This window comes from Castanea sativa, chromosome 5 (assembly GCF_040712315.1).
Source record: "Castanea sativa cultivar Marrone di Chiusa Pesio chromosome 5, ASM4071231v1".
NCBI classification, from domain to species: domain Eukaryota; kingdom Viridiplantae; phylum Streptophyta; class Magnoliopsida; order Fagales; family Fagaceae; genus Castanea; species Castanea sativa.
The window spans coordinates 39105421-39177509 of NC_134017.1; the positions used below are offsets into that span (position 1 = coordinate 39105421).

The following is a 72089-nucleotide window of genomic DNA, read 5'->3' on the forward strand; positions in this document are numbered from 1 at the left end:
CGGGATCAACTCCGTCCAGTGAATTCACCTTTGGTAGGGCTTGGAGGGATGAAAGTGCAACCTGTGGGCACCATTACATTGCTTGTGGTAGTCGGAGCATACCCGCAACAAATAACCAAAAAGGTAAATTTTCTCGTTGTTGATTGTTCATTGTCATACAATGCTATCATTGGAAGACCGACCTTAAATAGTTGGAAGGTGGTAACCTCTACCTACCATTTGTCTGTCAAGTTCCCGACTGAGTATGGAGTGGGTCAAGTACAAGGAGATCAGCTAGCTGCCTGAGACTGCTATTTAGCCATGTTGGCTATGAAGAGCATGTACAAACGATGAATATAGATGAGAGAAGGATTACTGCAGAGCCCATCGAAGTACTAGAAGATATTCCTTTGGACGAGAACAACCCCGAGAAGTTTACTAGAATTGGGGCAAGTATGGAACAGAAGACAAAGCAGACCTTGGTCCAGTTCTTGAAGAGAAGCCTTGATGTGTTCGCATGGAGTCACGAGGACATGCCAAGTATCAACCCAAGTGTCATTACCCATCGTCTAAACGTGTACCCTTCCTTCAAGCATGTACGATAAAAGAAAAGAGTTTTTGCTCCTGAGTGAGACAATGCCATCAAGGAAGAAGTCCAGAAGTTGATCACGACGAAGTTTATCCGGGAAGTCTATTATCCAGACTGGTTGGCAAATGTGGTTATGGTTAAGAAGGCCAATGGCAAGTGGAGGATGTGCGTGTACTTTACTGATTTAAACAAGGCTTGCCCCAAGGATAGTTATCCATTGTCACGCATTGACCAGCTGGTGGATTCAACAGTGGGTCATAAACTTCTAAGTTTCATGGACGCTTTTTCAGGCTACAACCAAATAAGGATGGACGAGGTGGATCAAGAGAAGACTTCTTTCATTACTAGCCAAGGGTTATTTTACTACAAGGTAATGCCTTTTGGTTTAAAAAAAGCAGGGGGCGACTTATCAAAAACTTGTTAACCACATGTTCCATCCACAAATCGGACGGAATGTAGAGGTTTATGTAGATGACATGCTAGTAAAGAGTTTGGACGAGGAGAAACATCTGGACAACCTTCAAGAAACCTTTAATACACTTAGGCAGTATAATATGAAGTTGAATTCAAGCAAGTGTGCTTTCGGAGTTTCGTCAGGGAAGTTTCTAGGGTTCATGGTTTCACATAGAGGAATTGAGGCGAATCTCGAAAAAATCCAGGCGATACTAAATATGAAGCCACTGAAGAATATCAAAGAGGTCCAATCTCTCACCGGACGAGTCCCCGCCTTTAACAGGTTTGTCTCGAAAGCTACTGACAAGTGTTTACCATTTTTTAAGATTCTTAGAAAAGCATTTGAGTGGATGGATGAGTTTTAGAAGACCTTCCAAGACCTCAAGGCTTATCTCACCACAGCACCTCTGCTAAGTCCGTCTGTACCTGGTGAAGAATTATATTTGTACTTGGCGGTGTCCTCACATGCAATGAGCTCGGCACTGATTAGAAAAGAAGGGCGAATTCAGAAGCCGGTTTACTATACTAGTAGGGCACTAAGAGGAGCGGAAGGACAATATCCGATGATGGAGAAACTAGTCTTTGCTTTGATTACAGCTTCTAGGAAGCTAAGGCATTATTTTCAAACTCATGTTATTAACGTCCTGACAGATCATCCCCTAAAGAAAGCAACGAACAAGTTAAAAGCCGCAGGACGACTAATCCAATGGGCTATGGAGCTTAGTGAGTTTGATGTTAGGTACCAACCAAGGAACGCAATAGAGGCATAAGTATTGACAGACTTCATTGCGGAGTTCACTCCCGGTCAAGACGAGCTAGACGAAGAAGGAGTTCAAAGGTGGGTTATCAATGTAGATGGCTTGTCCACATTATATGCAGCCCATCTACAATACCAAACCACCAACAATGAAGCTAAATATGAAGCTCTCCTCAAAGGACTAGAATTGGCTAAGTCTTTAGGAGCAAAGTCAGTAGTAGTTAAAGGAGACTCTCAATTGGTTATTAATCAAGTGAATGGGATGTGTGAAGCCAAGGAAGATCGGATGAAGAAATATCTCAACAAAGTGAAACAGCTCGACCAGAAGTTTAAAGAAGCCAGTTTTGTTCAATTCCCAAGGGAGGAAAACATGGAAGCGGATGCCTTGGTAAGAGCAGCTTCGGCAGGAGAAATTATGGACAAGCATGACAAAATCCAATACATGCTGAGCATAGACCTTCTAGAGATACAGCAGATAGGAGAGGGAGAAAGTTGGATGAGTCCAATAATAGCCTATCTCAAGGATGGAAGGCTTCCAGAAGACAAGGAAGAGGTTAGGAAGTTGAGGGTCAAGGCTGCCAAGTACGTCCTCATCGACGAAGTACTATACAAACGAGGTTTCTCTCAGCCCTACTTAAGGTGCCTAGTTCCGAATGAGTCAAACTATGTACTGAGGGAAGTCCATGAAGGAGCATGTGGGAATCACTCAGGAGCAAGGTCGCTAGTCCATAAGGTCGTCCACGCAGGCTACTACTGGCCATCTATTCAAGCAAATGCTAAGGCTTATGTCAAGGTGTGTGACCAGTGTCAGTGCTTCAGCAACCTTCCTAGACAGCCTTCGAAGTACCATACCCTAATGATGGCCCTATAGCCCTTTGCACAATGGGGACTGGATATCCTAGATCCCTTCTCGCTAGGAACCAGACAGATCAAATTTTTGGTAGTATGGATTGACTACTTTACCAAGTGGGTGGAAGCCGAACCTCTCGCAAAAATTACTCAGCAAAATGTTAAGAACTTTGTTTGGAAGAACATTGTATTTAGGTTCAAGGTACCTAGAGTACTAGTATATAATAATGGACGACAGTTTGACAACGCACTTTTCAGAGACTTTTGTGAATAGTTTGGAATTAAGAATCACTATTCCTCACCCTTTCACCCACTGGCAAATGGACAAGCAGAAATAGCAAACCGATCCTTGCTGAAAATCATTAAGACTTGGCTCGAAGGGGCAAAAGGGGTATGGCCAGATAAGCTGCCAAGTGTTCTTTGGGCCTACAGGACGACTGTGAGAACCCGACAAGGGAAACCCCTTCTAAGTTAGCCTATGGAAGTGAAGCAGTCATACCTGCAGAAGTTCATATGGCTAACCATCAAGTGATGAAGTACCAGGAGAAAGAAAATGAAGAACAAATTCATCTTGACCTCGATCTCATCGATGAGGTAAAGATGGATGCAGAGCAAAGGACAGCAAGATACAAAAATATTATAGCTAGGCAGTATGATGCCATGGTAAAACCCAGGCGTTTCAACATTGGGGACCTCGTTCTTAAAAAGGGTATCCTTGGCAACCAGGAATCCGGCTCATGGAAAACTGGGCCCAATTGAGAAGGACCCTATAGGGTTATCAACTGCAAGAGGCAGGGGTCATACTACTTGGAAGCTTTGGATAGACGGAAGCTAGAACATCCTTGGAATGTGGAGCATCTAAGGAGGTACTATCAGTGAAGGATGAGCTTGGAAGAGAATTACCATGGACGAGAATTACCATGGACGAGCGTCATGGACGAGGTTACAGCTATGTGGTCTACATGTTTACTTGTGTTTTATATTATTATGTATTTTAAAATAATAAAAAACGCATTAGTTCCTAACTTTTGCGCTATCTATGGACTAGTTTGTGAAGGACGAAGTTATGTACTTGGTTTGTATAAGTATTTTAAACGAACGAGAAAACATACACTCGTCCAAAGAAAAGGATGAGAAGGAATTGTAAGCGTAGCGTCCAAGTAGTGGACGAGAAAAAGCATATAGTGAGCATTTGAAGTCCATGGACTAGCGCCTAGCCAAGACACTTCCATCTTTTGGACGAGTGGAACACTACAAACGTCTTGCTGGAAAACGAATGCCAATTGTCCAGCCTATGGATGAGGAAAATAATTGGCAAAATCATCAGTGCCACCCTTAGGACGAGTTATACTTATAAAAATTTAAATGGCAAATGAGTCGTCTATGCATAAGTAAGTCATCCATAGGAAAAACACGTGGACGACCCTCCAACACTTAGGAGTGGGCAAACCACTTAAAAGCCAGTGAATGGTGAAAACAAGGGATGAACTCGTCCATACAATAACAGTTAACAATGGGTGAAAATAAACATTCATTTATCAAAGTTAAAAAATGGTAGACGACCACCGTCCAAAAACCCTTACAAAATAAAAGCCTAAAAAAGAAATTGTTTGGAAACTCTTCCAAAGTACTCTGGACGAGTAAAATGTACTCAAATAAATTTTAAAATGGTCCTAAACAATGGACCTCATAAAAAGAAAAGAAAGAAAGTAAACTGGTCAAACTTTTATGCTTTCTGTGATGGTTCTCCGGTCTTGGACTCGTCTTGGGCTGGCTGGGTTGTGGCGCCGTCTTCGGATATTAACATCTTCAGAACTCGTCTGAAGGAAAGAGCTAGTAGCACCACCAAGTTGAAGTTTGATGGAGCTAAAGTCAACTTCAGGAAATTTCTCCTTAGCGTCCAAACGAAAGTCTTCAAACCCAGCTGCATAGTTGACATCTAGCAAATCAGTCAATTGCTTAGAGGCTCTAAACTCTTCCACTGCACCTTCTTTGGCTTTCTCAAAAGAACTGCTCAGCTCGTTAGTCTTTTTCTGAAGGTGATCAAGACGAGTATCCTTTTCGACGATATCAGCTTTCAGCTCTTCGACGAGATTTCATAGCTCCTTGGCCTCGTCCCTGGCCTTAGCTGCTACTTCAGCCCAACCCTCGCAATCGTCTTTGACTTCCTTAATCCTTTTCTCCAATAAGATCCTCGCCTTGTCCAGCTCCGTAGCCTGTCTGGACGCAGTTATGAACTTCGACATAGCCTGCACAAGTAATCACAAATTTTTGTTAAAGCAAATAAACAAAGCGTATATATATGCTGACAACAAGGATGAGATAAAAATAAAGGAGAGGAAAGATTTTTTTCTACTTACCTTGAAAAGATCATGAACACCTGAGTGCTCAAATTCTCTCAAGGACATGTCATAGCATGCGGCCACGTCCTCGCCTGTCACAGCCTTCTCAAATCTCTCCCAAGCTAAATCCTCGTTTTCGACGATGTTCGTAGGAACCTTCTAGGGAGGTTGGGACGAGGTAGGCACAATGGTCTTGGACGATGGGGTCTGAGCAGGCTCGGACGAATCTGTGTCTTGGATCTAAATGGACGGCTACTGAGATGGAGGAGGAATAGGAAGACTAGGTGCAACAACCCTAGCCCTGGACGACCTGTGTTTTGCCCTCTTCTCCTTACGACGACTGGGGAGATTCTCCAAGTCGATAGCTTTTGATAAATTTCTCTTATCACTAACAGTTGGACGAGGCTGATTTTCAACCTCCTACTTGCTTGCCTCGTCGACAACTTCCTTGCCTTTGTTCTCTTTCATGGTTGCCATCCCTAAAGGAAAAGACTTAGTCGTCCAAGAGATAAAAGTACGAACCCTTAAAAAAAAAGGGAGAAAAAAAAAGAAAGAAAAACAAATAAGGGGAATTAAAAAAATTTTTTAAAAAAAGAAGAAGAAGAAGAAAGAAGGATGAAAAATTGTCAGACGACTACAAGCGAAAAAATAAGATATATAATGCTGATAGTAAAATAATCATAATAAACATATCTTTAGGACGAAGGTTCCCTAACTCTCCAGTATATGGAGCAAAAGGATCCCTGCCAACCTCGATAAGGTGTCCAGCCCAAAAACCAGAGACGAAGAAAAACTCTGTCTTCCAGTTCCTATCTGAGGTGACCAGGGATTTTATTAACCTACAATCTCTCCCTATGGTTGTGAATTGGTAAAAACCAAGGGATTGGTTAATTTCGGAGGGCTTGTAACAGTAAAGGAACTCGTCCACAATAAGAGGACGGTTCCCTTCAAACACTTTCCTCCACAAAATTTGCATGGAGATGACGAGTCTACGCATTAGGGTTAAATTGGCAAACTCTTAAGCCTAACCTAACAAGTAATTCTCTAGCAAAGACATTTAAAGGTAACCTAAGACCCCCTAGAAGGTAAGCCTCATAAATGCCAATCCCAAAACAAGGTTGGCAACACCATTCCCCACGGACAACTAACCTAGGGTTGAGCTCGTCAGGGATTTGGTACCAACTCTTAAAGGCAGTTAATCTCTTTTCGTCTGTCTTGGAAGGAATACCTACAACATAGCTATATATGGTCTCTACCTCGTCTACAGGATCAGACAGAGGAATACTTGTTGAGGTGCCAACCAGAGACCCAGAGGCTGCCCTCGTCCTAGGGTGTTCTTGAAAGACCTCTAGAGGAATCCCAAGGACCCCAAACGTGTATTCCTCGGTATCCCCACTACTACTACACTGCTATCGCTACTGGAATCACTATAATTGGAGTCACGATACTTGTCTATAGCTTTCTCTATGCTATCGCTAGACGAGGAAACAACAACCTCAGACATGCCGAAATTTGAAGGAAAACCTAAGAAAGGGGATGAGGAGATTACCTGGCTCTAGACGAAGGGATACTAAGGACGCTGGAATACTTCTAGACGAGGCAATAGAAGAGGGATGTCAAAGAAAATTTGAGAAATGTAAAGGGTACGAGAAGAATTCCACTATTTATAGGCGTTGAAACATGGTATCTTAAATGACGTGACCAACCAGGAAGCGCCACGTGGCATTTTCCTTGAAAACTCAAATCGACGTGACAAGTCGCCAATGAAATTATGACATGTGGCACAATCCGAGACAATAAGATTCAACCATTGAGATTGTGGCACATGGAACAACATGAAGACACGCGTCCAAAGAACAACAATAGATCCTCCAGTGCTCTGGACGACCTTTGGACAAGGGGGCAACTGATGGTGAACTAAAAATCTAACTCCAACTCGTCCATAAGAGGCGTCCAGAGCGAAAGGAACATCCCTCATAAGAAGGTCGTCCGTATCAGGACGACCGTCCATGGGAATGAGTGTCGTCCATCATAAAAGCTCCTGGACGACCTCTTGATACTTAAGAAATTCCTAGGCGTGGATTTGCCTATGAAAGCTGGCGATGGAACCACATGCTGTTGTTCCAAGGCATAAGGAGGATCCAGGCTCATTTCTACAACTCCTTATTAAATACTTAACTTCCAATGACATTATACAAAAAGATATAACTCCCATGGCGGTTGTGGAAGCTATCCTTGAACCCCCAGACCTCCTCGAATCCAAGGGAAGTTACAAATCCAATAACCGTTCCTAGGGCATACTATATAAACACCCATTCAGACTAGACAAAGGTACGTTTTCAGCAATTCCTAAAAAGTTGGAACTCTAGAACTTGAGAGAGAAACTAACTTTAGCATCGGAGGGTTATTGGCCGGTCCACCCCGGCTACCTTTAATCACTTGTTCTTTCTTTTTCAGGCCTTTAAAATAGTAGCTAGCCCTTTAAAGCCCGAAACATCTAGTCTACTGATTTTCTTCGCATCGTCATGTCCTAATCAGCAATGAATCTTCAAAAAATCCATCTTAAGATTTGGCCAAAAATGGTATGTTTAGCTTTAAGGTGTTCTTGCTATTTTGGGTAAAAGCTGCTGGGGAAAGAGAAGCAAAAAAGGAAAATATTTTAGCAAGAAAGAGATAGTTACTTTAGTTGGTTTTGGTTTTTAGCCATATAAGGAAAATTTTGTAATGTTAAGGTTGCTAAGTCAGCTGTCACAACTTTTTCGAAAAAGCTGTCCTAGCTGCCAGGAAAAGCTGTCACAGTTGTCATAAGACAACTGTTACTTGGGGCAGAAGCAGATGAGGTTAGATGTCAGGCTGCTAGGATCTCAGCATTAAATGGCTGATGATATCAGTTTCAATCGGGTGTCAAGTGCTGAACACATTGCTGGTGTTCTGATGGAAATGTTTCATTTTTTGGGTGTTTGTATTTTTGGTCCAAGATTCTATTACAACACATTTTTAGTAAGTAATAGAATGATTGGTTGAAAGTTAATAAAACTTTAGAAATCTAGTTAAGATCTCATTGTGTTGTGGCTTAATCTTGGTGAGCAAGAGAAGAATTTAATGCTCTACTCTAGCAGCTAACAGAGGAATATTTGGTGTGATTATGGCAAATAGTAGCTGGGTGTTAGACATATCATGAATATTTTATAAATTTAGAGATTAAAGATAGCTAATCAGATTAGGCCATGTGTTTGAGTTGGATTTTAGCTGAAAGTAGTAATGTAGTTTATGTAGAATAATATAATGAAGTTTCTAAATTTGTATAGGAACAGCTGGAGATTGAATGAATAATTATTTGTTCAGCATTTAGATGGCTGGAGATATTGAGTGTTTGTCATATGATGAATATTAAGTTTTAGGAAAAGAGCAATGTGGAATTTTATTATTTTAAGTACTATATGATAAGAGATGCTTACCATATGTTACTTGCTACACACGAACTTCTCAGAGTTTAGGGAGTTGGAGAAGACACCCCAAACAACATATTTCTTTTATCAACTTTAAACTGTTGGAGCTTTACTGAACATACCTCTTGGCCTTCCAAACCACGACTCTCAAGGTTTCACTAAAGAGACTCATGAGCTTGGATCATAAGCCGAAGATGAGATGACATACCTTGGGTTTTGTTGTCATTTTGCGTAAATATGGGCTTTTGTTAAAGAAGCCGCTTGTCATGAGTGTAAGAGAGGTAATATGGGCCATGAGCTTTGAGTTCGATCCATATGTTGATATTGATGATGTCATGGAGTTATGATCCCAATTGATGAAGAGGAAATGTGGATCATGAGTCCTCCTCTTGAAGTAAGGATCTTGTGGGCCATGTGAGCCCAATCCATGAAATATAAGCTTGTTTTGGGTTTTAAAGAGATTTATCCAAAAAATTAATAATATGTTAATGTGACATGGGTTGCCAATGAAGTAGTGCTATGTGGGGCAAAAAAAAAGTCCTCAACACTTATACTCATCCCAAACCCTACCAATTTAAAAATGAAAACTCAAACCCATTAAAAATTCCAAACCCACAGTAGTAGGTTGGACTAAGTCGGAAAACTCACTAAACTTGATCCAATGCCATCCCTTCGCAAAAAACATGATTTCAAAAGCCCTTTTTCTTTCAAGAAAAATATTTAAATGAAGTATTTTGAATAACAAATATATACAATATTGTTTTCACGTGCTACTTTTTCTTTTTCTTTTTGTTTGGGACGGGGGAGGGGGAAGATTGGATTTCAATCAATTCGAAAGACAGAGAGAGGGGAGAGACATAATTGAGCCTGTGATTTGAGAGATAGGAAAAATAGAGTATGCCATTAAGTGAAAAGCTCATTTAACTTCTCACATGTATGTTGGAACTTCACTTGGGGATCTCATATGTATGCAAGTGAGACTTTCATAAGTAGTAATATTCATGTAATGTTACAAGAACGTATGAGTCTTTTAAAAAATAATTTTTGCCCCGATATAAAGTACTATGAAGCTTTCTTCAAAAAACAAAAAAAAAAAAAATTATGAAAGATACATGTTTTCTACCATTAAAATTATAAAATGTTTCCCATTACAGTTTAAAAATCCTTCAATTTGAGTATTAAGAAATCAAATTCTTTATGTAATTTTCACAAAAACGAGTAAAGTTATAAATTTGGAAACAACTCATAATAAATTTCGTAATTTACTTATGTCATTTTCAAGTTAAACGATAAAGTATACGAAAGAAATGATTACTATATGATTTTTAATTCTAATAATTTATTTAATAATTTTATGAGTTTAAGAAAACTCCACAAATGATCACTTTATGGTTAATATAATTTACATTTACAATGTGTATGTATCTACGCATTGTTTACAGATATATGGAAACATATATGTTAGTGATAAAATTTGCCTCATCTGAAGTCAAATTCTAGTTTTGCCAGCTGTTGTTTATTAAAGTAAAAACCAGTAATATGTAATGACAATGCAATCAAAGTCAATACATTACAATTATAAATCTACTCATTATATTAGAAAGGTTAAACTTTGTCGCCATTTGTCCATCATTTTCGAAGGAAACTTGTGACCATTTGACAGCAGCCATCGCATTCTCATTACTCACTGGCCATGTTCATGAATTTTAAAGGTATTATATCAATATGGCCTCAAAACAAGTTAATTAATAACTTTGAAATAATAATGATGACGGAGTTGATGGCTCCTTGACAAGTTTGTGATGGGAAGAAAAGATTGAAAATACAAAAGCCCTTTGTATATAAGATTAAATAATTTACGGATCCATGCTTAACACAGGTTGCATCTTGCAAGTAGTAATCAATCAAATATTTGATGACAACAATTTAGTTCCTCGAATCGATACAAACAGTCAGCTGTCAGTAAAAGGATTGTGCACTTGCTTGGTTTGTACAAACAATGAATTTGACAGGAAATCTAGTAAAGTGAACAGGGGAACCGGTGGTTGGGGCTTGATGTCAGGAAATCTAGTAAGGAAATGTGAACCTCCAAATTGGGATGTAGGAGTAGGACCAGTGCAGCACTAGGCTCCAAATTGGATAAAGGACCAGCATCTACTTCTTTTGCCATGTATAACATTGTGATCAACAGACGGAAAATCATTCTCAAACACACAAATCCCACTGATGCATCTTATTTCAGAGTCTGCATGACATAATATTATACAGATATGGCACGTAAGCCTTATTAAGACATTTTTCTTTTGATGGGTCTTATTCAGACATTTTTCACTACAGACAACAACCATATATATACAAAAACAAGACCAATCTTTCGCTAAGGGCTTATAGTGATATTTTACGGGGTTATAAACAGGGTAGAGATGTCTTGATCAGGTAATTTTTTAGTACCTGGAGTCGCAGAAAATTCATTTTTCTGGCTCAATAAACTTGCTGCAAACCATGCCCTGGCCAGAAAATGCCTCCGCAAGCTTTGGCAAGAGCTTAGCAAGCATGATTTTGAACCCAGTAGAACTTCCCTTTAAATTTTCACCCTCAGTCTTTCCACATCCAAGAGCACACCCCACTGGAGCTCCTTCCATATATGCCTTGCAAGCCATTAGAATATTCTGAGAGCGTCGCCTGAAGTGTTCCTCTACCAGTGCCTCAAAATTCTGTACCAGTAAAAGTTAACCCTTATAAAATTAAATGTTTAGTCTTTCCAAAGACAAATTCAAAGGTTCTAAATAGCATCATTCTCTTTTGGAATAGCAGGGTTATGTCATGTAAGTGGCTTTTTTTTTTTTGTGTGCGTGTGAATATGCAATTGGAGTCCTGGCAAACAATAGCTATTGAATCATCCAATATTTCATTTGTTGAAAGCAAGGCAGTGATACCATACATGAATTGTGGATACTCATTTCAAAAGCTACTTGCTGAAGTATAATAAAATATATTATAAATCAGATAAAAAATTTATTTGATGGAAATATAGCACTCCAAATTATGGCTATTATTTTTTCATTTATTGTGGTCCGGACTCCAAAGGTAATCATCACAATAGCTGCCAACCACTACATCCACAGATTGAAATGTGAATTGAGAACTGATTATCATACCTTAGGTGGCTTCTGTAGTAGGTATAGCATGGACTTGCAGGTGCCAAGGAATGCGTTTTCATTGTAGCTCACTGAGTTTTTCTCTCCTTCAGCTCTTCCAATCTGCTGATCATATCCAGCCTCATTGAAATAAGGCTTCTCATTAAGCACAAGGGCCTGGAGGGAGAGAAGAACCTGAAGAATAGTTGAGCTCCCTGGATTCCATGCTTCAGAGCCTGTTCCCGTCCATGTATTGAGAAGACTCAAACAGACCTTTCCAGATTCATACAAGTTAGGGTTAACTCGAAGCCCACCCGAATTGTAGTGCACCGACTGCATAGGATATCATGTCACAACAGCATGAGATACAGAATGCCAATTCTTTTCATGAATGATTTATGTGCATGTGTGGATACAGAATAAATTCCCACAGAAAAAACAGAAACTGCAGTGGGCACTTTGTTTTGGCAATATTGAGGTATTAAATCAAGCATAAAAGCAAATTATAAGCATGGGAAAACAGTGAGAAAACTTACAGGTGGTTCATGTGGATACTCCAGAGGAAGGGAAATGTCAAAGAAAAAAAGGCCATCATGATATGGAGTTCCAGGGGCACCAACAATGGCTGCTCGCAGTAGATCCATCCTTTCCTCAAAGACACGGACATAGATTGTGTCTGTGAGGTCACAAAAGGTATAATAAGTAGTAGCAGTGTAGCACAGTGAATCAGGTTATAGAACTCACATAATAATTGCCCTTTCAGATTTTCAGCATGTTATTAACTCAACTCATAGATATAACTGACCGTAGGTTCCACCCAAAAAAGATAAAGTGCTTACCAGGGAGATTTTTCTCTAGAATGCTCCATTCTTGCTGAATCTTCTTTAACCAACTGCTTTTCACCTATAAGGGGATAAAAAAAAAGGGATGAATTCCAACTGTTTGAACATATTGCTTTTTACATTTAGAAGATTTAAATTGTGTTTCTTGCCTGAGACAATGCCAACCCTTTGCCAGCACCAAGAAAGTGATGGTCTGAGCAATCACCAACCATATCAAACTGCCTAAACAGATCAGAGTTCTCGCTAGCTTTTGAAAATGGAAGAACATCATTATCCTTATCTAGAGTCTCTTCCACCTCATGATCTGAACTTGTGTGTCTGAATGTGTGCAAAAGATCACAAGTTTCCAGTACTTCTTTCTCATGGAGACTCCCAGATTCATTTCCATCTTCAGAAATAAGGCCAGATACAACAGGGCATGACAGTGAAGTTGAGCCAACGGATCCAAATAGGCTTGCTGCAATACTCGTGAAAAACCCAATGGTGGCTTTAGGTAGGAAAAAGGAACTGAATTCCCATGAATGCGTTTTGTAATTCTCATCAGAGCCATCAGAATCGAACAAATCCTGAACAATAAAAGTCATTGGCTTTGCTGTGAGACAAATCCAGATGATATAGGGTTTTTTTTACTAACTTCCAAAATCACTGGACTAGTATAAGAATTAACACAAATTCAATCATTTTTTTAGGATCTTTCATTTAAAGACACTAGATAAGGAAAAAAAGTTCAAGTAGCATTAAGGTGCCAGCAAATATGGTTAGTTGAGTCTCTTGGTCATCATATGCCAGGGATTCAATTCTAGCTTCCACCAAAGGCCTTGAAGGGGACAGCTAACCTCATTATGTAGCCTGGCTGAGCTAGTTATGTAGCCTACAGGCCAAGGTGGCCATTCCAAAGATAAACAGAAGCACACAAGATGCTAGAGTAAGCATTTTTATGTTCTATTTCTTTCAATTGTAGCCCACAGGCCAAGTGGCTGTGTAATTTCAAGTTCTACTTTTATGTTCCTTTTTCTTACAATTTAGCAGCAATCAAACAGAATGATAATGAAACTTGCATATACTTAGTAGATAAAAAGTCCTAAATCATATTGAATCTCCTCATGATGAAAATGTATCCCATTTTGAATATTCAAAATTAAAAAAAATTGCCAATTAATGTTTACTTATAAATCTTTTAAAAAACAATATTGCCAATTAATGTTAAATATGGAAAATATTCAACAATACCCTGCGGAGCAAAGTTTTGAAGTGCAGAAATACAAATTTTTCATTTTCTGACAGAATGTTGCTCATTTCTCTAGACGAGCTTAATCCCAAGTTAGCATAGGGTTCTTACAAAATTTTAACATTCCCTGACTCTTCCATGATTTCCACATTGAAATCTATCTTAAATTCTTATATCTAAAATATGGTTACCATCCATTAATTCCAGGGCCTGAACTGTCGCCATAAAAATTTGAACATAGTTTCAGAACTGCATCAGAGAGAGAGAGAAGATGAATTTACCTTTCCTTTATGGTTATGAGATTGTTTTTGTTCAATAATCTCTTGATTTGATTCCTCAACATTTTCTTCATAAAGCACATGGGTAGTGGTTGAATCTTCAACTTTATCAATCCGAAATATTTCATAAGGTGCAACCTGTAACCATGCACAACAAAGAATTTGAAGAACTTGACTGGATACTGCCCAGTTATGGATGAAACAGAAATAGCTAGCAATTCAAAAAGGAGTTTCAAGAGAAGCTGAAGTTGGCTGCATATCAAAGCATTCTTACTTTGTGCAGTTATCTGGACTACCAACTACATCCTACATCTATCTTCTAACCTCTGCATCTCATTGGAAGCTGAAATCATGCTGACATGCTAACGATTCACTGCCTAGTGATGAATGAAATGAGAATAGACACTCATCTCCCATAATTGGTATCATAATGGGCTAAAATTTGTAGCATAACAATACAATCTAACCTAGTTTCAACATATCCTATTTGCCTACCACAACTGCCAGAACCTTTCTGCATGATATATAAAAATTTCCTAGCAACTAACTGTGAGTAATTAATCTTGATTACAGTAGCCTCTTATACAATCAACAATGTCAACCACAAATCAATGAGTACACACAGATATAGGTAAAAACAATTAGGATAATTGTACATCATACCTTGGTTGCAGAACCAGTAGCCCATTTCACCTCCACAGCACCATCTTTGAAGCCTGTAACAAGGCCAATACATGATAGGTACTGATTTTGATTCTTGTTGCAGTTATCGCCTATCAAAGAAGGAGCCTCACTCATGCCAGTTTCTGAGTACACATGATCTTTATCAGCTGGAACACCAAACTGGTTTTGGATTAATCTGAAGACAACATCACCAAAACAGTAGGAAAAGTCTGGGTGCTCAATCAATTCATAAGCACTCAAAGTTTCCTCTGTCCTATCTCCATCCAAATTGTTTGCTTCAGTCATAGCAAGAATTTTCCACCGTACCTTTACAGTTCGCTCCTTTGCATCTGCAGACAGCACAACACCCCATTTGCGGCTGCTAGACATGTGTGGATCATCAAAAGTACCCTTTTCCAGAACAAATTGTTCAGGACAGAATTCGTAAGTGTTTACTACACTTATAGGGAGTAACTTTTGGGAATCAAGTCCAAAGGAGTGGCTACCATCTTGCCACACAACATCAACTTTAGTCCGTGTCTTCACAATAACAAAGATTTCCTCCACATTTGAACTAAGGTGTGTTCTCTGAAATCCTCTTGCTAAGTTCTCATGCTCTTTAATACAATGCCCAGTAGAGGTGTTAAGAAATGTCTGGTCCATTACACCCTTACTGTCAGCACTTGGAAGCATACACCAGTCACCAAGCTGCCAGTTTGTATATGGAAAACATGCCAACAAAGTCAAGTTTTTCGAATCCTGCAAACATGGTGGAGCAGGCAAACTCAAATCACAACCCATGGGAGCAGATGCAAGCCAATCCACATACACCAAACCTGCTTCAACTGAAAAAACAGTTCCTTCATCTTGATTTCTCCTCCAAATGCCGCATAACCATTTAGCTGGTTTAGAAACATTTAAGAGACCAACCCGCACTCTCTGTCCTGGATAGTATGGGTACTGTGAGTCATCCAGTAGATTGGGAGAAAGTGGCAGGAGCTTCTCTTGATCCATGACAGTGACTTCACACTTTGATCCATCATCAAAGATGACTGTGACTTTGTCAACTACTTTATCTACCCTTCCCAGCCAAGGCCCACAAACCACATAATCCCCAACTGAAATGGAGCGAATCTTTAAAAGTGTCTGGGAATTTACATTTTTCAATATTTTTCCCTTGACACTCTCCAAATCTACCAACATATCAACGCCTACCACTCTGCCCATCTGTCCAGACGGGTCTGTTACTGAGCACACCAAATCCCCATGAAAAAATCCCCTCTCAAATGAGAGAAAATCATCAATTTTCTCAATGCTCTCCTCAAGGCTTGACAAAATGCTCCTAGCCTGCCCACCGTACAAGTATTCAGTTTCCTCCTGATCCTCACTACTACCACTCTCACTGATACTCTCCCAATCAGACTCACTAAGGAACACATCCATCACTCAAATGCCTATTGGAAGATATTAGCACAACTCAGTCTAAAAGCAATAACACAAACACAAGAATAAAAATATCATAATAATGGCAACAACAAAGAAAATTTAGTATGACGAGATATAACAAATTAAAACCACCAGTTAACCACATTGCTATTCATTAAAATTGAACTACTTTTACTATCTTTCTCCTCAAAAATGAAAAGTTCAACTACTCGATTTATTTTTAGATTGCACTAATATAACAATAACTGCAATGAAGAAATAGCAGTAGGGATAGAGAAAGGTACCATTGATTCTCACCTCTTTAAACAAAATGGAGAACCCAACACTTGTGTCACTCGTGATTTGAACTTATGACCTTACTACGTACTGCTTTAAGGATCTTCAGTTTGTAGTCGGTTCCTCAGGATAATAACAAACGGTAAAATAATATATGTTCCAATTGATGCAAATATTTGAAGTGTCAATAACTCCAACAGATAATGTAGACTGATAAAACTGGAGATCTGATGCCAAAGGAGATTTGCCCAAAAGGGATAACAGGAGTCAAGTTACAACCCCTAAATGCCAAAGGAGATTTGCCCAATAAATGGACTGAAGTTCCACAAGAAGAAACTTCTGGAGAATTTCCAAACACAGAAGAGCCAACAAGCTACAACTGCCAGATAAAATCTACCCCACAGAGGGGTGAACAGCCTGAGAATTAGAAAGTAAAAACAAGTCCAGAAGGAGATCTTCCAATAGCAAGGACGGAATTCCAGGTATGATGACAAATGAGACTTGTCCAACCAAAAAGTTCTCCTCCAATATTCACTGCCAAGGGAAGTCACCGAACCAAAGGAAAATTTAGTAACTATTGCCAAAGGAGATTTGCCCTAAAGAACTGAATCTTCACAAACTAGAAGAATTTTTTTTTTTTTTTTGAAATAAATATTGCCGAAGGAGATTTGCCCCAAAATGAAGCCGAAGTTTCTGTCAGGTTTATCTATGCCAAAGGAGATTTGCCTCCTGCAAAGAGTTTAATTTACCAACAGAAATTCAGGGTCAGAATTAGGTCAGTACAAGCCACCCAACAGAAAAACCATTCTTAGACATATCTAGAAACTTGACGGACATCAACTCAGCCACGGATCATGCGTCTCTGAGAGAGCTACCTCAACAATCATTTTATATGGTCAACACTCAAGAAAGCTTCTCTAAGTAGCTTAACATCACAATTGAACCTGTAGCACACATCTAAAACAACTTGGTAACAAATTGGATGATGTCTTCGAAAGAACTATCAACATAACCCTTTTTCAGTGCCAAAAGGCAGGAGAGCTTCTCTAACCAGTTTAACATTTCCACAGAACCTGCAGGAACACCACCTGTTAATAAGTGCCTAAAACTTTTCAGTATTAATAGAAAATAGAAGCAGAAAAATCTGAGAATCCAGCATTGATTTTATAATTTTTATCTCCTTTCTTACAAAAGTATAATCAACAAAATTAATCAAAGGTGCAAAAAAGTGGTCATACAATTAGATGAAGAAGAAAAGAGAAGAAGTGGATTTTAAAAGATAAATTGTTAAGTATTGTATTTCCATTAATTGAAAAGAATAGCATCTAATAATAGGCGGATTTCATCATAACAAAAATCTGCATTTTGTACTGACACAACTGAATGAAAACCAGTATATTCTTAAATATTTTTTTTTTTTAGAGGCATATATTCTTAAAAATATATGACTCTATGATGTGCTTTTTTCCTTCATAGTTAAATAAATTGATTAGAGGTTCACTTTTATGAAAAATGGATGTGAAAAAGTGTTAAACTCTATTTCAATACATAGAAATTTACAGAGAAAACATCAACCTGGAGAGAGAAAGAAAGCAGCATCATGCAGTCTGACAAAATTCAAAGTTGGTACTTTACTTCTACTGATAAATTTGAATCTGATAATTTTTTTATAGAAGGGTTTGATTTCATTCTCCAGGGCGCATTGCTTAAGAATGAAGTATTAATGGCAGACAAAGTTTTAGATTATAGACTGGAAAGGAAAAGAAGAGCAACCGTTGAACAAACAATTACTGTAATTCGACCAAGCAATTTGAGTAATAAAAGTGAAACATCATTTTTAACATAATTATTTCAAATTCATGTATCAACAAGGGTCCAAGTATGTCATCCACATGATTTTTTTTCTTTTAAGACTGTGATTCTCAGTTCTCATACTTTCAAGCATTGTGAACTTAAGTTTAAACTCCATATCGCTTGCTCCAAACTTTTCAATTTTAAACGAAACCAAAAAGATATTCAAATCCCAGAAGCCATCGATTTCTTTAATAATTGGTTTACAAACAAACCTAAATTCCAAAGAACATGAGAAACTATACACCAGAAATTGAGCCTCTCAAGAAGCGCAAATCCTATGAAAGAGTCTAAATTTTTCAAAAGTAATATTGAAAAATTACATCTTACACCAACACCTTATAACATATGATCACAAAGAACCATTCTCCAAATTTGTGCCCCCACAAAAATTCAAGTCCCATGAAAAGAAAAGTTTTTTTTTTTTTTTTAAACTAAAAATATTTCCAATAATTTCTGTAATATTGCCCCAAAGCTTGATGCTGAATTTTGAGGAAACAAAAAAGTTATACAAGATTACTAACAATAACAAGAGCAAAAATTTATCAACCCCACAAACAAACAAAAATGACAGTTTGAAAAAAGACTGAATGAATGACAGAAATTGCAAAGTAAAAGAACTGTACCATTTGCCACCTATGGTATTCATCATCAAATACCCAGAAAAACCGCAAAAGCTGATCAGAGGAAGTCGACCCAGAACATAACTGACTGAAACAAAGTGTTCCCAGTTGATTTTTCTCTTAGTTGCTCACAATTTCAAGACTTGCTTTGTTTCTGAACCAAGAAAACCATCAGTGTATTGGTAAAAGAAAGAAGGAAGGAAGGAAGGAAAAGCTGGGAATTCAGAGAGGAAGAGCTCCTCTCTGAACCGGGCTTTTCACTTCATACCCGACCCCCCAAATCATTAGAACTCTGTTTGTGTAACTCTAACTAACTCTGTTTGTGTGTTGGTATGGTGGCTGGTGTGGCACTGTTTTGTTGGCTCTCAGAAACGTTGGAGCTGATGAAAGGGCTGCGTTTGTTTCACATCCAATAAGGAGTGAGTGTGTGGGAGAGTCTATAAATTATGGATACACGGGTAAAAGAGAAAAAAACGAATATACCAACGCAAACAGTATCACACTCAACACTAACACTCATAGACAGACACATATACTTGTTAGGGATGGCAATTTAGATCCGGCCCGCGGATACCCGGTCCGGCCCGACCCTAATGGGCCGGATTTTACCCGGCCCGATAAAGAATAGGGTCGGGTATGGGTTTTAAAAAAAAAAACCCGAAGCGGGTTCGGGTCGGGTCTGGGTTTTATAAAAAAATCCGAAACCCGCCCCGGATAAAAACCCGGTTATGGAGGATAAGACATTTTGTAAGAATTTCTTAGTCTTTTTCATTTGTTAGTTGGAGGATAAGACATTTTGTAATTTCCTAGACTTGTGGGATTTATTTTGTAACTTTTTAAGTGATTTGTTGATTTAAAATCTTAGTTGTGATTTATTGATTTATGATTAACTTATAATTTGGTTTGATTTGGTTGCCCTATAATGTGGCCTAAATGCCAAATTTTGGCATTTGGGCTATGTTAAATGGCTTGAATAGGCTTGAATCTAGGGAAAAAATTTAATGGGCTTCAAAAATAAATAAATTTTTGTTAGGCTAGATTTGGGCCCAAGAAGATAAACGGGGCCCGCGGGGCCCGTGGGGCCCGGCGGGGCGGGTATGGGCCCCGGGAAAAAAAACCCGATTAATAATCGGGCCGGGTCCAGGTTCCGGGTCTTGGCCCGCAGGTCGGGTCCGGGTATGCAAAAACCCGGCCCGAACCCGACCCGTTGCCATTCCTAATACTTGTTGCTCTTTGTAGCTTGTACAACATAACACTTCCTTTTGAAAATTACCTGTCTGCCCTTCATGTGTGCCACCATTGAATGACATCTCTCACTATTTTAATGCCCAAAACAAAGAGGACGATTGCTACTATAGTATTATTATTTTTTAAATTAATATATGATTTCTCCTTTAGAGGTCTAGGCTACGCCTACTAGTTACTTAGATAAGTAAGTTGGGTGTGGATTTGACTATGCTCCTACAATTAATAGGATAAATTATAAAGTATACTCCTAAAGTTGTGGGTTGCTTAGATTTTACACTTTAAAATTTAAGAAATTGAATTTTACACTTTGCAGTTTGATTTTGTTAGCAAAACTCCACCCTCTATTAGTTTAGATTGCTAAGTGACACGTTGTCATGCTAATGTGTTTATGTTTTGCCTAATCAGCCCTAAAAAGACAATGTTTCACTTAAAAACAAAAAGAAAAGTTGGCAGAGTCGTTTCACCCAAATTGGAAACACACACTAGTCCCAGTATGACACCGTTTCATCAACTCAAACTATTCTCATCCAATTAAGTTGATAATCTATGAGTCCTTTGATCTCTCTCTCTCTCTCTCTCTCTCTCTCTACTATAAGTTGATGATGATGATGAACATTTATTAATCTTTCTTTCTCTAAAAGAATTGAGAATTTGATGGATTTTGTATGTGTGTGTTTTGCTAGCCAAGGCTTTGGTGATCAGATTAGAAGAGAAAGGACAGGTGGCATGTGATTAAAGATTGATCAGAGGGGTGCACATTACCTTGAGAATGGTTGAATTAGGGGTAACGTCAAGGTGGCTATGCTTGATGCTTATGCTAAGCTAAGTGGAGCTTTGTCAATTGCAGTTTGTTTCAATTCTCTTCCCTACCTCTTTTCTTTCTTTTGGTTTGGGTCTTCTATGGGTTAAAAGGGAAAAAAATGGAGGAAAAACCTCACCTAACTGTCTTCTTTTGCAAATTTCTTTGAACTTTACGACAGCACTAGATGGATTTTGATATGGGTCTGTGGGTTTGCAATGCTATCAAGTTCATGGGGTTCGTGGGATCTTGATTTGGGAATATGTTGAGTTCCTGAAACAAAGTCTTATTGCTACCAGTGTTTTGTGTTTTTAGTTTGGGTGAAATGACTTTGTGCTAGATCTTCTTTTTGTTTTAAGTGAAACAATTTTGTTTTAATTCTGTTGGCAAAAAATAAACACATCAGTACACTAATGTATCACTTAACGGTCTAAACTAACAGAGAATGAAGTTTTGCTAACGGAATCAAACTTCAGGGTATAAAATCTGAATTTTCAAATTTTAGGATGTAAAATCCAAGCAATCCTAAACTTCAGGGGTGTACTTTGAAATTTACCCTAATTAATATATGAACTCTTTTGTTAAATTTTTAGAGTAATTCCAAAGTCTTAAAATCTTATCAATTTATTTTGAAATTAGTGAATTAAATTTAACCACACTATTAATAATTAAATAAATACTAAAATTGTGATACTCAAATGAATGGATAAGCTAAGAACTCTACGATGTGTTTACCCTAAAAACTTTAAAAGATCTTAAATTTGTAATCCATCATAATATGTGAGACCTACTAATATATAGTCCTATCTACGATGATAATGATTTTATGAGATGATATCATAAGATAACTCTGAGTCTTCAAGAATGAAGAGGGGATGTTTATGTCTATTACTAATCTTGGCTGCACGTTACTTCGGTTGTTAGAATCCTCTTCTTGAGATGGGTTTGACAATAAGAAACTCATATTTCTTCACTTCTTTAAAAATAAATAAAAAGGTTACTCAATTACAAATCAAATGCTTTAAGTTTGGTGAGTTTTTTTGTCCCCTTACATTTCGATTTTTTTCAACTTCATCCATCGACTTCCATTTCATGATCAATGTGGGCCTTCTACCCACTTCCGTTAACTTGGTTGCCATTAATTAAGTCCCTCAAAAGAATGAAGTATTGCATTTTTTCACTTCCAAATTTAAAATCAAATGCTAGGAAATTACACCCATATTAGGCATGTTTATCTCATTGTATTTCTCCTCCTGTAAAATAGGTTGAGCCTTGATCGTAGTCAATTGATTACTTTAGCATGCGTTTGCTTGAGGTTTATTGTGCGTTTTGTGTTTTTGGCTGGATCTTACGGCACTCTTCACGACCCAGCCAAACTTGTGAAAACGCAAATTTTGAGGTAAATCTTGAGTCTCACGGCACTATATATAACTTAAAAATTATTTTGCTACAGTATTTTCAGTAATAAGTTTTTAATTTTTAGCAAAATAAGTAATATCTAAACAACCTTTAATGCAAGTAATTTTTTTTTTCACTGCGTACTCTATTTTCATTAGGCTTTAGTCTAAAAGTTGTATTATTTCAATCGAATTTAGCATAGAAGTAACTCAATTGTTATATTTTTTTAGTCTTAAAGACACTAATGTCAGATCAAAAAGGAAAAGACAGTAATGTTACATTTCGCACTTAGTCACAGTAGTAGGTATAGAAAAAGAATATTCATAAAAAAAAAAAAAAAAAAGTATAGAAATAGAATAACATCATATCACGATTCATAGCTTTTTAGCCTCGAAATTGCGCGCATAAAATGATTAAACGTTGACAAAGTCCTCTTTTTATTGGGGCAAATATGAACCTGAGACCTTTAACCACGAAGTCATATCACAATCTCAAGCTTGCCTTGCCTTTAGACCAAAGCAAGATCTAGCCGAGTAATTAGAAGCTAACTCGGTTTGAATTTTTTTTTTTTTTTAATGAACAAATAGTATCTCAACATGTTCATATATACCCCAATTCATAACGATACTGTCTTAGGTGATAATTGGTCCACAACTACAAACTTCTGTGAAATTCCCCTTATATATAAACTGTTGTCACCAAAGTCCATGTTAACATGTATTAAGGTATGTGGGCTTTAGGCCCACCTTGTTTACTTGTATAACACACTTACTTGTACTACACACTCAGCCTCTTATATAAAGACACTCATATATATTCTATTACTTGAGAAATACAATACAATCTTTCAGTATTTCTAACATGGTATCAGAATTACTGCTCTGACCTTTTTCTTAGCAGTCTTGTCTTTATTGGTGTTACTCCATTCTCAACATCGCTTCCGCCATCACAGCAGTCGCCGCAGCCTTTCACCGTAGAACCTCCGACGTCTTCCAGCCGTTGTCCTTGGGTTCCGGACCTACAACCGCCATTGTTAAGGAGTCTTGCACCACACAGATCACTGCACTCAGCATCTTCGTCGTCTCGCCCTGATCTACTCAATCGTGGAAGTCTCGCAGTCATCGAAGCTTGCACGTGCCCTCACGCGCCGCCCAAAGAAGCTGCGCATCAGCCACACGCCTCACACGTTGGCCTCTGTCACGCACCTCACTTGCACCACGCACCTTACGCGCTAACAGCTCTGCCACGTTAGCCCTAGCTGACATCAGCGTCCTATCATCTGCTGATGTCATTGCCCAGTCAACTTGCTGACGTCATCCGTTGACCTACTGCTATTGACCGTTAGCTTGACATATTTGACCGTTTACTTCTAGAGTTGACTGTTGGCTTTGACCAAGGTTGACCGTTGACTTTTTGCCAGAATTGACTTTTTGCAGTCTAGGTACTCCTTACCCAGTTTTTTGCGTAGATTTCTTTTTTTGCAGTCTATTTTTGCATATTTCGCTTCTAAATGAAGAATAAGGACAGGTTTTCTTTTAGTTGCAATAATCGTTGCCGACAATCTAGCAAACGATTTTGCTATTTCTGCAAACGTTTTGGCCACAATATTGAGACTTGCTATCATCACAACAAATCAATTGTTTCGATTTCTGTTGCTACTATTGCTAACACTAAGAGTGTCCAACCAATAGCTTCCGTCTCTATACAGTCTAAGTCTTCGGGACACACTTTCACCATTTCCACAGATGACCTTAAAAACATTATCGCTAATGTTATTCGTATGGTTGGTAATGCATCTTATTCATCTTCTCTCTTAGCTTTATCTGGTATGTCTCATTCCTCTTGGCTTATGGATTCTGCTTGTTGCAATCACATGACACCTCACTCGTCCTTATTTTCTGAACTTAAGCCTGCACCACACCCTTTTAATATTCACACAGCAAATGGTTCCACAATGTCTGGTCATAATATAGGTTCTGTTTCGAGCTCTAACCTCTCGGTTCCTAGGGTCTTTTAATGTTCTTGACATTTCTTACAATTTATTTTCTGTGGGACAATTAACTGAGTTGGATTATCGTATTATTTTTTATTATTTTGGGTGTATTATATAGGATCTGTGGACGGGACAGAAGCTTGGGACCGGTCCCAGAGTTAGGCGTATGTTTCCTGTGGACAACCTTCGTCTTCCACTTGTTGCTCCTATTTCTGTTGCTGTAGTTTCTTCTATTCTTTCCCTTGCACTTTGGCATGCTCGACTTGGTCACGCATCTTCCTCTCGGGTTCAACAATTGGCTTCTAGAGGTTTGTTAGGTTCAATGTCTACATATAATTTTGATTGTGTTTCATGTCAGTTAGGAAAACAACCAGCTTTGCTTTTCAATACTAGTGAATCAATATCCACTGATATATTTGACCTTATTCGTTCTGATATTTGGGGGCCTTCCTCTGTCTCTAGTATTTGTGGATCTCGATATTTTGTTATCTTTGTTGATGATTACTCTTGTTGTAGCTGAACTTTTCATATGAAATATCGTTCTGAATTATTGCAACTATATTGTAATTTTGTAAAAATGGTTGAAGCTCAGTTTGCCAAACGCATCAAAATTTTTCGATCTGATAATGCTCTTGAATACAGTCAATATGTTTTCCAAGCTATTTTGCATTCCTATGACATTGTTCATCAAATAACTTGTCTAGGTACCTCTTAGTAAAATGGTAGAGCCGAACGAAAATTTCGTCATATTCTTAACACTATTCGTACTTTCCTTTTCTCTACCATAGTTCTTGCTCCTTTTTAGGGCGAAGCTGCACTTAATGTTGTTCATGCTATTAATTGCATTCTCAGTTGTGTCATTCAAAATCAAACTCCATATGAGCGCCTTTTTGGGTCATCTCTAGATTATCATCACCTTCGCTCCTTCGCTTCTATATGTTTCGTTCTTCTTCAGCCACATGAGTATAACAAACTTGAGCCTCGGTCAAGGCTTTGTTGTTTTCTTGGCTATGACGAAACTCAAAAGGGGTATCGGTGTTATGATCCTATTTCTCATCGTCTTCGTATCTCTCGCAATGTTGTCTTTTGGGAACATCGCCCCTTTGTCGAGCTCTCTCACTTCTGTGCCTCCCTATATTCCTCCTATGTCTTAGATCTTTTTCCAAATGAAGCACATAGTCCTTCTGTAGCTACTCTTGATCCTCTTGTAGTTGCTCCTAATTCTCCTATAGACTTCTCTGTCCAACCACCAGATATTTTTGATCCATTTCCTAGTTCACCCTTTAATGAACAGGTTAAAGACAAGCTACCCAACCCCAACCTTAAGCTTAGGTCTCCTGCTCTTGCTCCACCTGAAGATCTTGCACAAGACACTCCACCTTGTCACTCAACGCAAGTAAGATCAATTCATGCACATTTACTTAACTATTATTGTTACACTACCCTTGCTACACTTCACGAGCCTCACACTTATTGTGAGGCTTCCACTGACCATTTATGGCAGATTGTAATGAAAGAGGAACTTGATGCATTATCTAAAAACTATACTTGGGATTTGGTGACACTCTCACCTAGGAAATTTGTGGTTGGTTGTAAGTGGATCTACAAGATTAAGACTCGCTCTGATAGGTCCATTGAGCACTACAAAACTCATCTTGTTGTAAAAGGTTTTACACAAGAGTATGAGATTGATTATGAAGAGATCTTTGCTCCGGTTGCTCGTATCTCATCTGTTCGTGCCCTATTAGTTGTTACTGTTACTAGTAAATGAGACATTTTTCAGATGGATGTCAAAAATGCATTTCTTAATGGGGATTTAAGTGAATAAGTTTATATGCAACCTCCTCCTGGTCTCTCTGTTGAATCAAACAAGGTTTGTCACCTTTGACGTTCACTTTATGGCCTTAAAAAAGCTCCACAAGCTTAGTTTGCCAAATCAGCTCTACCATCTCTCGCTTGGGTTACGTAGCCAATCATTATAATTTTGCCTTATTTCTTCGGCGCACTAACAAAGATATTATTTTACTTCTCCTGTATGTGGATGATATGATCATAATTGGTGATGACCTCAGTGGCATTCAAGAACTCAAGAATTTTCTCAGTTAGCAGTTTGAGATAAAAGATCTTGGACATCTCAGCTACTTCTTGGGTCTTGAAACCACTTATTCTACAGATGGACTTTTATATTACTTAAGCCAAGTATGCCTCCAAACTCTTGCCTCGAGCTAGACTCACTGATAACAAGGCTGTTGACATTCCAATTGAGCTTAATGTGCATCTGACTCCCTCAGGGGGAAACCATTGTCTAATCCATCTCTTTACAAACGCTTGGTTGGCAGCCTAGTTTACCTCATTGTCACTCGTCTAGTCATTTCTTATGTTGTTCACCAGGTGAGCTAGTATCTGTCTGTTCCAAAATCGACTCACTAAACTGCTGTTTTGTGCATTCTTCGATACCTAAAGGACACTCCCTTCTATGGTCTTTTCTACTCTGCTCAATCTCCTCTTATTCTTTGTGCATTTTCTAGTGCTGATTGGGTAGGAGATCCCACTAATTGCAGGTCCACCAATGGTTATTGCTTTCTTCTTGGTTCTTCTCTGATTTCTTAGCGAAGGCAAAAACAAACTCATGTAACTTGCTCTAGTACTGAAGCAGAATATTGTGCCCTTGCTGATACTACATCTGAGCTCCTTTGGCTACGATGGCTTCTCAAAGACTTAGGTGTGTCTATATCCTCTGCTACTTCTCTTTATTATGACAACCAGAGTGCCATTCATATTGCTCACAATGATCTCTTCCATAAACGGACTAAACACATTGAGATCAATTGTCATTTTATCTGTTATCATCTTGTCCATGGTGCTCTCAAGCTGATTTCAATCTCCTCTAAAGATCAACTTGCAGATATCTTCACCAAGTCACATCCTAAGGGACGCCTTCATACTTTGGTTGACAACCTCAAGTTGGTCTCACATCCATCTTGAGTTTGAGGGGGGCTATTAACATGTATTAGGATATGTGGGCTTTAGACCCACCTTATTTACTTGTATAACACACTTACTTGTACTGCACACTCTACCTCTTATATAAAGATACTTATGTATATTCTATTACTTGAGAAATACAATATAATATTTCAGTATTTCTAATAGTTCAAACCACTCAAGTTTTGATCCAAACATTGCTTATTGTGGTCAAAATCAAATTGTTGCTAACAGACATAAAGAGAGAAAGAGAGGAAGTAATAAAAGGGGGCACGATGCACGATCAAAATGAACAGATAGTCGTTCATAAAAAGAGGAGAACGAGAAAGATGAATAAAGGGGAAGAAATAAGGAAACTAATATTTTATATAAATAATTTCTTATATTTAGAATTTATTTGAAACTATTTTATTGATTTAAAAAAAATATATTTTAAAGGTGAAAATATCAAAATTATGTTGTTTTGGAAGGTAGTTCAATTAACGGAAGTTGATGGAAGGATCACATTAAAAATATTATTAAAAAAACTTTAGACAAAAAGAGAGAGAGAGAGAGAAAGAGAAAAGTTTAGAGGATATAATTTATAAAATGTGGCAAAATTTCAAGTAGTCAGCTTCATTAATTGAAGAGAAAATGTTATTACACATACACTAATCCAGTCTTACACGCGCAAAAAATTAATTGAAATTGTTTTAATTTTGAAATCGATTTCAGTTCTTTTTTAGTGTCTATTGGAGTGTATGGATTAGTATATGTCTAACAAACCTAATTGAATTCCACATTTATACATCCTTTTGCTATGCATTGCACTTATGAACTGTGTGTGTATATATATATATATAGGGTTTTTTTTTTTTGTTAAAGTCACTTGTCTACTGTATATATAATTGGAATTGTTTCATGACTTATAAAATCATGGAATTGCACTTATGCACTGTACTTTATGTTTTATTGGGGTTGGATCACTTGTGTACTGTACAAGTGAATTGCAATGTTCCATGATTTAAGGAATCATGCAAGTGCACTTATGTACTGTACAATTGATTTTGGCTAGCTAGGTCACTTGTTATGTCATTCGATTCTTTCTTCTTTTTTTTTTCTTTTTTTTTTTTCCTATTTCAAACTCTACCCTACATAAAATATATGCGTATCCTTTGTCTTGTACCATGAGTCATGACATCTCTACTTTCTTGCAAATAAATTATTTCTAATATTATTTTAAAAAGTAATTTTATATATATATATATATATATATATATATATATATATATATATATATATATATATATATAAAGGAGAAAATAAAATAAGATAAGATGAGAGGTGTAAACATATACCAAAAAGAATAAAGAATACCTAATTTAGGCACTCGTAAATTATCATGTTTTCTCTATCTTATTTAGTTGGGAATCGATCACTCAAAGAAGCCGAAAGTTTTTCCTTGCGTGTCAGCTCCCATTATCTCAATCATCAGGTACATTAGTCACCAAAAAAAAAAAAAAAATCTTTTAAGAGTATCCATCTTTTGTTGCCTGCAATAATAGGATTCACATGTTAGCTAGCTAGCTCATATTCTTAATGCTTTTTAAGATAAAAAAAATCCATGCCCAAAGAATATGCTTGGTACATTACTCCTCTCATTTTGAAGGGCCATTTGTTCAAAAGAGAGAGTAATGGATTAGGTTTCCAAAGAGCTCAAGTTCTGTCAGCCACAGTCATGTGAGGATGATTGAGAAATCAACCCAACTCATTCATCACAAATAACTGTTTTTAAATATATTTCAACTTAATTATTATGATTTTATAAAAGTGGAACTCGTCCTTTTTATATCATTAAATTCATTTATGACTAATTTTGTACTCAAATTTTGTAACAATTTTACTTTTGATGTATAAAACCATTGAGTCTATTAGAGTATTATCTTTCATTTTGTTGCGAAATCGAGTTTGATAATTTTCATGATTGAAAATTCACTTTCCTTATATTAGAAGAATAAATACAACTATAACTACTGTATAAATAAATTTACAGGCTATTGATCTTCCAGTCCTTACTAGCTTGACACAATTGAAAAATATTTAACATGTTTTAGAAGCTTAGATGTCTAACTATATTACGTTAATAATGGTGAGGATCCATTTTTGACAATAGTCTTTCATGAAAACTACACCAACAATAATTGAGAATTTATAGTAGTATAAAAAACATATAATAAATAATGATGCTTAATTGTAAAGTCATCTTACTAATGATAACAACAAAAAAACCCAAAATAATTCTTGGTGGAGCTTGACAACATGGAAGCACCCAAATTTTGATGTATCATACTTTGAATTCTGGGTCCCAAACAATCCTACAAAAATGTCATAAAAAAAATTGTTATAATGCTTACATTATTGGCATTTTTTTCTTATTGTATATATTTTTTACTAGTTAAGTTCAAGTTACATCTAGTATAATTTTAAGTAATGTTACATCGTTTAATATATATATATATATATATATATATTTTTTTTTTTGGAATTCATATCTTAAAAATCTCATCCTTGAATTATATGTTCTTAAAATACATGTCAATCAGATGTTATTTACCATCAATTAATAAAATCATATTTTATGCATTATTTTAAACTATAAATACTTGAATTTAAACATTTTTAATGACAAAACTATTGATTTTTGATCATCTTGAAATTTTGCAAGCATTAAAAATATACGAAGTTAATGTATTCTAATGGTAAATTTGTCCGAATTCACATCATATTAAAAAATATTGAATAGTGTAATATTGTTTTAAGTTGCATTACGTGTAACTTGAATCCAATCCATTTTTTACAGGATTAGATTTTTTTTTTCAATAAAAAATGATTTTATTTTTGCTTTAAAACCCGACATGAATGAGAACAAAATGAAAAGTGAAGTTGTAATTTTCTGCTATAAGCAGAATTATATATACTATTCAGGTTGGTTCCCTAATAGTTTGTTTGAAAGTTTGCAGGTTACAGCAAAACAGTGGTTGATACGTTTAATGTCCAAAATGCCTTTTTCATGTCCATTTAACCGTAGAAGTTACATGAGGCAACCCTATGGCTTTGAAGATCCTAATTTTCCAAATCATGTATTATGTCAACTTCACAAATCTCGGTATGGTTTGAAAGTGAAACAAGCCCTCAAACATGATTTCAACAAATTTTCGATTATCTGGAAAATCTCCAAGCAGACCTATCCTTGTTTAATTTACCTACCCACAACCACAAGATGACACTTTGGTCTTTTTATCGGTGTATGTCAACATTATTCTCTCACCACCAACACAAATGCTTCTCATATATTTATTCTCTCATTCAACAATTAACTAGGATCATTGTTTGTAATGATATATCTCGATCAGTCAACTTCACTATTTTATTGGCATTGAATTCACCTACTCCAATAACTCATTTTTTATCTCAATCAAATTAAGCATGCCATTGAATTGACCTCCTCAAGGAAGCATAAATGGAGTCCGCAAAACATTATTCCTTTCCAAATGTGACTGGTCAAAAACTTCATGCAATAGATGGTCACCAAATCAAATTTTGTATCGGATCAATCATTGTTGGGGTGCTTCCGTTCCTTACTCATTACTCACCATGATCTTGCCTACGATAATCAAGTATGTCAATTTATGCATCAACCACGAACCACGTTTTGGATGGTGGTTAATCGAATTCTTCACTTTCTAAAAATCACTCTCACTCATGGTCTTCTATATCAACTTAGCCCAGTTCATCTTGAATTCTATATTCCTATTCCAGTGAATGCAGGATGCCCATTGATCTTCGATCCAATAGTAGTTATTGCATTTAATTTGTTTATTTTCCTATTTCATATTAGACTCTGCCCTTAGAGTTCTTATTAATAAATATTTTAGGTTAATTATGATACAACTTTTATGGGAAATAGAAAAGGTAGTAAAAAGGTATTATTTTTTAATATAAAACTTTCTAAAATTGTTCACTAATAAATGTTTTTTGGACATCTATTAACAAAATCATCCATGTAATGCTGAAAGGCAAACATGTTTCCTGACTCATGTACCAAAGTCGAGTATAGACAACTTCACAGCGGCTAACTTATATTGGTTTTAAGTTCTTCTTAAGGAATTTCATATTTTCCTAGCTAAACCACCGCTTATCTAGTGTGATAACATCAGCTCAAGTCCTTTTTGTTCAACTTTCGAACTCCATTTTTCATGCACGCATGAAGCATTCGGAAGTTGACTATCATATTGTACGTGAGGAAATTGTCCTTGAGTTGATAACAATTTGCTGTCTGAACAAATTGCACCAAATTATCGATGTGTTTATCAAAGGCCTCAAAAGTTTGTAGTTCAAGCCTTTCAAATCCAATCTCATGGTTTGTGACAGACCCCTATGCTTGCGGAAGTTTATTAGGAGTAATCAATGTCATGGCAAGGATTAAAGAAACAATGTTGAAAGTAAAGACATGATCACGAACCATGCAAACCCTAGGCAACCATCATTATGTGAGGATAATAATAAGGGGAAAATTACATAGCTACACTTAATTGTATGTTTGAATATGAATATTTAAATTTGTTATAAATAGCTCCTTGAGCTAAAGGGATGTGTTGGCAAGCTATTCCATGGCTTGAAAACGCACTTCAAAATCTTTGTCTTAGTTTTTCTCAAGAAAAAAAATGTCTTAGTTTACTCTTTCATTAAAAAGTCCCTATTCCAAATTAATAACTCATACAAATTATCCTTGACGAGTTTCATATTATGAAATTATCCAAGTCCACTTCAATATTTGTATTACTTTGAACAATTTTGTTCCAGTGACTACTCTATGATTTCTTGAGGGAAGTGGTATACGTTCTAAGTTTGGTTTTCTCTTGAGAAATTTATCCATAATTGACTCAAATAAAAAAATTACTTAATTACTTTTTGGAAAACAAAAAATTTAAGAATACTATTTCATATTATTTTTATATAGATAAACAACCTAACATGAACTTTGTACTAACCAAAAAAGAATTTAAGAATTTAGTTGAAGTCAATACTTAAACCGACATGATATAAATTAAGAAATTTATTATTCAAAAAACTAAAGAGTAAAAGTCCTAATATAATCAATTTTAATTCAAGCAATCAACTAAATCAAATAATTACAATCCGATTAAAGATATAGAGTTCAAATAACTTTTTACTTATCTCTAATTCTCTAAAAATTTTTATTATTTCCCCCTTGTTTTTTCCCTTGTATTTTCCTCTCTCTCTCTCTCTCTCTCTCTCTCTCTCTCTCTCTCTCTCTCTCTCTCTCTCTCTCTCTCTCTATATATATATATATATATATATATATATATATATATATATATATATATTTCCCTTAAGACTAGGGGGTCCTAATCTGGTTTCGTCCTTAACTAAGTCTATCAATATTTTGGCAAAGAGAGAGAGATTTTTTACAATGATATATTTGGGTCATCTCTATCAAAAATTTTGGGCGCCTTCCCTTACAATTTTACATTGATTACAATATTTTTTTGTAAGAGCATTTTCATTAGTTGTAAAATAGCATAAGACCGAAAATATGCCCAATCAAGTTTAAAATACACCCACATTAGTTTATATATCATTGTGCAAAAATACATGTGCTACAGCAATTATACAATTACTATAGCATACATGTATTTTTGCACAATGATACATAAACTGATGTGTGTGTATTTTGGAATTGATTGAGTAAATTTACACGATTAATGTAACTATGTTTAGTAATTATCTAAACCCACGCAGTGATTTTTGATTGAGGAAGAGAGAGATGATCTAGGATAATAACAAAAAATTGATAAGGAAATAGTATTATGATGATATGTAACGTAAAACAGGTAATTAGATATGAGGTATTTTGAAAAGTGAACATGTAAAATTAAAAAAGTAGGTTATTATGCTAAAATTGACAAAAAGTTTTGCAAAAGCTAGTCATGCAAATGTTCTAATATAGTAATAAACAATTGTATTTTGTGTCTTTGGTAGTAGATGATTGTATTATAATGTATTACGAAATAATGATTTTGTGTCATTGTCTTTGCTGATAGTTTATTAATACTAAATAGATACTTATTTAGAATTTCATGATTCTTTTTTTTAAATTTATAGTTTGACCTTCTCTAACTTGAAATCCTAGGTCTGTCCCTGGACCTAGTATACCTATATAAAAGTTACACATTTTTTTTTCGCCATACACTTTTTTTTTATATAATTCCAATGAGTTAAATTGAACCCACTCATATATGCCTTATCACTGACTATATGCTACATATCATATGAGATTATAACAATCCATTAATTTATATAAAGGGAAAATTACACGATTGATCACTAAACTTTAGTCCATGAGCGATTTTAATTCTTAAATTTTTAAGTGATTGCTTTTATAGTTCCTAAGAAACTTAAAATAATCACTTTTGGTCCCTAAAATACTCCAATGGATCGATCCTAGTTTTCGACAAACTTAAAGTGATATCTTCTAACTTCTACAAAGTGATATTATGTCGGTATTTAATTTGATCATGTTATCTAAGTGGTTAAAAGCGATTATTTTATTAAACTTGAATGAATAAAATTTCTCATACGTTGAACTTTAGAAACAAACACTATTTTCTTTTCTGTACTCCCCTCACATGACAAAATTTTTCGTTTAAAATAAAATTTTGTTTAAAATACTTATAAAACTTATAATCTACGGTATCTAGGTAGTAGGTTATAGACAATAATATTCGAACAACTACTGAAAAAGAGACTGCAAATGCATGCAACGCAAACAACTAGCTAATGTATCTTTTCTTTTCTCTCAATGGCTGATCTCCTTGTCCTTGCCCCATTATCATGCCAACCGTGCTCCCTTTGTGAATTAGCTTTGAGATGGTTCAAGAAAAATGGCAGGCAAAAAGAAAATAAATGTCCTGTTTGGCTACTTAATTAATTAATTAATTAATTATATATAGACAAGACTAAATTAGCTGGTCGGCATTTAATTAATAAATAAAGCACTATGAAGGACATTAATTGCTAGTGCTAATTGAAGTGACTTTATCTGGGAAAAAAAAAAAAAAAAAAGAGATGAAGGCAACAAAACAAGTTACGTTTGATTTGATTAGGACTGTAACATATCTATCGACAGCAACTTATGCCTACTTAGTACTTGCCCTTGGTTTAACCTAAACAATATTCTTGATGTATTTCCATATATATGGTTGCCGACCTAATATGAAGTTATCTATAAATATACAAAAAAAGACTGGTAGAAAATCAAGCAAAGCCCTTATGTTAGTTTACTAGGGAAATAACGATGTTAGTTTAATACGAATGTGTTATAAGTCGTGTCATGACAGCAACCTTTCCGGATAGTAACGTATCCGAAAAAGGTTAGCTGTCTACTAAAAAAAAAACAAAAAACAAAAAAGGAAAAATAGAAGAAAGTAAAGAAGAAAGAAGAAGAATAAGGTTAGCTGAATAGTTAGGTTAGCATTATCCAAACGCACCAAAAGCTATCATTTTGGTGGGTTCAGGGTGTTTTTTTTTTTAGTTACAAAGGAGAAGAGAACTTGAATATTAGATATTTTCGTTGTGAGGTGCCAACTAGTTAAGTTAAAAAACTCTTGAAAATTTATGGTGGGTTCTAGAAAGAAACTTACGTAAAACAAATTTGTCTATACCAAAAGGATCGTTTTTATGTTCAGATAGTAAAAAAGCAATCATCGTGTAATGCATAAATTCCAAGTCCTATCATATCTAAAAATAAATACCACCGCTCTCCATTGATGCGGTAGTCACTCTACAAGTATAAATGCTTATGAGGTGTGGGAGGCAAGGTCTGGGGTTCAAGTCTCCAGGAAAGAGCTTCACACACATATACACTTAGATTAGGCTAGATTATAAATTCTATCTTGTATTAAAAAAATAATAATAATAAAATAAATGATTAGAAATATATATCACCTAGGTTCATTTCACGAGTACATACTATCTTCATAAAAAAATCTCCTCTTTTAGGTGTGCAATCTTTTGAAAAATGGTTTAACAGCACTTAGACACTAATAACTTGTTTGGATGGAGGGGGCAGGAGGAGGAGTATTGTTGGCTAAAAATAAGTTAATTATGTGTTAAATCTACTTTACTCTACTCTACTCCCTCTCCTTCTCCCTCAATCCAAATAGACCATAAATGACTATCTCACTAAAAGGACAAACATACTCAAAACATAAAGACAATGAAAATGACTAATTCCTAACTTCGGTTTTCCTTTTTGTTTTATATATGCTTATCTGTGGATTACAATATTAGATAATTGGCAAAGTAGATTGGTTCATGTTTCACTGTGATGTATTATGTATGTACCCCGAATATGCATCCAAATTATTGCGACCCCCAAGTGATCTCAAAGGACTTTGAACTGCAGAGAATTGAACAGGGACTTTTAAGGCCCGTTGGTAAGTAAAGTATTTTAAAAGTGTCCCCCGAGGAAAGATTTTGGAATGAATGCCTAGTTATTATAGCCACACGTCCGAATGATACAATTAATGGTGCACAAATTTTGCCAAGCCAAACTCACCCATGCTACTCGATCAAGCTAGCTTAATTCAGAGCTACATTCCACCATGCATGCTTAGAATTTAGAAATCAAATCGGCTAAGCTTGGTTCTCTGGTGAGTAATACTAATTAATATTCGCACATTACCTGTACGTGTACATATATCTGCATTATTATTAAGTCACAGATGCCACTTTTTTTACCCTATTATATATGAAAATCAACAATCATAAACATGCATCTTTGTTTCATAGCATTGACCAATTGTATCAATGCAGTTAGTTCTGTCAGTAGCATAGTGGTACTTAGTTCTGTCAGTTGGGAATGTATAATTAAAATCATCAATTCTTTTTGTTTTTTGTTTTTTTTTTCCGGGAAAAAATATAGTGAATATTAATTACTAATTTTGTTGGTTCTAAATTGACCAGTTTCTTATTAATAAATCAAGATATTTACTGACCAAATTATTATACTCTTTACTAACTGGAGGGATGTATCAATTATTTCCTTTTGCGTGAATGGTGAAAACCCTCTGTGCTAATTCACTAACTCAGCTTAAAGTAATGCCTAGTGTGCATACTACTCTCACCTTATATCTTTTTTCTTTTATTTTCTTTTGAACTAAATTTTCACCTTAAAAAGTTAAAAGTGTAATTTTTGCCTCTTCAATTACCTTTATAACATTATATATGTAATATATAAAATTTGAGTCTTACTTATGTGTCTCATCAAAAAAAATATATATATATATATATATATATATATATATATAAATTCTACTTTAAGTATATTAAAGTTATCTATTCAAAGTGAGCTCTATTGTCAAAGTTTTAAAAAATTTAAATGGTTCTCTTGTTAACATTTCGTGTTTGTTTGGGAATTTTTTATTTTAATAGCTTATTTACACAATATTTATCAAAAAATATATTTTTTGATAAATTTTATGCAAAATATATCTTTTTGACAAATTTTATGTTAAATATGTAATAAAAATTTAAATATTTTATTTCCAAAAAGTTAAAATCTAAATTATTTGCAAAAAAAAAAAAAAGCTGAAACAAAAGACAAAAGCTAAACTCTTTTCAACAATTTCTAAATGCACACTTCATCACCAAAAGTTTTAAGAAAAATTAAAAATTTTATTATCTATTTTAAATTACTCTACCATACTTTTTTTGTTATTATAAAGATTCAGTCTTATACATGGTTTTCTTTTGCCATATAATTTAAGGACATATTTTTTTTAATATATATTTTATTATATTTCAACGATTTCACCAAAGAATTTTCTTAATTTACATATTATTTGTCAGTGAATTTTAGATCAAAATTTTAAATTATCAATTATCTCAAAAGTTCAAACTATTAGTAAATAGTAAATTTAATCACTTAATCGTAATTTAAACACTCCCGTCATTTGTGGGCTTAACTCCCTATTAATATATGAGGCCCAATATGTGATATTTTTAATATTTAAATTGGAGGTAAAGTGAAGACAGAAATCAAACTTAGATCTTCTACTCTGATATTATGTTAAAATTATCGATTGTTCCAAAATTCTAAGTTATTAAGAAATTCTAAATTTAATCACTTAATTATAATTCTAACACAAATGACATTGACTAGTGTTTCAAAGAATGACATCTAGGATCTAAATCTCTCCTTTCCCCACCTAAAAAGTATTAAAATAAATTTACAAATTATTTTTAATATATCACACATTAACATATAGGGGCGATTTTGTGTCAATTGAGTTCTAGTTAGGTTAGTGAAATCTTCCACCTGCTGCGGATGAATTAAATAAAACCAAATAAAACCACTTGTAACCTACTTTTGAGTGTGTTGAGCTTATATTGATAGGTTGACAAACTGTGAACAATTGTTGTCTATTGTTCCTTCTTTGAGGCAAGGGCAAGCAAAGTTTGCCCTACCTTGTTCCTTTTTCAAGGTAGAGAAAAACCACATGGAGCAAGGCAAGGGTATTTTTTTTTTTTTTAATACAAGATAGAATTTTTACTTTAAAGTGTAGATGTGTGTGAAACTCCTTCCTAGAAACTTGAACCCGTTTCTTGGCCCCCCTCCCACACCCACGCCCCACAAGCATTTATACTTGTGGAGTGACCATCACACCAAAGGTGCACGGTGGTAGGCAAGGACATTTTACTATTGCTAAAATAACTCAAAACACAATAAAAAATTATTCAATTCAATTAATTTATATTTCATTATATTCTCTTATAATTTGTCCATTCCATATCATTTATTTTCTTCTAGAGAAAGAGAGATAATATAACAAATATATTTAAGGAAATGTTAGATTTTGATTTATAACAACCATCAATAATCAAAATAGTACTAATTAATGTTTATTTCAATGATGATAATATAATAAATTGATCAATCATTTAATCATGAATGACGAGGATTTCAAGAACATTAGGAATTACTCTAAAAACTCTTAGAGGATCTTAATCCTTAGATATGGCAAGAAAGATAATACCACTAAATTTGTGACTATATACGCTTCATCTAAAGAATGGGGAAAAATGTAGCTCTCTCTGTCTATCTAATCACAGAACACATCAAATATAAGCAGATATTAAAAAAATAATGTAAAAAAAAAAAAAAAAACTTACAATACGAGTACTTTCATATTAGTTGTCACAACTCCATGTATGAAAATACAAAATACAATATTTATAATATATTTATATAAATATATTAGGGAATTAGCTGTCATCCTCCAGTCCCAAAATTAATATGGACCCCAAAGGACGTTAGAGAAAGCGGTCGTCCAGGTACACCCCATCAATGATCAAAGTCGAATATTTAAAGGCTTATCCCTCTTCCGATCCGCATTTCCAATTCTAAATTTCTAATACATTTAATTTTTGTGTTGCTACGTGGGCTATATATATATATATATATATGCTAATGCTTACCAACATACTTTACTGTTCAACGTCTTTCCCACTACAACTCAACTCCATCTCCATGTCAAAATCAAAAAGATTCTACCCCAGATCTTCCTGCTGCTTACTTTCAACGTATTCAATATCACCTTCTTTTTTCTTTTTAAGAGTCATTGAATTCCATAAATTACACTCACTTTTATATATATACACACGCTTAAGGAAATAATTAGATATTCGAAGATGTTTAAACTTTAAATACGTTCGTTTGTTAAAACAAAAATGTAGGAGGTTTAAACAGCAGTTTTCAATGTTTAAACATCATAACACATATTTTCACAACAATTTTTAACTTATACATATTTCTATCACTTAAACAATAATACTAGAAATCTCTAATCAAATGGGTCTAAGAGGTTGGACACATTTAGTCAAATCTGTCAATGGATTAATGTAATTTCCCCTATCAAATAATAAGCAGTATGGTATAATACCAAAGATATTCTCAAAGCTTAACCGTTGAAGGTGGATGAAAGAATAATAATTTAATATAATATAATATTCCACTATATATTCTACTAGGGAGGGAAAGACACCTAATAATTAAGGTGGAAGGATCACTCTTCTTCTGATTGATTCACAAATGGCTTTCACATTCACATTTACAACTCTAGAGTCACAAATTAATTTGCCCTCTTTTTATTAGCTATAAACTCTAAGTGCCTGTCAAATATATATATATATATATATATATATATATATATGCTCATGATGACATAGAAGTTTCCTTTTATAGGCTGTATCGTGTAAACTGTGATCTAATAATTAATAAGATTTTCTGAGTTGATTATCAGAGGACCAGATGTAAAAGAAGTATAAATAAGTATTAAAAAAAAAAAAAAAAAGTTCCAGAAGGCAGGAGAAAGTAACCCATGTATTGGTCAACTTGTAACAAATGGACAAATAATAGTTCTGCACCTCATGATCAACTATACATTCCTTCTATTTAATATTGATCCTTGGATCCTTCTATCAGTGCTAAAAGTGACATGATTTTTCCGTGGAATAAAAATGTGCATCTTCGATAATGAATGAGTAAGAGAAATTATTAAGCCTTTCTCTATCACCTATACCTGTCTCCTACCTTTAATTTAGATGTATATACGAATTTTTCTTTTTCTTTTTTCTTTTTAAAACAAAAAGTAAGGGAGAAAAATCGAAATAATAATGATTACGAAAGAAATGAACAGAATACGCCACTACTCTATCATGCAATTACATATTTGGTCATAAATAATCTCTCTCTCTCTCTCTCTCTCTCTCTCTCTCTCATATCCACTTTTATTTTTTCAAACTTAATACTATTATCTAATTGAAAATAATTTAACAATAACACAAATAAAACTCACAAAGCTGAATTGTGAAATTTAAAATTGCCAATATTCATAAATGAGCTGAGTCAAGTATTAAAAGTTCAGACTCAGTCATTTAATTTGATTTCGAATACAAGTTGAGATGAGCTTGTTCACAAACTACGTGATTAAATAGTTCTTTATACCTGTATAGTAAAATTATGAGTACAATTTTTTATCCCTTCACAAATCTATGAATTTTATTATAAATTAACTATTTATATTATTAATAAACTACAAATAATAATTTGATACCATATGAACCTATTTACAAAATTATACAATCCAATTTCAACTCTATATAAGCATATTTTTAGACAAGTATATAGATAAAAATATAATATAATATTATATATATATATATATATATATATTGAGTTTTATGTTCACGAGTTTGTTCACAAACATATTATTATGTTAAAATTTGGCTCATTTAATAATCAAACTTAAACTTGGGGTATTCGGCTTATCTTTAATACTATTTTAACTGGAATTTTCTTTTATTTTAATGAGAGACTGTCATATCACCCATTAACTAAATAAAAAGTGGAGATTAAAACTCACTACTACTTGTCATTGTATATTCAAAACAAAATGACATGTCTAGTTAAAAAAGTATTAAAGGTAAGTCAAACCGAAACTTAGGCTTGAACTTGAATTATTTGCTAAACAAATTAACATTTTCTTGAGCCAAGTTCAAGTTGTTTATAAATAATTTGGTTCATTTCCAGTCCTAGCTTCTTCATCATATTTTACTCTCATCAACAACCCCATACACACACACACACAGATAGATATATATATATATATATATATATATATATATATATATATATATAATATTCTCAAATAACCTAATTGCAGTTACAAGTGGATTAAAGAAGTGATTTTCAACAAAAAAAAATATTTATAAACACGTCAGGCTAATACATTGGTATACTTGTGGCTTAGTTTTAACAAATTTAGGGGTTGTTTCATTAACAATGTAGCTTAATATTAAAGATGAATTTGTTGGGCCCACAAAATTATTGCAAGATTTTTACTTTTAAGAAACAATTTCATGTCAAAGGTACTTTGAGATCAACCGTTTAAAAGATAAAACTTTTACAATATAAATATTCTTTTTGTTAAGCTATAGTCTTATTATATATCTCAAATGACTAAAGAGGTTCAGTGGGTATATTGTATCTTTTGCTAAGACTATATTGGACGTTAACACTTAAAAAAAAAAAAAAAAAACCACTAACAATAAGACAAAGAGTAGTATTCGTCACCTAACTTGTATTGTATGTAAGTGGATTCAATTTCATTATGAACACTAGAAGTGAAAGGGAAATATTAAAATTTTTTTTTTCTTTCCAAAAAGTAAAAAATAAATTTAGAAAGAAGAGGATAGGAAACCCACTGCCGAGCATTATCTTTTGTTTAATGCAGAAAAGTTGGTTTAATTTGCAAATGTTCATTAATAAACTATTCAAATCGCATTATGAACCACTAGCAGCCTTGATAGTGCTTGGTACAGAAGCTGAATTTAGAAAAATATGGTGGAGTTCTACGCATCCATTTCTTTTTTTTCTTTTTTACTTAAAGGTATCTACATGTTCTATAATTAATATTACAATAAGCCGTGTAGGAATCAACCAGTAGATGTACTCCATATAATTAAACAAACTATCAAAAATTTTGATTTATATATCTTGTTGTTCTAGTTAGTTTGACTTAAAAGAGCACCATGACACACTCTTTTGACCCTTTTTGCGTAATTGTTTCTATTTTAAGGACCACCTCTCCTTCATTGGAGGGTTTTTTTTTTTTTTTTTTAATTGAGGAATAATGTTGGTTTCTTTTAGTCTAAACTAGGGTTTTTAAGGTACGTAATCTATATGTGTATAAAAATATCCAAAAGCTTTCTTTCTTATATATATAGTATATAGATAATTTTGAAGTGACAGACTCTCTACATATATATAGTACATATACTTTATACTCATACAAGCCATGAAAGGCAGTTGATCTCCTTGCTTACTTTTCTTTTTGCAAATTTGAAAATTACATTTTGAAATAGTCAATATAAATGAGTGTTACACTAGTCATACTCATTGAGAAGTAAATTAAACAATATGGGTTTTTATGGTTTTATTGAATTTGAAGAATTTGTCTTATTAATTAAGTGGTATAAATTGTATGATATGTCTAGGAAATTTTAGGCTAAATTATAAAGTACTTCCTCTAATTTTGGTATATTTTTAGTGTGAACTTAATGGTGCGAATTAAATAGAATGACTACATTGAAAATAAATAAAAGTTAAGAAAATTATTTAAAAAATATAACTAAAAACTTAAAATACTGAATAATTTTAAAATTTTAAAATTAATGGGTATAAGTTGTAACCAATCCAACATTTCATCTTAGTTAAGTTCATATTGTAGTGGCCATGGCCTGTGGCTGGAGCCGAGTATTTTTTATTATAATAACACCTCATGTTTTGTTGAAAAGACTGAGTGTGGTACAAACTCAAATCAAAACCCCACCATGTTTTTATTTGATAATTAAAACCCCACCATGTTCCATCAAACAAAAAGAGAGAGATATCTAGGTATATTACGGTGGAATAAAATAAATTATTAAAATAAAAAATAAAAAACTAGTAAGATGTAGCAGACTAGCAGCACCAGCATGCTTATCACATCCACGTATTAAAATAATAACCCAACAGTAAACTGTTGAAGTTACACGTTATTATTGCTCTTTGGTATAATGATGTTTTTGTTAAGGTGTGAAAAGAAGTGGAGAAACTATTATGACAAAGAATTCCATTGGCATAATCATATTTATAATGAAAGTGGCAGAACACAAAGTGCTTTAGAAAATAGCAAGTCTTTACACATTGTTTGTATAAAAGGGATGGATATAGGTGGCTAAGAAAGTGAGTCCACTTAGAAGCACTTTGCTTCATGGAATGGGATATTCTCCAATTACTAATTCTCATGGCCCTTCAAACCACCCATGGAACAATGAATTTTAGACATGAATTGGAAACATAAGAAGTAAAGAAAAATCCATAAAGCTGGATTGTTGGGGTCATCTATATATATATATATATATATCCATTGAGAGTGAAAGAAGACAAGCTATTTCAAGCATAACCTAATCTTTAAAACCTCAATAGGTTTTTTTTTTTTTTTTTTGGAAATAGATTGATCATAGTGGATTTCTTTAGGTTTTAACAATTATGCATAAAATACCATTGTTTAGGAACACAACATTTTTTTTTTTTTCAAATTGAAGATGATGAATTGCAACTATAACAATATCAATCACTTTCTCATATTTTTATAACTAATATTTTCTATCGTTTATCTCAAAAAAAGAGAAAAAACTGATATCATTTTTATTATACATCAATCACAAAAAGTTACGTCAACTATTATAAAAAAAAGTTTCTTAAAAAATTATTACCCATGAAATTACTTGTGTATCACAAAACTCTTGATAATTTAAAAATTGTGGGACCTTAGCTAATTAGTTAGCGGTGGGGACGAAAAGGGCCCAATTGGTATAATGGGCGAAGTGAAAACAATCATCAAAAACCAAGTCAACCATCGAATACGTGTTTCTTAATTCCATTTAAAGCACTCTCGTGCATGATCAACGAGAGAGAGAGGGAGGAAAGGAGTGGGGGTGGATGGGACTGCCTCTACTGTTGTTAATAGGAACTAAGGGAGAGATGGAGTGCTCTGTCATTGTCATTATCCACATGCTTCAAATTTTAGGTAGCCATGGTATATGTTTCAAAATATTTTGAGTAGCACATAATCATAATAATAATAATATATATGTATAGAAAAGCACAACTTATGGTTTGAAATCTGCTTTTAGAGTTCTGTAGAACTAGCCCATCCAAGAAAATTTTTTCTCCATACTCATATATATATTTGGTCCTAATATAATTATTTAGGACCAACTAAACAAAACCAATAATATATATATATATATATATATATATATATATATATATATATATATATATTTAGCAATCAACTATCCTACGAGGATGTCTAGTTGGTTCAATAGCTAAGAGCATGTCTTGTTTATTTAAAGATCCACTTATTTGCTAGGAGTTTTATAACTCAAATAACACATTTAAATGTTTCCAGTAAAAAAGTTTACCTTTCAAATCCCCTCCTCTCATTAATCTCAATAATTTTAGTTATAACAGTGCTTTTTATACCACTTATTTTTTAAACAAAATAAATCAATTAAAAATTAAGCTCATCTAGACATAGCAAAATCAAAATTGAACTATGTTGGACAGTTAGAGTGTAGGACAACTTAAAAATAAAATAAAAAATTGATGAGTCAGCCACCTTCGTATAAACCCTTCGCTAATTGTGAATGAAAAAAGGAGGGTTCAAAAAAGAGTATGGTCCCAATAATTACCAAACACATTTATCAGTCTTGGGCTGGACTGAAGTCCAAAGGCCCATAGAGCTACCCCAGCCTAAAGAGAGAGAGAGAGAAAAAGGAAAGTGCTGCACAGGTACAAGGACATATCTGGTCATGCAGAGTACTAACTACACAAATGGTATTCGCTACACATGAATCACAACTCACAAGCACATCTCTGCAATCTAAAGAACCAGTTTCAGCTAATGAAATTGAATTATAAGACAAGACAGACATGCAACTTTTGACTTTAGCAGATTTAAAATTTAAAGCAAGGTACAAGTTATGATTATTATGAATAGTACAAGAACCAAATAAGTGCCATTTTAAAAAGAATCAAGATGTACCTCACAAGGTGGCAACCACAAGCAATCTTAAGAACCATTTTCAGTTTATGAGATTGAATTATAGTCTGACTTTGATATAAGACATGAGAGACTTGCAACTTTTGACATTAGCAGATTTAAAGTCAACGCAAGATACATGTTATGATAATTATGCAATAGCACAAAAACCAAACGAGTGCCATTTTTTCAAAAAGATACAAGATGCACCTCACAAGGTGGCAACCACATCCATAATGTCAATATATGATCTAGGAGCAAAGATATGATTCTTTAAGACCACGGTACCATCTCTGTTTGGGAACAGAAGTAGGTGATTCTACAGTAGGTTTCATGAATCAAACTACTAAATACAAAAATACAACAACAAAAAAAAAAAAAAGAAAGAAAGAAAGAAAAGAAAAGGCAAATCGGTCCTACTAGTCATGCTCAATTTGGTGGTATGATTATCTGCCTGACATGACATCCAAGATGTAAAAGCAAATTAGGAATGGAATCATGCGCATCCTAAAGGATTAACAAGTCAAGACTCAGGAGTTATAAGCATGGACGGCCTTTATTGTCGATGTATAGCCATGGGAAAAATCGCTCCTTAAGCAGCAACTGCAACCTTTTCTGGCTTCTTCCCAGCAGCTTTTGAAGGCTTCCCAGTGTTGGTTTTTTCCGGTTTCTCAATTCCTTGAATATCAGTTATCCTTAGTCAGTTCCTGCAAAGAAGAAGCATGGGTCAAGAAAAATTATCACCGTGAGGTAGTGGAAAACAATTGTTTAGAGAATAGATTTGAGAAATAACTGACGATGTCCTTTGGTGCAGCAATAATTCTTCCTTCTCTTTTTCTTGAATATAATTACCTTTGCATCTAATGCCTGAGAGAGAGAGAGTGAGAGAGAGAAACATGAGAAAAGTATAAAGTTCCTAACAAAAAAGAGAAGCTGTAACTTTTTCAGTGATTCACAAAAGCCATATAAGTTTGGTGCCAGCAAATTTAAAAGAAGAAAGTGAATAGACAACTATAATGTCTATAAACATAGTGATCACAGGAATAATTTTCTTCATAGAAAAATTAATTATTATCATTGTGATATACATAAAACTTTACTTAGACAATGATATAACATGGGGTTATATTAGGAGATCTGCATACATTTCTCCTTGCCTTGCATTTTATAATTTTTTCAACTTGTACCAACACCTTTAGGTAGTGGTTTAGGAGGTTTCTTGGGCATTCAAAACCAGCACCCCTCCATCCATCACTAGTTTGAGGAATATACCCTGCTTCTATTTGGCCATTTGGCTTATCATATTTTTTTTAAAACTTTCAAGTAGTCCACCTTGCAATTTCAAATCAAGGTGAAGATTATGCAAAAGCACATTATTGGCAAACATAGAAGCCAACCCCAAGCATTATGGCATGGATTACAGAATAGCAATTTCAAGATAACCAGCACTTTGCTTGATATAAAATTTGAATAATCCCAATTTCATTTCTTGATTTTCCCCTTGTTATAGAGTTGGGATCATAATCACAACTTAACATATAACATAGTAGTTAGTTTTCATTTAATTTGTGAAGCTACATAAGCTCTGGCTACTATTTCTTTCTCTTTGTCTTGCAGTCCATTTAGACAGAAAGTTCTTCGTGGAAAAGTTTGTTCAGACCTTTTTAAGAGGCTTCATGTATCAAAATGGATATCTTTCTCTGAACTCAAATATAATGACTGCCTCTTCTCAATTAACTCTTCAAATTTGAAATTCCACTTATCCTAATCAAATAATTTTGCAAGAAATGTATACTATGAAACAAACATGATTGCAAAAATTACATGCAAATGAAAACACATATGCTGGATGTAAAAGCGAGAGAGAGAGAGAGCGAAGATTAGTGTCACACTCACATGCTCTTCAACAACTGCATGAACAGCTGCATCTGGTAATAAGACCAATAATGGTCTCGCTACTAGAGCCAAGCAAAAGAACCTTGTTCAAAATTAACTGCAACAGAAAGAGATGGAAGAATTAATAAAGAAATCACTTTTTTGAAACAAAAAGATAGGTTGTTGAATTTTTGTTGGGAAAGTAAACTACATATAACTTCCCAGAAAACTATAGAAGACTACACAATTGAAATCAATGCAATCTCAAATCCATCCCAATGCCATCTTGGATTTGAAAAATGCCTTCAATAACATCTCCTTTGTTAAGGTAGAGAAAGCATGGATCATAAAGCTATTACATGGAAAATTAGCCCGAGCAGAAATGAACAAGGAAAATAAATGTAACTTTTTTTTATAGGTACAAGGAATATAAAAGGAATTTTCTTTAAGCTGAATTGCAATGTCTTTTATATATATATATATATATATATAAGTAATTTGCTATGTCCATTTTGGTTTGCTCCATCAGGTGAATGACGTACACCCAATTTGGCACCACTTAACAAAAATTTAATTTATTGACTTGAAAGGTCCAAAGACAGCGTAAAATGCCAATTGTCAAATTGGATAGGCTTCTAAATTTATCTTTCTTCTAAAAGAAAAATTTATTGAAAAGGATTAAAAGGGGTGCAACCAGGGCCTTTTATTTAAAAAAATGTGAGCACCATGAGAAAAAAGGAAGCTTATTTACTTTGGTTGTAGGCCACCAGAGAATATTGTGATCTGAAGGCTTCTAACATGGTCATTATAGAAAGAGTATTCAGCAATATGTGAAAGAGGCTAGTCAACATGTGAAACCAGTAACCAATACCATCTAAGATTTTTTACGAGAGCTTTTTTGAAACTGGTTTACCTACAAATTAAGTTTAAGATACACTTCTATTTTTACATCTTAAACTACATTTCAGCCACTCATTTAATGACCACATTGACCCTTAGCTGCTCAACATCCAATATTACTATGCATGAATGGTATTCCACTTGTTTTATAAAACTTTCTCATCTATCTCTTCATCTATTAAGGTAAACCAAGACTACAAAATAAATCCAGTTTCCTTTCTTTGGATATATCATTTTTGTTTTCAACTTCCTTCTTTATTATGATATAATAAAAGACAGACGAACCTATGAGGCTTGAAGATCAGACCGAAGTGCTCCCTTTTTTAGCAATAAGATCTGCTATTTGAGTCAACTGATAAAAGAAACCAATAACAATAATCTCATCATTGAGAAGCAATTGATGATCTATCTTAACATATTGAAATACTCAATGGCCAAAAACCAAAATGATTCCACACCCCCCCTTCCTCCTATTTTTGAACAAAAGCAAGACTAAACTCCCATCCATACTTCGTTAAATCCCACCAAAAGAGCCATAATCCTAGGGAACAACAATTATTTTTCATCAAACCCTATTGAAAAGAAAAATTCCAAGCAACATTCTAATGTTGAAAAGGAAAGGTCAAGAGCACAAATCAGAACTATTCATGCGAGTACACCACACCATATGATATCCTATATTAGCAGTAAATCTAGTTGCATGCTTGATGATTTGTAGCAATAATGGCAAAACTTAGGTACAATTCCTTAGATGTTGTAACTTAGGTACACCAATTAATTTTAACTGTGTGGCTGCATTGACCAATAAGCATAAAAAGTATTATCTTCCTTCATGGACAATTAAATTCAACTAGGGCCATGCCTGCACTGCCTGCTTTGTCACCTTGAAGGGCTATGTTGTCAGGGGCCTTCCAAAGTTGTTGACTGTAGTGCTTCTTGCTTTTCCAAAGGATTGAGACTGCATATAGGCTCTTCTTGCTATCTGTTTCTCAATCATTAAGTACCTGTTGTAAGCTTCAGAAACTGTCCATATTGAATGGAAGGACAGGATGTCTTGGAAGGCAGGTTTTAGACCACTCAATTACCTAGCCATAGCCACCATTTGTTCCTCATTTCATTGAGGTCCACTCAAGCTACTGATTGATGAAAGGACTCTGTATTCATCTACAGTGCCATGTTGCCTCAAATTGTGCAAGCTTTTGTACAAAGTTTACATGTAGTTGACAGGAAGAAATTGGTTTCTCATTTTCTCCTTCATCTTTGTCCAATGTCATACTTTCTTCTTCCCTCTTCTTACTCTTTGAATTTGCAATTGTCCCCCCACCATGCAGAGGCTCTCCCTCTCAGCCTGATGGAGACCAATTTCATCTTCTTAGAATCTTGAACATCATAGTATTAAAAGATCCTTTCAAGATGATTCAACCAGTCAACAAATTCTCTAGGATTCAAGCTCCCTTTCTGGCAACTCAATCTTGGGAGGTGGATACACAACTGGCCCTTGTCTAGGCACATGAATTGGTGCTTGCTGTCCTCTGAAATTGCCAAATAGATTCTCAAAGTTGTTGTTCCTGTCAGCATCAGCATCTTTAAATTCTTCACCATTACTCTTGTAATTGGCAAGTTGATTCTTCCTAACTTCTTCCGTTAACCTCCTCAGCAATTCTACAGCTTCCTCCAATGTAGTCTGAGGCTCAACCACATGATTTTGGTCTTGATTGGCTGGCACTTTTACCTCTGGTTCAAGATTTGCAAAAACTTTCTTGTGCTTTTTCCTTTTTAATTCTGTCTGCTGGTGCGAAGATCATAAAACCTCTCAAGAACAGTGTTTTCTCTTGATGCCACACAAGTTTCAGGCTTTAATATGGGCAGCAGATCAAGAGTCTTGGAGGGTTCTTGAAATTCAAAATTTAAAAGACTAGCTTAGGGCCCTTGAATACGGAGAGGTATCATGCCAAAATGATGGGGGGAATGAGTTTAGGAATTGGAATGGTGGACAAGGCTAAGTTGCTTAGAGTACGGTTCGGGTTGTATCAACTCTTCAAGAGACGCACTCTTGGAAATACCTCTTGGTTGTATTTTCTTATTGAATATAACAAACTGATTACAAAATGCAAATGCTTGCCTATGTATGGTTACATAAGGATGCACGCCATTGGATCGCTGCAATGCTCTAGGCTCCTACCATTTGATTGGTTCTTTTATAACTAACTAGGCTCCTTAGCTTAACAAACCATGTTACAAATAGTGCAAACTTGCTAGTTGTTACAAAAGCTCAAACACTAGAGTAAAAGTAGCTATAAAGATGCACAGGATCATGTTGGTCCTTAAACTTAGAAACTAATCAACAATCAAACTACCCATATGTCATAATTTCATAAAGAGGTTAGTGAAGTCGATCTACTCATGATGTTTTAATAGTGAAAGAATTTCAATGATAGGACCAATTTTGCATGGCTATATTCAACATAATCATGGGTCTAGGTTTTGATAATGAAATCTTACAAATAAATAACACTACCCAGTTCATAAATCACACAATCATCTAAAATTTGTACTAGCAAATAATTATTAGTATAAGAATTATGTGCGAATAAATTTTTATTTTATTTTAAATTGAACAAATAAGAAATATAACAAAAATAGTGGCAAAAACCTTACCAATATAATCACAATCCCATCGCACAGGGAAATAGAACAAGCTTGAAAGACTAAGCGTATGTTTGGATAGAGCTGAAATTTGTTTTCAGCTGTGTCCAGCGTTTTCTGCGGGTACCGTGCACTGTTCACGGGACCCACAAACTACTTTTTTTAAAAAAAAAACTTTAAAACTGGGTCCTACGAAACTATTCACACATTTAAAAATTATATTGCTACAGTGGTTTCAGTTTTCAGCAATAAATGGTATCTAAACACACCCTAAGAATACCAATATACCATTGTATTATGGAAGAAAATCAATCTCCGTTTGGTAGCCGAGAAATTACATAAAAGAAAGACAAACTTGATTTTATTTCATTTGCTGAGCCAATATTTACAAAAGCATAACTATAAGTCTCAATTTCTTCTTCAGTTGATGATGGTAGTGGTGATGATAATGATAGTGATGAGGAAGATGAGGAGGTGTTTGAAGTTGAGAAGGTATTAGGAATATGTTATGGTGACCCTAAAGAGATAAAAAAACACGAGAATTATATCTTAAGATATTTGAATTTCAAACCAAAGTTTAAAGTTGGGAACACATATATGTCATTGTGCACCTATGCTAACAAAACTGCACTTCATTTCCACAAATTACTCTAAACTTTGGTTAGAAATTCAAATACCTTAAGATATAATTAGCATGTTTTTTTATCTCTTTGGGGTCACCAAAACATATTCCTAATATCTTCTCAACTTCAAACACTTCCTCATCTTCCCCATCACCCTTATCACTATCATTATCATCACCACTACCATCATCAACAACATTTTCTGTTCCAAACTGATTCGCATACTCTTGTAGAACATCATTACTTTTAATTAGGGAAAAATAATAGCATGATTTTTCCCACTTCTCTAGCAACAACAAAAAATCCTCTGCAATTTCATTCCTAACCTGATTTGCCAAGGATAAACTTATATTAGAGCTTTGCACTTAAGCATGAAATTGCCCATACATCAATAGAAGAAAATAGACTCAAACAATCTACCTCTATCTCTGGATGGTTTAACTTGAGATTTTCACAAGCATACTGATTCAAGTTAACTGCCCATCTTTGCAACAACATACAAAGGAAATAAATTAGTTCCAAGACATAATGATGATGATAAGTTGACATCTAATTCAGGTTAGTATATTTTGTGACTTAAAGAATAGAACTTACTGTAACAAAATATAAACCGAACAAATCAATTTCAAGACGTAACCCAGTTAACATAGCACCACAATTGGAGTAGAGGTTTAGCAATGTCACTTCTGGGTTAGGGTGATCTTGAACTTGAGAAATTTCTTCAAGTTCAACCCCATTCATATCACACTCATAAGAAATTGTTGATGATGCCTCACAGCTACTATGCCTCTCTTCTGCAAGTTTGTAAGGAGGAAAAGATAAAAGAAATAATAAAGGTTTTCAAATTTAAAAACACAAATACAATTTGATGTGAATAACACTAAATTCCAACCTGCTGGTAACTTAACAAATATGGCATATGGCAATATATAGAGCATGTCACAATAATAATCACAATTGGGAATTGACTTTCTCTTTGTTGGATCAACCTGAAAAACAGAATTTAATCGCTATCACATTATATAAAAATCAGAAAACGTATATAAGGACTTGAAATCATACATTCAAAAGAATCCTAACAATTGTTAATTTTTCAACCAAACAATCCAATGAGTTATCATCCTAGATTTCTGAATAGAATAGGCACTTACTCTCAATAAGATTATGACATTCTGCATGACCTCTGGAAAATTTTTTTAATTAGAAATAGGCATTAGCAAGCTAAATATTGAGAACCAAAATCAATTAAAAGATGGTGTTAAGATGATACTTACCGTATTCTCAGCTCTATAATACCATTGAGATGTAAAATAGGAACTTTCATCCACAGCTTCAAACATCTCCACAATCTTGCAGATATAACTAGGCTTTCCTTTAGCAGCCTAAACACAACAAACAAACAAAAATACAAATTAGACTATCAAAATAAAATACAAATAAGTAGCATAGCACTTCAAATTAAAACTTACCTTAACATGAGCATCATCATAAAGATTATGAAAAATTCAACCATCGACCTCTGCATGAGTGTAATAGCGTAGAGCTTGAATAATTTGACCAGAATCATCCTTACTTCTTAAGACCTAACATTATTATCACAGCACTTATTAAGAAGATTTATAATATCTCATTACATACTAAGGAAAATTAGCCCAAGCAGAAATGAACAAGGAAAGTAAATGTAACTTTTTTTATAGGTACAAGGAATATAAATGGAAGTTTCTTTAAACTGAATTGCTATGTCTTTTTTTTATAAGTAATTTGCGAATGTCTATTTTGGCTTGCTCCATCAGGTGAATGATATACACCCAATTTGGCACCACTTAACAAAAAATTTAATTTATTGACTTGAAAGGTCCAAAGACAGCGTAAAATGCCAATTGTCACATTGGATAGGCTTCCAAATTTATCTTTCTTCTATAAGCAAAATTTATTGAAAAGCATTAAAAGGGGTGCAACCAGGGCCTTTTATTATTATTTTTTTTTTTAAAATGTGAGCACCATGAGAAAGAAGGAAGCTTATTTGCTTTGGTTGTGGGCCACCAGAGAATACTGTGATCTGAAGGTTTCTAACAAGGACATAATAAAAAGGGTATTCAACAATATGTGAAAGAGGCTAGTCAACATGTGAAACCAGTAACCAATACCATCTAAGATTTTTTACAAGAGCTTTTTTGAAACTGGTTTACCTACAAATTAAGTTTAAGATACACTTCTATTTTTACGTCTTAAACTACATTTCAGCCACTCATTTAATGAACACATTGATCCTTAGCTGCTCAACATCCAATATTACTAAGAATGAATGGTCTTCCACTTGTTTTATAAAACTTTCTCATCTATCTCTTCATCTTTAAAGGTAAACCAAGACTAAAAAATAAATCTATTTTCCTTTCTTTGGATATCATTTTTGTTTTCAACTTCTTCTTTATTATGATAAAATAAAAGACAGAGTAACCTATGAGGTATGAAGATCAGACCAAAGTGCTCCCTTTTTTAGCAATAAGATCTGCTTTTTGAGTCAACTGATAAAAGAAACCAATAACAATAATCTCATTATTGAGAAACGATTAACGATCTATCTTAACACATTGAAATACTCAATAGCCAAGAACCAAAATGATTCCACCCCCTCTCTCCTATTATTGAACAAAAGCAAGATAAACTCCCGTCCATACTTCTTTAAATCCCACCAAAAAGCCATAATCATCCTAGGGAACAACAATTATTTTTCATCAAACCCTGTTGAAAAGAAAATTTCCAAGCAACATTCTAATGTTGTAAAGGGAAGGTCAAGAGCACAAATCAGAATCGTTCATGCGAGTACACCACACAATATAACATCCTATATTAGCAGCAAATCTAGTTGCATGCTTGATGATTTGCAGCAATAATGGCAAAACTTGGGTACAATTTCTTAGATGCTGCAACTTAGGTACCCCAATTAAATTTAACTGCGTGGCTGTATTGACCAATAAGCATAAAAAGTATTATCTTCCTTCATGGACAATTAAATTCAACTATGTGACTCATTTTTTTTATAGGTAGTATGAAAAAAATTAAGAAAAAGAAATGTACGAGCATCTGAATGCAGAAGCCACATAGAGAAGTGAATTCACGGCAAGTGCAAGCATATATCTGCTCACATCAGTACCCAAAGTACTAAAAACAATTACGGCAACAGAAAGGCTGTATATGCTATCTATCTCAAGCGCATCAGTGACACTAACTAATTGCCTTTTTCTACCCAAAAATAAATACTCAACAAAGCTTATCATCAAAAACATGTACTAGTCTAAACCTTAAACAACTGGTTATCTTTTTACTTATCAATATATATATACACTAGTCTTTTTTTATAGGATATATATCTACTAGTCTAAACCTTAAACTCAGAAAGAGAGAAGCATATGAATAATTCTTCATATAGATCTATGAATGAGCCCTGAAGGACACTCTGGTGTAAGTATGTGACTCATTGGCAATGCAGCAACATAGTTGAATTGAATTGGGGAACCAAAGGTAGTACAGAAACTGTTTGAAAGTTTTGTCCAGAACTATAAAACATGCTAAAGTACATAACTTCTCCCTTAAAATAGAACTATAATCATTAACTCTGAATTTCCATCAACATGAGATACTAGGCAAAACCCATTACTTTTCTTTCCCTGCATAATTTATACTATGATGCACGGACACCGACATGGGTACGTATACGATACAACAACATGAGAAAGTTTTTGAAAAATTATACCATGAACAAGTAATTTTTGAAAAATTATAACATGAACGGCAGGTATGACACCGGTATGACATGAGTACGGCACCCTAAATAGTGTCCCTGCACCCTAGAATTTATATGTTATGGAAATGATATCTGTGACTGTGACTATCAATTAACAATGCAGCATTAAATTACCACCACAAAAAAAAAATACAAAGTACAAATGAACACATAGTATTATAGGTAATCACGCAAATTCAATAGCAACCCACCTTGTCATTCACCTCGCAGAATTTCAATCTCTCGGTGAAAATCGAATCCCCATTGCTCAATCTCTTCACCAATTCCAGTTCGTCCTCCTCGCTACTCCCACGCACTTCGTCGTCGCGGTCTTTGTCTTCTCTATTCGATGAGAAATGACGAGTGTTGGACCAGTACTGGGTGGGTTAGAGAGTGGTGAAAATGTGGGCGGCGAGGAAGGGTTTTAGGGGTTGGGTTTTGGAGAGAGGAATTGGGAAAGGAAGAGATGGGTTTGTGGAGAAGAGGGCAGAGGCGTGGCGTCTGTTCGCCATGGATGACTCATTGAGGTCAGTTCTGACAGAGTCATAGTAGTAGTAGGGTTTTAGATTGTTGGACTCTCAGATTGAGGGTTTAGATTTTGAAGGCGTAATTCTAGCAGCCCGCTAAAAGTCACAACTATTGGGAAAAAGGTTTTTTTGGGAACTCTCTTAAGTCTTGACTACGTCGGGAGTGAATTTTGAAAAAATCTAACTGTTGTATTAGGCGCCTCGCTCGTCCCATCAAATAAAAGGACGCAACATTCATATTTGTAAAATTTGAAGGTTAAAAATCAATTGATATATCATCAATCAAATATTTAAATTTTGAGAATTTGTAATTAAAATTATGTAAAAAAATAAGTTTGTTAATCGTATAGTAAATAACATTTACTTACCAGATAGCAAAACGGATGAAAGAAAAATCACGAGTTGAACACTCAAGGATGGTGGTTGACTGTGGAATATGGAGAAGGTTGTGGAGTTTAAATGTATCACCGAAAGTACGTATGTTTGTATGGAGAGCATGTTCAAATATTTTGCCTATTTGGGACAACTTGCATTGTTGAAAGACAAAAATTGACCCACAGTGTGAGTTGTGCTGTTAACAATTTAAGTCTACTGCACACTTGCTTTGGGAATGTCCTTTTGCAATAAATGTATGGGCCCTTTGACGAAGAAAGATTCAGAAATACTCTAACAATGCTCAAGATATCTTCATGTTATTTCGTTGGTTGATAGATAAACTTTTTGTGGGGGTCCTTTTTTGACAAAATGTCCAGGCCTGCAATAGAAGCGAGGACCCTGGGCCTTGCTGTTGTGTTAAGGAACTGGGCTTAGTTCACCGCAACTAAAAAAGCTGTTTTATGAACCAAGTGGTGCACAGAGCGGGGATCCAACAATACATATATTCTAACAAGCAAGGTTGTGTGTGTGTGTGTGTGTGTATATATATATATATATATGATAGGGTACGATAGAGCGCCTACCGTGAAGTCGTCTATAGAGGTCGTCCGTGACTCAGCCAGTATTGCAAGAACCCCTGAAAACCTTACCTATAACTACCTCGTCCAAACAGGAGGAAGCTTGGACGAGGTCCACATGACCAGGGAACGAGACGCCTCGTCCTAAGAAAGCCGCGAAGCTCATCCTGAAGGAAATTCGTCCATAGGAGGAACGACCGCTATTTCTAAGCTAAGTACGCTCGACAAGAAGATACTAGAACGAGGCTGTCACACTTAGGAAAATTTTCAAGTGTAATTTTACAACTCCTTATTATACGTATAACTTCCGGTAACTGTTGTGTGAAAAGTATATAACTCCTAAATGGTTATGGGAGTTATCTTTAAATCCTTACACCTCCTTGAATTCAGGGGAGGTTATAAGTGTGATAACCGTCTATTAGAACACTATATAAACGCTCATTCAGACAAAACAAAGGTACGCGATATATTTCCCAAAAAGTTGGAACTCTGAAAATATAGAGAAAAACTAACTTTGCCATCGGAGGGTTCTTGGCCGGCAACTTTGGTCACCTTTGATCGCTTTTCTTTCTTTTCCAGGCCATCGAAAGAGTAAGTAGTCCTTCTAAGTCCGGAGCATCCAACCTACTGATTTTCTTCGCATTATTAATATATATATATATATATATATTGAATAACAAACAAAACAGTAAAGGAATAGTACTTAAAGAAGAACACAGAAAGTTAAGGATTGCTAAATCAATGAGGAGTATTTCGTTGCTTTTAATTGAGGAACCACACAGCGCTCACTAAGACATGTTACAAGGTCCAAATGAACTCAAAAATTACAGACTTAGATGGCCCTCTCAACCTCTAAGACTTGCACAGTTTGAACCCTTATGAATCCGAGTATGTTCTATAGTGGCTGCCTTGGTACACCGGACAATATTTCTTTTCTCCTTACTACTTTATTTGAGTGTTGTTGAGGACCAAAATTTCATAAGAAAACTCATTCCATGAAAAGTAAGGAAAGACCATAAGCCTTAACAAAAGAAAGCCCAATTCATGAAACTAAGAAGGACCATGAAGGCCTAAGATCCCAAAAAGAAGAAAAAAAGAAAGAAATAATAATAATAGAAAAGAAAAAAAGAAGAGGATCTCGGTCAGACCAGAAGACATGCAGCAAGGATCTCAGTCAGGCCAGAGGATATGCAACAAGACGAATCAACATCAAGGCCTATGTATGTTTAGATTTCCAACAAAGAACAAGCCATTAAAAATCCAACAAAAAACCAAGTATTATCTTTGTAACCCATGGTCCAAGCCCGTGGGATCCTGAGTAGATAGTAAGGGAGGAATGGTTTGGTCGGTAGGGGAGTGATTTATGGTGAAAGAAGGACTCTGAGGGTTTCCCTTGGTTCATATACTTGCTTGGAATGCATGAACCAATAGAAAACTCAGTTCCCCCATGCGCATGACACCTCCCCACAATTTCCACTGAATTGTCATTTTCAACAAAGTTGTCACAGTACACTAAGCAGCCCACCCATTCCTTTGACTTTCCAAGAATGAATCTTTTATTTATAGCTAAAGGAAAATGCCCCTTCTGAGTTATAATTGCCTAAATAAGTTAAACCTCTGCCCAATGCAACTTTTCAAGTCACAAAGACATAGTTTTACCCAGCAGACTTGAGACGTCCTCGCCCAGGGTACCATACCAGATCTGCTATAAAAGGAACATAAGGCATAGCAGAAAAGGGGGATTCAGAGGGAAGAAAAATGGAGATTCAGGGGAAGAGTTCAGAGGTTCAAAACACATATTCTTAGAGCTTTAAAAGCCCAATAAGGAAGAGAAAGAAATAAAACAAAATAAGAGAGCCAACGTGGAGGAATTTGTCCCATATCCTAGGGATCATTCAAAATATCTCTTAGTCTCCAAACAAACATATGCCAAAACATGCACACATTAGATGTCACTCTCTCCTACAAAATCCTCCTCACCTAACTATCTTGGAAGGCAATGCCCAAGCAAAGCCACTTGGACTTGAGTTCCAAACCCTACAAGTCTTGTGCAAAAACACTAAGTCTGTGAGAATTGGGGCCAGGATCCTTGTGGTTGAATCATTCTCATGAAATTCATTTACATATATGTATATGTATTAAAATGCATATCCTAATCTAAGAAACTAACAATTATTTGAAGATATGTGTATTGTGTAGTGTATTCTTATGCAGGACCTATAGAGGTAAAGGGAAAGGACAAAACTCAATTGCATAATAAGCATGGAGAAAGATCGTATAGATCAGAGAATTAGCATTCTGGGATTACAAGCCTTATACGTCCGGGGTACCACGATAGTACGTCCAGGGTACCATGACAGTACGTTCGAGGTACCGAGTGAAGAAACTCTTTTAAATGTTCACATAGTAAAAGGCATGGAGAAAGATCATATAGTTCAGAGAATCAGTATTCTAGGTTCTTACAGGCCTAATACCCCTAGGAACCACAACATCACGTCCGGGGTACCACGATATTACGCTCGGGGTACCAAGTGAAGGAATTCTTTTAAATGTTCACAAAGTAAAAGACAAGCCTCAAATACTTTATTTCAATCTCCTTCTCATCGTGAATATTATGAATACTTATTTCACTTATTTTGTAAGAGTAAAGGGTCATTTTATGACAATAAAACACTTATAATGATATTTTATTGCTTAGGAGGAATCGCATTTTTGCCTTGAGGAGATTTATGTGACTTGCGCACAACTTGGTTCGTAATCAGCCCCCCCATTTAGCTGCAGTAAACCAAGCCTAGTCCACCAAACAAGAAGTAAAGGGCCCGGGATCCTTGTTTCTACTTAGGCCTAGGTACTGCCCAAAAAGGGACCCTCACATTTTGGCGACTCTACTGGGGACTGGGAAAAATGAGAGGGAAAAAGTAGTCCCTTTGCAAGCATGACTCCAAAGCTAGAAAACACCAAGAGGAAGGAAAGTTCTTCCTAAAGTGCGGGTTCCTCCAAAGAACGTCCCACCAAGAGCCTCTGTATGGAATTTTGGGAACTTCTCAACACAAGATAAATTTTATACGTTATTATTTTCTCCATTTTACAATATGAACATAATGGATCATTGCCCTACTCTCTTAAAAAAAAAGGGGTCACGTTGTAATATTTAAACAATCATAACATTGTCTCATCACTAAGAAAAAGATGGAGACGTGAGCAAAAAAAAAAAAAAAAAAAAAAAGATTGATGAAATGAAGATTGTATGAGCTACATAATAAAGCAATGGCCCCACATTTGGGGGCTAATGTATTTATTTATTTTAAAAATCATGATATTGTTTCATTTGTTTAAAAAGAAAAAAGAAGAAAGAAAAGTAAGTGAATGAAAGAGGTTTGATGAAATGTATTACATAGCAAAAGCAATTGCCTCACGTTGTGGGGCTAAATAATTTTGCAGCAACTTGATAATAATATCATATGGCGCAGGTTAGTGAAATGGACAAGTTCTTTAATTTCGCCCATAGATTTAGCAAAATGGAGTAGTTCCATGATCCCAACAAAGTCTAAGAGATCCTTGACTCCAGGAAGCAAAGCCTAGGAGATCCTTGATCCCAACAAAGCTAAGGAGATCTTTCATTTTAGCAAGGCTGGGTACATCCTTAATTCTAGCAAAGTCGAAGAGATCCTTCACTCCAGGAAAGTAAAGCTTGGGAGATCCTTGATCCCAATAAAGCTGAGGAGATCCTTTATTCCAACAAAGCTGAAGAGATCCTTTATTCCAGCAAACTGAGTACACCTTCAATTCCAGCAAAGCCTAGGAGATCATTGGTTTCAGCAGCAACGTATTTCCATGGATCTAGCAAAGTAAAATGGTTCAAAAAAATGGAGGCATCAGGAAAGTGGATAGAAGTTCCACAATAGCATCAAGAGAAGGCAGATCAAGCATGATTCAACAACCGCCTCATCTCTTGGGGGCTAAAGCCTATTGTGCGATGGACCTTGAATATATTTTGAAGAAAATCAATAGAAATACTATATTGCAAGTCAGTAGAAAAAATCAACATTATTGAAAGCTCAACAACTATACAGTGCATCTATCATTTCTTGCAGCTCAATAATTGGGTTCACCCACGAAAATAACAAGATTTGGAGAAGCTATAGTGATGAGAATCAACAAGCATTGAAGGATCCATTGCATGTTCCAGTTGGGCCTGTTACAAGAGCAAGATCCAAGAAGATCAAAGAAGCACTTAATGGGCTGATTCAAGAGATTTGGGTTGATTCTAACGCAGGGCATTCCAAGCTTGGCCCAAAGGAAGATAAAAGCGTAATAAATTTAATTCAAGCTACTTAGGGCTGATCTGGCTTAATTGGGAGTGATTTATGGCATGAATTAATGGCTGATTGACTTTCCAGCTCTATATCAGTTAAGGCAGATTTTTTCCTATTTTGGATCTGCTAATTTCAGACCAAATCAACTTTTATTTAGGGTTTTATTATTTAGTACGTTTTTTAGGTATTTTCCTTGTTTTTAGGTGCATTTAATGCTTTTTAGGTCAAACTTGATTCCTGATATGGTAAGGTATCAATTAGGAGTTATTTTAGAATATATTTTCTTGTCTGTCAAGTTTTGTGGAGTCCTTAAATAGGCTCTGAAGTTTGTAAACGTTTTTTAGAAAATTATTGAATAAAATTCAGAAAAGGTGAGGCTTTGCTCTCTTTTGGTTCTTCAAGAACTGTGAACTTATCAAGGATTCTTCCTTGTGGCGTTCAAACTTTATACCTTTGGTTCGTGATTCTTTATAATCATTGGGTCAAGGTCAACTTATACCTTTGGTTCGCGTTTCGATTATAAACGTTGGGTCAGGGTTTCCATCATAAATATGATTTTTAGCTTTCCTACGTTAAATATTCCAATATTTTTGTCGACCATGGCATCACAAATATTGCTTTATCCTCTCGATGTACCATTGGTACGTGAAATAGGGACTGAATGGGAAGCCTACAAATATTGTTGTTAATCCTAGTCCCTTCATCAAACACGAAGTAAACTTTATGGAAAACATATTCTATGATGAGTCAGCTCCAGCTGAAGAATATCTCATTGTTAGGATCCCGGGGGGCTCCTTTCCTAGAAGAAAAAGAAACCTGGAAGGAAGGCAGAATATTGCTTATAAAGGCACGCGAGACCTGAAAAAGTATCCCGGACCGCTATCTTACATAATAGCCCAAGAAGAGATCCTAGAGGAACCTAAGGATACGATGAGTCAGAATATCCCATCTCTAGGATCCCGGGGGGCTCCTTTTCCAGAAGAAAAAGAAACCTGGAAGGAAGGCAGAATATTGCTTATGAAGGCACGTGAGACCTGAAAGAGGATCCCGGACCACCATCTTACATGATAGCCCAAGAAGAGATCTTAGAGGAACCTAGGGATACGATGAGTCAAAATATCCCATCTCTAGGATCCCGGGGGCTCCTATCCCAGAAGAGAAAGAAACCTGGAGGGAAGGCAGAATATTGCTAATGAAGGCACACGAGACTTGAATGTAGCCTACAAGAGGATCCCGGACCACCATCTTACGTGATAGCCTAGGAAGAGATCTTGGAGGAACCTAGGGATACGACGAGTCAGAATATCCCATCTTTAGGATCCCGGGGGGCTCCTATCCTAGAAGAAGAAGAAACCGGGAAGGAAGACTAATATTCTGTTTATGAAGATCTTGGAAAAACTTATGGATATGGAAAGAAAGGCATAAATCCTACCAAAGGAAGAACTAGAAAAGGTGAGCTTGGGGGCTGACCCAAGGAACCTAGGGCTTATCCTAATCAGTATTCAGTTATCGGTACAAAAAAGAGAGCAATTGGTGGAGCTATTGAAAAATATGAAGATTTATTGGTGTGGACCCCTTCAAATTAAATAAGGCACATCCAAAGGATAAATTTCTTTTGCCTAACACCGATCTTCTCATAGATCCAACTAAGGCAACAACAATATCAACCATAAAGAGGCATACCATGGTCAAAGAACTCAAGAGCTTCTTAGAGAGAATTTCTTACATTGGGAAGTTCACACCAAGGCCAACCTTAGTCACTAGTGGACTATCCAAACTGTTGAAAAAGAGAATGTTTTCATATGGGGAGTTGAGCATCCAAATGTTTTTCATAAAATTTTAACAGATCATGAGTCATTTGTCTACCTTATGGATACTAGTCCATGGCAAGATCATTATTGTTGTACCTGGGATCCCAACCCCAAGCATACAGAGCATTAAAGGATACCGAAATGAGGTATCCCAACATAGAAAAGGCGTGTTTGGCGGCCATGCATCTCAACAACTGAATCATTACTTTTCATCCCACTAAATCCTATTGGTGACGAGCTCTCATCCAATAAAAGCCCCCCTCCATCAGCCCTTGCAATCTTGAAGAGTGGCCTAGTGGCTAATATTAATTTCCCAATACAACATAGGTCTAAAGGATCCTTAGAGCTGTCAAGAGCTAAGCTGTAGCAAACTTATGGGTCTAGTTCCTCGAAGAAGAGGAGTACCTAGTGAGTGAGAAGATCTCTAAAAAAGTAGTAGCGGTAGAGATCCTTGTAAAGAAACAAACTATGAGGTTTGTAAAGACAGCCCCTAACGAGCATGCCTAGAGAAAGCCTTCCTCTTCTAGGATCCCCATAAGAGGATCCCCCACGTGAAGAAAACACCATGACAGAATCATCTTGGTGGAGCTCCCCCTAGCCACTAGTTCAGCAGTGAGAGTAACCTTAGATAACTCGTAAAAGAAGAGTATTTCCATGAAATATTTGTTCACAACCAAGAGAGGATATTTTAGAAGATCCTTGGAGAAGGAAACAAATCCTTAATCCTTTGAAAAAAAAGAAAAGAAATTAGTTCAATGACCCCACTTGAGAATGGGAGGCTATAAAGGAACCTTTTCTGAAAATTGAAAAATTTAATGGCCGTGAACAAATTTTCTAAGTGGCATGGCCCAAGACTTGGAAAGAGCAAACTTTCCATGTACCTGGCTCAGGACTTGGTCAAAACAGATTATTTCCAAGTGACATGGCCTAGGACTTGGAAAGAGTAAACTTTCCATGTACCTGGCTCAGGATTTGGCCAAAACAGATTTTTTCCAAGTGACATGGCTTAGGACTTGGAAAGAGTAAACTTTTTATGTACTTGGCTCAGTACTTTGGTAGATTTTTTTCAAGTGACATGGCCCAGGACTTGGAAGAGTAAACTTTCCATGTACCTGGCCCAGGACTAGGCAAAAACAGATTTTTTCAAGTGACATGGCCCAGGACTTGGGAGAGTAAAATTTCCATGTACCTGGCCTAAGACTTGGCCAAAACAAATTTTTCCAAGTGATATGGCCTAGGAATTGGAAAGAGCAAACTTTCCATGTACCTGGCTCAGGACTTGGCCTAGAACATATTTTCTAAATACATGGCTCAGAAATTGGCCAAGAGTAAAAGTTTCCAAGTACAACCAAGAAACTGGTCAAAAGTAAAAGTTTATGGATACAAGCCATAGCACGTCCTAATAATGCGTGCAGATTGTAAGCATATCCTAATAATGGCTACAACCAGTAGCATGTACCAATAATGGCTACAACATGTAGCACGTACCAGTAATGGGTACAACCTGCAGCACGTACCAGCAATGGCTACAACCTGCAGCACGTACCAGCAATGGGTACAACTAGTAGCACGTACCAACAATGGGTACAACCTGTAGCACGTACCAGTAATGGGTACAAACTGTAGCACGTACCAGCAATAGGTACAAACTGTAGCACGTACCAACAATAGGTACAAGCCGTAGCACTTCCCAGCAAAGGGTGCAAATTGTAAGCAAGACCGAATGAGGGGTACAAAGAGAAAGAGTCTCGAGTAGGTATGAAAACCCAAAAGTGGGTGTATAAAGTGCACAAGATTGACCTCCTTGAAAGGAATTGGTTCAAGGGAGCCTAAGGAAGCAAGGCATAACTTTAAAATAAAAATTCCAAGAGTACATCACTCAAAGCTGCAAAAGCATGGATACCTTTGCAAATCTCTATACAAAGAGATTAGTCAATGACATTGCAAACCAGCTAGCAACATTTCCCTCCTCCTACAAGGTGCAAACTCATCAAAGGCTTGGAGGTACTTCGATTCAACAAAAGAAAGGTACCCTTTCGGTAAGCCCTTTCATTAATACCATGTTTGAATATATCAAAACACTGCAAAATGTTGTGCAGGAGGTATCACCCATGCACTAATACTTTATTCATGTTAATTAAAATGAAAATTCTAATATTTTGGTCTTCTTACTTGACCAATTATCAAAAATCAAAATTTGGAATTCTTGTGTGGTTGAAATCCTCACATGGTAATTTTATTGCTATATCTTATTTGGCAATTAGCTTTTCTAGTGCATACACTAGGGGCTAAGATATGATTAAAAATTTTCCTTAGATATATCTTTCACTTGATAAAAAATTGAGAAGTCTAGTGCAAGCTTTATTGTACATAAGTTCAGCCACTATTATTTTCTTTGGCTAATGAACTATATGGTACATAGCAATACAATAACAATATAATTGGTGGCATGATATGTGAATAATTTGCTGCAATCTGAAAAATTATACAACCTCTCACAATTTGGAAAAAGAATAAGGCAAAGATCAAGAACATCCACCAGAAAAGCAAGGTCTTTAGCTAAAGTAAGGTGTGGAGATGTTCTTAAGCCTTTTAAGTCATGTCCTCAAGGAAGTTTCTATCTCTTAATACATTTTGAAAAGAATAGCTAGTCTTGATTAGACTCTAAATCAACATGTTTATGTGATTCAATGACTTATAATATCATGGTCCCATGTGGCAAACATCTTGGTGTTATTCTCCTTAGCCATAGCAAGCATGTACTACAATGCATAGAATATCTTTGGCAAAGTTCATAGGGGCTTCCCTCACTCAATCTATTTTGTAAAACAAACAAAATCTTGTTGACAAAGCAATGCTATCTTATATTGAGATTTAATATGCATCCAATGTGATTTTTTGTATGCTACTTTCAAAAAATGCACATCCTAGAATTGCTAGCAAAAACATTAGTGCTAGAAATATACTCTTAGCATCAAATGCAACACCAATATAATTTTGGCTATATATGAATACTTCATTGTTGGCTTGACAAAATTGATTTGTTTTATGAAAAATTGAATACCAATCTGTAGCTTAATACTAATATGAAGGTGAATTTTAATCTTTGGCAACATGTTAGTTCATTCCATAAAGGAAGTGTAGCAATTCCTTTGGAGTTTCCCTCAAGAATTATTTGATCTACACATTGGTTCCACAAACCAGGAAAGTGTTCAAGAGCAATTTATTTTCTCACGCGTGGGCTACAGGTAACCCACGAGCTCGGGGGGCTAATGTTGAGAACGAAAATTTCACAAGAAAACCCATTCCATGAAAAGTAAGGAAAGACCATGGGCCTTAACAAAAGAAAGCCTAATTCATGAAGCTAAGAAGGACCATGAAGGCCTAAAATCTCAAAAAGAAGAAAAAAAAGAAAGAAATAATAATAATAATAATAATAATAATAATAATAATAATAATAATAATAATAATAATAATAATAATAATAATAATAATAATAATAATAATAATAATAATAAAAAAGAAAAAAAAGAAGAGAATCTTAGATAAGGTTCTCGACCAGAGGACATGCAGTAAGGATCTCGGTCAGACCAGAGGATATGCGGCAAGGATCACAGTCAGGCCAGAGGATATGTAGCAAGAAGAATCAACATCAAGGCCCTATGTATGTTCAGATTTCCAACAAAGAACAAGCCATTAAAAATCCAGCAAAAAACTAGGTATTATCTTTGTAACCCATGGTCCAAGCCTATGGGATCCTTAGTGGATAGTAAGGGAGGAATGGTTTGGTCAGTAGGGGAGTGATTTTTGGTGAAAGGAGGATCCCAAAGGTTTCCCTTGATTCATATATTTGCTTGGAATGTATGAACCAATGGAAAACTCAGTTCCCCTATGTGCATGACACCTCCCCACAATTTCCTCTGAATTGTCACTTTCAACAAACCTGTCACAGTACACTGAGCAGCCTACCCATTCCTTTGACATTCCAAGTAGGAATCTTTTATTTATAGCTAAAGCCAAATGCCCTTTTTGAGTTATAATTGCTTAAATAAGCTAAACCTCTGTCCAATGCAACTTTTCAGGTCACAAAGAACATAATTTTACCCAGTAGACTTGGGACGTCCTCGCTCGGGGTACCAGACCAGGTCTGCTATAAAAGGAACACAAGGCATAGCAGAAAAGGGGCATTCAGGGGAAGAGTTCAAAGGTTTAAAACACATATTCTTAGAGCTTTAAAAGCCTAGCAAGAAAGAGAAAGAAATAAAACAAAATAAGAGAGCCAACGTGGAGGAATTTGTCCTATATCCTAGAGATCATTCAAAATATCTCTTAGTCTCCAAACAAACATATGCCAAAACATGCACACATCAGATATCACTCTCTCCTATAAAATTCTCCTTACCTAACTATCTTGGAAGGCAATGCCCAAGCAAAGCCACTTGGACTTGAGTTCCAAATCCCACAAGTCTTGTGCAAAAGCACTAAGTCTGTAAGAATTGGGGTCAGGATCCTCGTGGCTGAATCATTCTCATGAAATTCATTTACATATATGTATATGTATTAAAATGCATATCCTAATCTAAGAAACTAACAATTATTTGAAGATGTGTGTATTGTGTAATGTATTCTTATGCGGGACCTATAGAGGTAAAGAGAAAGGACAAAACTCCATTGCATAATAAGCATGGAGAAAGATCGTATAGATTAGAGAATTAGTGTTCTAGGATTACAAGTCTTATATGTCTGGGGTACCACGACAGTACGTCCGGGGTATCATGATAGTATGTCCAGGGTATCGAGTGAAGAAACTCTTTAAGATGTTCACACAGTAAAAGGCATGGAGAAAGATCGTATTGTATAATAAGCATGAAGAAAGATTGTATAGTTTAGAGAATCAGTATTTTGGGTTCTTACAGGCCTAATACCCCTAGGAACCACGACATCATGTCCGGGGTACCACGATATTATGCTCGGGGTACCAAGTGAAGGAATTCTTTTAAATGTTCACACAGTAAAAGATAAGCCTCAAATACTCTATTTCAATCTTCTTCTCATCGTGAATATTATGAATACTTATTTTACTTATTTTGTAAGAATAAAGGGTCATTTTATAACAATAAAACACTTATAATGGTATTTTATTGCTTAGGAGGAATCGCATTTTTGCCTTGAGGAGATTTATGTGACTTGCGCACAACTTCGTTCGTAATCAGCCCCCCCATTTAGCTGCGGTGAACCAAGCCTAGTCCACCAAACAACAAGTAAAGGGCCTAGGATCCTTGTTTCTACTTGGGCCTGGGTACTACCCAAAAAGGGAACCTCACAAATGTTTTAACAAAGTTTTCTCAACGATTCTATTCTAATTCACTATTGCTGAATGACCTTCACTATTGCTACTTCCTCCTTTTATAGCGTCACTTTAGGGCTTCGAGGTACCACTAGTTCCCTCTCTTTACTCCCTTGGGTAACAGAGCCCGTAGCGTGCTAGCAGCTTTGGTGGTTGGCCCATTCCTTATTTCTCATAGTTTTCTTCTTTTGGTGCATTTTCCCTAAAAGTCCCTTGCTGGCCTTCCATTCTAAGGTGTCTTCGGGGGAGCTGACCTTTAATTTCTCTTCCTCCAAGGCTTCTCTATCTTCTTTTTCAAGACTCAGCTTTTTGGCCGCCCTTCCTTTTTGTCATTTTTCCTAAGTCGGCCAATTCTATCCTTGCCAGGTTGAAAGTCCCCCTAGGGATATTGAATATGGGATTGGGTTGTCGTTACATATATTATGTTATGGTTTTATTAAGGTTCCATACTATATGTTTATATGCTAAATTGATAATGTCCAGTTTACTTATTATATTCATGTTTATTATTTTCAAACTTGAACATAGCATCATTTAGCCCACTTGTTACTATTCTTAATCAAAACAAACTGACTGGATTCACCTATGTTGACTGGAAAAGAAATTTGGTAATTGTTCTTACTACTGAAAAGCACAAATGTATGCTTACTCAACCATGTCCTAACTTTCCTTCATTAGATGCTCCTCCTGAGGAAAAACAACAAAATGATCGTTGACAGAAATCTAATGAGATGGCCAAGTGCTACGTCCTAGCATCTATCTCAAATGTTCTACAGCATCAAATGCAGGATGTAGAACTTGTTTCGGACATTATGCTAAGTCTGAAGGAGATGTTTGGTGAGCAAAGCCGTTCTGCAAGGCAAGAAACCATGAGGCAAATTTATAATACCAAAATGGATAAAGGTAGTTCAGTGAGGGAGCATTGTCTTAGGATGATCTCTAATCTGAACACATTGAAAGTTTTAGGTGCCGATATTGATGGAGAATTCCAAGTGGATATGATACTCTAGTCTTTACCAGAATCATTCAAGGAATTCAGACTCAATTATAATATGAACAAAAAGATTTACTCATTGTTTGAATTAATGAATGAGTTGGTAGTGGCAGAAGGCATCCTTGATACTTTTAGTGTTGAAGCCAATATAGATGAAGCTTCTACTTCTCAACCTAAGTCAAAAGGCAAGGGTAAGAAGAAGAAGAAGAAGAAGAAGAAGAAGAAGAAAGACTTCACTAAGAAAGATGATAAACAAATTACCTTGGGGGTTGCTAGCAAAGGAAAGAAAAAAAAAGGAAAGTGTTTCTATTGTGGTGAGAAAGAACATTGGAAGAGGAATTTTCCAAAGTTCAAATTTGTCAAAAATAAGGGTATGAAAAGTTTCTTTCTTCTTGAAATATGTTTGATACAGAATCCCACGGATTATTGGTGTGTGGATTCAGGTTGTACTAATCATATCTGCAATTCTTTGCAGGGGTTTCAGGAGACCAGAAAGCTGAATGAAGGGGAATTGTTTCTTACTTTGGCTGATGGGAACAAGATTCCGATTATGGCTGTTAGAGTGTTTAATTTATGCTTTAAGTCTAGGGTTTTAATATTGGAAGACTATTTATATGTACCTAATATTCGTAGGAATTTAATTTCTACAACTTATTTAGGTAAACATAGATATTGTGTTATCCTGAAAGACAATGTTGTAATAAAGAAGGATAAAATGTTTATCGGTTATGGCAATATTGTGCATGGTCTTTATATTTTAACTACTCTTGATAAGCATGAATTAGATAATTCTGAATTAGATAATTCTGAATTAGATAATTATTCACATGTGAAATCATTAAAGAGAAAGTTTCCTTCTACTAGTGAAGCATATCTTTAGCACTTGCGTTTGGGTCATATTAATTCAAATAGAATTCAAAAACTTATCAAAGATGGACTCTTAGGGCCTATGGACTTTGTTGGTTTTCTAGTTTGTGAATCTTGTTTGGAAGGTAAAATGACTAAACGACCTTTTAATGCAAAAGGTAGAAGAACCCAAGATTTGCTAGAACTAGTACATTCAGATGTATGTGGTCCTATGTCAATCCAAACAAGAGGTGGCTATGAGTATTTCATTACTTTCACTGATGATTACTCTAGATTTGGTTATGTGTACCTAACGAAATGAAAATCCGAAACTTTTGAAAAGTTCAAAGAGTTTAAGGCTGAAGTTGAGAATCAATTAGGTAAACACATAAAGGCCATTCGATCTGATCGAGGTGGCGAATACCTTTTTGGGGATTTCAAGGATTACTCAACTGAAAATGGGATTATATCCCAATTGACTGCACCTGGAACTCCATAACAAAATGGTGTAGCAGAAAGAAGGAATAGGACTCTTTTAGATATGGTTAGATCCATGTTGAGTTATTCGACTCTACCAATTTCCTTTTGGGGATATGCCTTAAGTACTGCAATGTATCTTCTGAATTTAGTACCTTCGAAGTTTGTTACTAAAACACCGGTAGAGTTGTGGAATGGGCGTAAGCCTAGTATAAGACATCTCCATATTTTAGGTTGTCCAGCACATGTGTTAAAAGGAAAGTCTGACAAGTTACAGTCTAAAACAAAAATGGTATTTTTTGTACGGTATCCAAAAGTAACTGTTGGAGGTTTATTCTATAGTTATAAGGATAACAAAGTGTTTGTTAACATAAATGCCAAATTCTTGAAAAATGACTATATGAATGATTATACTCCTAGAAGTAAAGTTGTATTGGCTGAAATGAAAGAACTTATAGTTGAACAACCAATGGATGAAACTAGGGATGGTGTGGTTGTATTAGATACACCACAAGATACTACTCATGAGATATCTAGTACAAAGGTGTCTCGTCGTAGTGGGAGAATTGTTCGGCCTCCTATAAGATTTAAAGGTTTGGGAGAAACTTATGAAGATATCTCAAAAGAGGCTGAATCAGATCCTTACAATTATGAGGAGGCAATGAATGATATAGATGCACATCATTGGGTTAAAGCTATGAAATCTGAATTAGATTCTATGTAGTCCAATCAAGTTTGGGATCTTGTAGAGGAGCCTAACGGCATTAAACTTATTGGTTGCAAATAAGTTTACAAGAGAAAGAGAGGGATAGGTGGAAAGGTTGAAACTTTTAAAGCAAGACTAGTGGCGAAAGGATATACATAAAAAGAAGGTATTGATTATGAAGAAACTTTTTCACTAGTAGCAATGCTTAAATCTATCAGAATTTTCTTATCCATTACTGCTCATTACGATTATGAGATTTGACAAATGGATGTCAAGACTGCAATTTTCAATGGCAATCTTGAAGAGGAAATCTATATAATGCAGCCGGAAGGTTTCATAGCAAAGAACCAAGAGCATATGGTATGCAAGTTGAAAAGGTCCATTTATGGACTTAAACAATCATCTAGATCATGAAGCATTAGATTTGATCAAGCAATCAAGTCATTTGGTTTTGATCAAAATCTAGATGAACCATGTGTGTACAAAAGACATCAAAGTAAAGTAGTAATGTTCCTAGTGCTTTATGTTGATGATGTAGGGGTAATGTCATCAGTAAAGGTTTGGTTGTCAAGCCAATTTGATATGAAGGACTTTGGTGAGTTTAACTTTATTCTAGGGATCAAGCTTTGGTGAAATCGTAAGAATAAGATGTTAGGTTTATCACAAGCTGGATATATAGATAAAGTTCTAGAATGGTTTAGCATGCAAAACTCCAAGAAATGATTGCTTCCTTTTAGACATGGAGTTCCTCTTTTTGATGACCAAAGGCCTAAAACTCAAAAGGAAAAAAATATGATGAGACAAGTTCCTTATGCTTCTGCAGTGGGAAGTCTCATGTATGTCATGCTTTGTACTAGACCAGATATCTGTTATTCAGTTGGCATGGTCAGCCGATATCAATCAAATCTAGGACCAAAACATTGGCAAGCTGTAAAGCATATTCTCAAGTATTTAAGGAGAACGAGAGATTATATGCTTGTTTGCTGTTGTAAGGATTTGATTTCCATTGGCTATACATATTCAGATTTTCAATCAGATCTTGATTTTAGAAAATCCACTTCAAGTTGTGTTCACCTTAGGAGGTGGAGCCATAAGTTGGAAGAGTGTTAAGCAATCTTATATTGCTGACTCCATAATGGAAGTTGAATATGTTGCTACTTGTGAAGCGGCAAAGGAAGCAATTTGGCTCAAGAAGTTCCTTTCTAATCTTGGTGTTGTGAGAATTGAGCAAATTCATATTACATTGTTCTGTGACAATAGTGGAATGGTTGCACAATGTAAGGATCTAAGGAATCACAAGAAAGAGAAGCACATAGAAAGAAAGTACCACATCATTCGAGACATTGTTGCTCGTGGAGATGTAGTAGTGGCAAAGATTGAAAGTG

At 35.3% G+C, this 72089-nt stretch overlaps 3 protein-coding genes across 7 annotated transcripts in view; 1 reads left to right on the forward strand and 2 right to left on the reverse strand.

The window, feature by feature from the left end:
- LOC142635154 (uncharacterized) overlaps positions 1–285 on the forward strand; it is a 624-nt gene extending 339 nt beyond the window's left edge. Inside the window, exon 1 of the mRNA XM_075809358.1 lies at positions 1–285. This exon is cut by the window's left edge and continues 339 nt beyond it. Coding sequence (XP_075665473.1) covers positions 1–285 — 285 coding nt within the window.
- Positions 286–10620: 10335 nt separating this feature from the next.
- LOC142635945 (putative ubiquitin-conjugating enzyme E2 24) lies at positions 10621–16642 on the reverse strand. Its single transcript, XM_075809984.1, has 8 exons — positions 16310–16642; positions 14567–16020; positions 13907–14041; positions 12547–12963; positions 12395–12458; positions 12092–12231; positions 11577–11888; positions 10621–11132 (listed from the first exon to the last, which is right to left on the reverse strand). The coding sequence occupies exons 2-8, from the start codon at positions 16007–16009 to the stop codon at positions 10887–10889; spliced, it is 2757 nt and encodes a 918-aa protein (XP_075666099.1). The 5' UTR covers positions 16010–16020; positions 16310–16642; the 3' UTR covers positions 10621–10886.
- A 28377-nt stretch (positions 16643–45019) lies between these two features.
- On the reverse strand, positions 45020–55401 carry LOC142634133 (DNA (cytosine-5)-methyltransferase CMT3-like). 5 transcript variants are annotated; one of them, XR_012844051.1, is made up of 11 exons: positions 54940–55401; positions 52413–52526; positions 52218–52325; positions 52095–52126; positions 51836–51932; positions 51538–51737; positions 51364–51429; positions 47960–48026; positions 46796–46892; positions 45697–45766; positions 45020–45606 (listed from the first exon to the last, which is right to left on the reverse strand). XR_012844051.1 is itself a non-coding variant. In XM_075808411.1 (8 exons), exons 4-8 carry the CDS (start codon positions 52119–52121, stop codon positions 50982–50984), a joined length of 678 nt encoding a protein of 225 aa, XP_075664526.1. In that variant the 5' UTR covers positions 52122–52126; positions 52218–52325; positions 52413–52526; positions 54940–55400; the 3' UTR covers positions 50354–50981. The 5 variants fall into 5 exon arrangements, 2 of the variants coding, with proteins under 2 accessions (XP_075664526.1, XP_075664527.1); XR_012844050.1 differs by lacking the exon at positions 47960–48026 and having other exon boundaries at positions 45693–45766; XR_012844049.1 differs by lacking the exon at positions 47960–48026 and having other exon boundaries at positions 45021–45606.
- Positions 55402–72089: the final 16688 nt, after the last annotated feature.

Coding starts and splice junctions, on each gene's coding strand:
- LOC142634133 (XM_075808412.1), bottom strand. CDS start 52,121: ATGCAGAATGTCATAATCTTATTGAGA. Junction 51,933..52,094: donor ATGTCATAATCTTATTGAGA/GTAAGTGCCTAT, acceptor TCTGTTTTTCAG/GTTGATCCAACAAAGAGAAA. Junction 51,270..51,363: donor TAAACCATCCAGAGATAGAG/GTAGATTGTTTG, acceptor TTGGCAAATCAG/GTTAGGAATGAAATTGCAGA.
- LOC142635945 (XM_075809984.1), bottom strand. CDS start 16,009: ATGGATGTGTTCCTTAGTGAGTCTGATTGGGAGAGTATCAGTGAGAGT. Junction 12,232..12,394: donor TCTAGAGAAAAATCTCCCTG/GTAAGCACTTTA, acceptor GTGACCTCACAG/ACACAATCTATGTCCGTGTC. Junction 11,889..12,091: donor AGTATCCACATGAACCACCT/GTAAGTTTTCTC, acceptor TATCCTATGCAG/TCGGTGCACTACAATTCGGG.